The sequence below is a fragment of the Siphateles boraxobius genome, unplaced genomic scaffold (assembly GCF_051911475.1).
Source record: "Siphateles boraxobius isolate OS27281-9 unplaced genomic scaffold, OSU_SipBor_1 18, whole genome shotgun sequence".
NCBI classification, from domain to species: domain Eukaryota; kingdom Metazoa; phylum Chordata; class Actinopteri; order Cypriniformes; family Leuciscidae; genus Siphateles; species Siphateles boraxobius.
Window position 1 is genome coordinate 1641211 of NW_027508788.1, and position 72089 is coordinate 1713299.

Here is a 72089-nt window from a genome sequence, read left to right on the forward strand (position 1 = left end):
TAGACGAACTAACTAGCACTATGAGCTCCATTCTCTCTAGAACATTGGATATTGTTGCACCCATTAGATTAAAAAAGGTCAGAGAAAAAAGTATAGCACCATGGTACAATAATACTACGTATGTTTTAAAGAGAGAAACCCGTAATTTAGAGCGTAAATGGAAAAAAACTAATTTAGAGGTCTTTAGAATCGCGTGGAAATCCAGTATGTCACGTTATAAAAAGGCCCTTAAAACGGCCAGGGCGGAGCACCTCAGCAAATGAATAGAAAACAACCGAAATAATCCAAGGTTTTTATTTAATACCGTGGCTAGACTAACAAATAAACAGACGTCGTCTGAACAAAATACCTTGTTACAGTTTAGTAGTAATGATTTCATGAACTTCTTCACCGAGAAAATTGAAAGCATCAGAATCAAAATCGTAAACGTTCGATCTCTGCTCGCGCCTTATAATTCAGCCGCAATTATCACCCCGCAAGAACAATTACAATGCTTTACAACCATAGAACAAAAAGAGATAAATAAACCTATCACTTCATCTAAAACAACAACATGTTTATTAGATCCTATACCAACTGAACTACTGAAAGAAGTGTTACCTATAGTGGAAGAGCCTCTTCTCAATATTATTAACTCATCTTTATCTTTAGGTCATGTTCCAAGAACGTTCAAGCTGGCAGTTATAAAACCTCTTATTAAGAAACCACAATTAGATCCAAATAACCTAGCAAATTACAGACCCATTTCGAATCTTCCATTTATGTCAAAAATATTAGAAAAAGTTGTGTCTGCTCAACTCGGCTCTTTCTTGCAAGAAAACGACATCTATGAAAAGTTTCAGTCTGGATTCAGGCCACATCATAGCACTGAAACTGCGCTTGTTAGAATCACAAATGATTTACTTTTAGCTTCGGACCAAGGCTGTATCTCAGTACTAGTTTTACTTGATCTTAGTGCTGCGTTCGATACTATAGATCACACAATACTCTTAGATCGACTACAAAATTACACTGGTGTTCAAGGACAAGCATTAAGCTGGTTCAGGTCATACTTATCTGACCGCTACCATTTCGTCTACTTAAATGGACAAAAATCGATTATAACTTCGGCAAACTATGGAGTGCCGCAGGGATCTGTGTTAGGCCCTTTATTATTCTCAATATATATGCTGCCACTTGGTAATATTCTAAGGAAACATGGAATTAGTTTCCATTGTTATGCTGATGACACTCAAATATATATTTCATCACGGCCAGATGAATACGCTAAATTATCCAAATTGACAGATTGTGTTAATGATATAAAAGATTGGATGACGCGTAATTTTCTTTTATTAAATCCAGACAAGACAGAGGTAATACTTATCGGTTCTAAAAACCGTCCACAAAACCCTTCACAGCACGACTTTAACATAGTAGGATGCCCTGTTTCTTTATCCGCTACAGTAAAAGACCTGGGTGTTATACTAGACCGCAACCTGTCTTTTGAAAAGCATATTTCATATGTTACAAAAACAGCCTTTTTCCACCTTAAAAACATTGCTAAGCTACGTAATATGCTATCAGTCTCTGATGCAGAAAAGTTAGTTCATGCATTCATGACCTCGAGACTAGATTACTGTAATGCTTTATTAGCTGGTTGTCCTGCATCTTCAATAAACAAGCTACAGTTAGTCCAAAATGCAGCCGCTAGAGTTCTTACTAGATCAAGAAAATATGATCATATAACACCGATTTTATCATCACTTCATTGGTTACCTATAAAGTTCCGTATTAAATACAAGATATTGCTTTTGACTTATAAAGCTCTAAATGGTTTAGCTCCAGTCTATTTAACGGATCTTCTATCGCCTTACAATCCATCGCGCTCTTTAAGATCACTAGATTCGAGGCTTCTGGTCATTCCTAGGATATCCAGATCCACCAAAGGAGGCAGAGCATTTTCACATTTAGCTCCGAAGCTCTGGAATAGCCTTCCTGATATTGTTCGTAGCTCAGACTCTCTCTCCCAGTTTAAAACTAGACTGAAGACGCATCTATTTAGCCAGGCATTCATATAAATTTTTATCTTACAGTTACTGTAAATTCGGCCTCTAGTTCATAAATGCCAGAGGAGAACTGGCCCCCGACTGAGCCTGGGTTCTCCCAAGGTTTTTTTTTCTCCATTGGGTCATTTGATGGGGTGTTAGGACACCATTATGTCACTGGATGGAGTTTTTCGGTTCCTTGCCACTGTTGCCTTTGGCTTGCTCAGTTGGGGATATTCAAATTAATTAACCAATCATACCATTGATTAGCTCTACCAAACTTGGATGTCTTTTTTTTTTTTTCCTTCAGTAATAAACAAACATTGTTAAGTTGTTTTGATTGATACTGTGAAGCAGCTTTGATACAATCTGTATTGTGAAAAGCGCTATATCAATATATTTGACTTGACTTGACTTGACAAACACTGGGTCTCAGCTGCCCCAGGGGCCCGCAGAAATGCGTTTAACCCCAGTGAGCCTTCTAAAAGTGACTGCGACTCATGGTCGCCTTGCGCCTGCTCAAGTCAGTGAAATCATCACTCTTCATGTTGAGCAGAATTGCTCCTGAAACTCAGTGAAGTTCATCGCACTCAGGTGTTGAGCAGCAATGCTCCTGTAGCTCAGTGAGTTCGTCACACTCAGGTGTTGAGCAGAAATGCTCCTGTAGCTCAGTGAATTCGTCACACGCAGTGCTGAGCAGAAATGCTCCTGGTGCTCAGTGAAGTTCTTCGCACTCAAGTGTTGAGCAGAAATGCTCCTGAAGCTCAGTGAGTTTATCACACTCAGGTGTTGAGCAGGAATGCTCCTGAAGCTCAGTGAACTTGTCACACTCAAGTGCTGAGCAGAAGATGCTCCTGAAGCCCAGTGATCTTCACATGTTGTGTTGAGCAATGCTCCTGTCTTTTTGCGCCCGTCGCTTGCACCTACATGCCAAGTCAGGAGAGGAACAGGTCTTCATAGTTGCCCCTTATTGGCCCAACTAGACCTGGTTCCCATCGACAGCCTTCCTGACTTCCCCTGAAAACTCTTTCAGGGACGGGGCACGATGGCACCCGCGTTCTTCCCCCGGAGATTCCGGGCGGTCTTACATCTGAACGCGGAGGTTCAGGTGGCTATCACAGGGACATGTGATAGTTACCATCACTTCTGCGAGCACCCCCTAGAAATGGGTAGCGTGCTTACGCCTTTAGAAGTGGAACCTAGTCGTTGAGTGCGTCTTCTCTCCAGAGTAGATCCTGAAAGCTTTCGATCACTTTAGTGCTCTCTTTCCTGCAAAAGGGGTTTGAGTAGGCTGTTTTCCTTCACCCTCAAAATGATGTTGCCTCGGTGTTTAAACGACGCTCATCGTGTTGCAGAAGTGTGCAGAAGCACGTTCTGATCGTCAGGTTCCTGAGGAGCAAGGTCTTGTAAATCCTTGCGTCCCTCTTTATCCTCTTGGGCCTTGTCCCTGGTGCGACTGCACTGCAGAGACCGCCCCTGAGCCACTGCAGGCAGTGAGTTAAAAATTCTGTTATATCAATTCTCCTGCTCGCGTGGTCTCTACTAGAGGGTAGGGACTTGCGCGCTTTCGGTCAACGTATTGTGCCTGGAGTCTGGGCCGGCTAACTCTCACAAGCTGAGACCCCGGCTCGGATTGTGCCCAAGGTTCCTACCTCTCCCGTAATAGGAGAAGGTGGTGAGCCTGCAAGCGCTGCCCTGGAGGAGGCAGATCCAGCCCTGGCTTCTCTGTCCGTTCGCTTGGACGTGTACAGAATGCAAGCCATAGACCTCAGACCAGCTCTACAAATATCTGTTGGAACTCAGCAGAGAGGGAAGGCTGTTTCCATGCAAAGTTGCACTTAGTGCTTGCCTTCATTTCGGTAAAAATCCGAGATGCAACATGTCCACTTAGGTGTTGAGCTCCTCTATGATGAGTGTAAAGTGCTCCGCCTGGGCGTTGACAATATGCTTTGCTAAACAGATTCTAGAGTTGGGGGCTGGACGACACCTAGTTGAACCGCTGCTTCCCGTGGGCTCCCTTCTCATGAAGCCAGTTTCACCGTGAGCCCGGTTCAAGTGTCGGCTTGCTGCGCCATTCCCCTCCTATGGACTGGATACGTGCGCCTTTCTACTCCAGTTGAGTTCCCTTAAAATTGAACCCTGTTGAGTTCCTCCACACCCCTCCGACGTCGGACGTGCGGAACGTCTGGTGTTAGGCCTACCACTCGTAAGCAGTGTGGAACCTGTGTTAGGCTGGGTCCATATGTTGCGGTCCCTACGGCGACCCCATATGTGTATTCTTCCACGATACGGCTCCCTGCGGCGAGCCCGTGTCTTCCCTCGGCAGAGTCTCTCTGCCGTCACTGTCCGGTGTGTCTCCCCCCGTCTTAGGCTAGAGCCACCCCAGTGACATTCCATATGCTTGACTGCCCGGTTTCCGCCCAGTTCATATGTGTATTCTCCACGTTACCTCCCTCTGGGTTGGATGTGGCTTCCGCAGCGTCCCTTCCTTCCAATGTACGGGGAACGCTTTCCCAGTGGTCCTGTAGGAACAGCAGTGACTTCCCTGGCCTAAGCCCTGTCCTTCCCCGCCTTAAATTTGCGGGGGCATCAGGAGGCTTTGGTTTAGGCACTGGAAGGTGGCAGCGTTAGTGGCGTGTTCAAAGGGTGATCCCAATTCAGTCGACCGTCGACTACGTCTGACGTTATCGACTGAAAGGGAACGTCCTGGTTGACAAACAGTGTGTGATGCGAATCACGCACGCCAATTACATTGGCTCGTTCAATAGTACTCGAAGAAGACAGGCTCTCTAGCGAGATCCCAATTCAGTCGACCGTCGACTACGTCCTCCGTTCCCTCCTTCAGGGAACGGTGGGTTGCATATGCAACCAGGACGATTCCTATGCTGATCATTAAACACCCCCTATTAGTGTAGCTGTACACACCTGTGTACATGTATATGAAAACAGTTTGTATAGAGTTGTGCTAAGATATATCACGTTGCAAACAACGCACACACATACACACGTAGGCTGACACACAGGGGGACATGTGCAGATGGCACGCAGGGTGTATTGAGAGGTTACAGAAGGTGCAAACATATGGTGTGTGACATAGAGCAAAGTCACCAAAACCTCCAGCTTCAAAAGAGGTTTGATACCCGGCACTCCACTTTGATGCCAGCCAGGTGAAGCTGCTCTTTTGTATTGGACCAAGTTCAGTCTGGCTGATTTGCGGGTAATGTGTGTGTGTGTGTGTGCGCAGTTTGGCTTGTCTTGGGATCAGAGTGAATCAAAGTTCTAGCAGCATACACTCAGAAATCAACCAGAGCAACTTACTAATTCTAGGCTAAAAATACAATTTCTTATAACTCAGTCATGGCATTATGTGGTCAATTATTTTGGGGGTTATGTACAGTACATTTAGCCAGTCATTACCGCAAAATAAACCATGAACTAGGGCGAAGGCATCTTCTAATGAAGGGAGTTAATTTTGTGATTCTGACTGACTGGTTCTACATCAGAGGTTCTTTTTGACTCCAAGGCCCCAACATTTACAGGCTCAATACTTTTATTTTCTTTAAATTAAATTTCAGGATTTTTAGAATTTTAAACAGCTAAATGTTTTTTTCTAGCACTTTTTTATTACCCATGGATTTAACCTGCTTTTCCAGTCGTTGTGTTTTACTGGCTAAGGATTAAGCATTTTAAAAAATATTTTTACTCATAATTTCTACTCGCTAAAATATTTTAGTGCTGGGCATCATCATATATAGGTTTCCCAAGACAGTGGGGACAGGGGGGACTCTTGAAGAAATGGTCAAGGTGAAAAAAGGTGAAGAAATATTTGAATACAATTTTTGTCTTATTTCAAATCATTATATCATAGTTAAACAAATCATAGTTATACTGAGGCCATTTAGTGAGCCCCGGCCCCCTGTTTGAGAACTGCTGCTCTACATGACCCTGCCTACACTGTAAAAAAATAAAATATTAATTTAAACAAAAAAGTTGCTGCCTTAAATTTTTAAGTACAATCAACTTCGATGTTTAATAAATGTCAACTTAAATTACATTAAACTAGTCAAAAAAATCAATCTTGTATAAATTATAAAAACAGTTAAAAATTGTTTAAAAATTGTAAAACTTATTTTGATGAATTAAAGCAATGTAAAAACACATGATGGCATAACTTCTTAATCTTTAAATCTTCGACTAAGAAAACAACAACATGCATGCAGCAACAAAATTACATTAAGTCAATTTCACTATATTTGATAGCTAATTAAGTTCATAGAGTCCAGTCCACAGACTGATGAAAGAGATACAAAAAGGCACCCGTTTCAATTACCCAGACGAACTTTACGAAATACAGTGTTGCCATGGCTGACAAGATTATTACAGTTAGAAATATCTGACTCCTAAATTGTTTGACCGATGAAGTATTTCACAGAACCACATAAACAATTTGTATAATCATTGTTAAAATTGAGTGTTTTCCCAGGCAACTGAATTCCTACTACTATACTTCAAATATACAGTATGACATAATCCAATTCAATATTAATATTAAAAGACACAAATTCACAAACTAATTTACACAATATTTACTCAAAATTCACACAAAAATGTCTAAATGTGCATTTTCTATTGACCAGTGTTATTTTAGAATAATTGATATACCATAATATAGTTTTTGTGAATATTTTCAATTATATTTTATTTTTTATTTCCTGTTTTAATTTAAATTTTAGTAAAGGTTTTAGTAATTGTGTTGTTTTTTATGTAGTTATACTAATTAGTTTGTTATTTTAGTACTTCAGCTAAAAGTAAACCGAAATTAAGTTTTTTTCTTTTATTTCAGTTAAATTTTCTTTTATTTTTAGCATTTGTTAACCTTACTAAGACTGTCTGTCTTATTTATTTAATATTTTTAAACAAAGATGGGCAAACATAATTGGCCAATGTCAATAATTTTGGTTTCCTTTTCTACTCTGTTGGGTTTCTTTCAAAATATATATTAGAAATATTACAAACACCTAATGAGAATTCAAATAAAACATACACAAATACAAACTGAAGCATAACCGAGTCAAAATGTCCCCAGACAGCCATCTCAGCACCCAGTTACACATTAGTCTATAACAGAGCTGACAAAACATCCACATCTATTGTGAATAGGCAGTTAAAGGACCCCTCTTCAACCCCCCCTTTCACTTGTAAGGACCTGTCCCAGCCCAAAAGGTTAATATTTGAAGGTGGATGGCCATAAATATGGAGAGAAGGACTTTTAATTAAATAAGCACTTCTTAAATGCTCTCTGGGGCAGCATTGCTTTTGTTTAAAGATGATTGATTGACTGCTATCTCTCCAGGCTAAGTCATTTGTTTCCCCTCTCATTCCCTCCTCCCTCCTTTCCTTTTCTCTCTCTATCACTCCATGTCCAATACCTCTCCATCCTACTTTCTCACTCTCATTCAGTCATTTACGAGGCCAATATTTCTCCTCACCCGTGACACAGTAATGAGCTCGCTCTGCGCCTGGCGGCCACGCCCCATCCCTTTTCCCAGGGGGCCATGGGGCAGGGTGCCCCGTTAAACATGAACTCAATCTAACACCCCTGGCAGTGCAAGTTATTTATTTTTAGGGAGGCCATAGAGCGGTCAAACGAAGCATTATGATGTTATTGCCCACCACAGACCTGATAAACAGGGTAAACAGACTTCAAGCCACTGTCACATTCTCTCTCCTATCTCTCAAACACACATTGAACATTATGTAGGAAGTGCTTTATATATAACAATTAAATCAGAAATGTTGGCCATAACAGGTCACCCAGACCAACTGCAATTCTTTATCCTTATCTTTAGTCTATTTGTTTGTTTATTCCTCTTCTCTTTGCTTTTTCATAAGGAGATCTTTCTATAGACAATTAATATTCTTACTGCTCAAATGTATGGTTAGATTTTATTTCAATCATATTTAAGAGCGAGAATATCATAAGCCACCTTTACACAGCAGCACAATACGATTGTCAGTTCTGTTAAATACGGTTGCGTTCACAAACAGTTTTGGTTATGACAACCTCGAGAGTGACAACCTAATTTTAAAGCTGAAAACCTGTGTTTTGTGAACAGAACTAGACAGGTTGTGTAGTGGAAGATGTCGGTCGCGTGTCTCCTGTGTCTCCTTGCGTGCTTTCATATGTTTTTCAAACTCACAGAAACGCAAATATGAGCTGTCATTCGAAGGTTTTAGATCCAGTCGCTGTTTTTCCTAGAGTCATTCCTATTATATGGTGGTCCAAATGCTGCACATCAAATTCCATAAATAGGAATGCAAATGCGTTGTTTGTTATGCTATTAAAGATTTGACGGGTGTTATGGACGCTGCCACTACAGGTCGCGGCTATCGCGGAGAACAGATTATTTTGATTAGACACATTTCTTTCGGATATATTTTTTTGTTTCCCTGTTTTTCCCCTGTTTTTTTCATATTTGGCAAGTTTGTGTGCTGTTGCATGTCCATGTGTGTGTAAGAGTGTACACGCGTTGTGGACCTGCTTATAGGCGCATATTACTAAGGCGCTCTTTAAATAACAAAAACAATAGCCTACTGCACCATTGACTTTAGACCAGGTTTCAGTTGGTCAATGGCGCAGTCTATTTCAGTTGCCTCAAAATAACAACGCGTCAAGAATGCGACTGAACACACCTCGTTTTCAGACCAGCACACCAATGGGCGCAAATGCAGTTGCTATTTAAACAATATGGTGCAGGACGTGAAAATGATAACTGCGTCGGGCTAAAACTAGCCAAAAACACTTGCGTCACGTCTGGAGCTGCATTTGCCGGGTGTATGATAGGGCCCATAAACTGTCTTTAACAGATTCAGTGCCACACATTACAATAGCAAACATTTGGTGTACACCATCTTGCTGACATCACTGTCACACTCCTTGTGTCCGAATATGCCTACTTACTAGCTAGTGGGCGAAAAACAGTAGGCTAACAGTGCATCTGATGGACACTCCTATCTCAAGAAGCCACAGGAGAGGAATTGTGAGCGAAGAAACTGACTCTGTCACATGACATTGACAATATGTAGTAGGGCGTTCAGATTCCATTCATACTACACACATTCATACATTAACATTAATCATATAGAACATTAACAGTTGTGTCGTCCGTTCAAAACCTACTCAGACAGTGTGTGATTTTCAGCTTGTTTCCAAGCTGAATTATTGTTTCCAATTTTGAAAATTTCCTCAATGCATTTGTATGTATATTCTGTTGTGTTTAAGCGGACAGTGTATCTCTGATGTTCACCTCACTTGTGCCATGGGACTATGAATATGCATCACAATTTTGTTTCCTGCCTCCCCCCCCCCCCCTTCCCTTTTGCTAACCCTTCCCCTTTTACTCCCTTCCAAGCTCCACACATTAATCTTTCTTTCTGTACGGTCTCTCGATCACTTTTCATCTCCCTTCCCTCCTGTTCTTTCTCCCTAAACCCCCACCCCGTCTCTTTCTCTCTCTTGCGCTCTCTCTAGTATCAAGCCGAAAAGGTCTGATGATTTCTAGCTACTCTAGTGCCAGCGACAGGGGACTTCCTCCCGGCTACAGCCCAGGCGCCCAGTGACACACTGCTAGGGATTGTGGGAGCTTTGATGTTTCCTTGATTTTTTTCGCCTTCCTGCTAGCTTCTGCTGTATGCTGAGTGTGGGTGTCTCTAGGTTGAAAAAAAGGGATCTCGGGAAGTCCTGGGCCGAATCAGAGCACCATGCTTCATCTTCTTGATCTCACATCTCTGCCACAGAGCTACAGCCACTCTGGGGCTGTAGATCACAAAGAGCTTTCTGCTGCTCCAGTAAGATACAGCATACTGTTGCAGATTGTGTTTATTAGGCCTGTCTGATACTGTAGCCTGTCTGATGTGATGCAACAGTATGCTTTTTGTGAGAGGACAAACTGTGGGATGGATGGATGGATGGATGGATGGTTAGAGTCCGATTTGGATGGATGGATGAATGGATAGATGGACGGATAGATGGATAGATGGATAGATAGATATAAAGAAATAGTTAGATGGTTAGAGTCCAATTTGGATGTATGGATAGATAGATAGATAGATAGATAGATAGATAGATAGATAGATAGATAGATAGATAGATAGATAGATAGATAGATAGATAGATAGATAGATAGATAGATATAAAGAAATAGTTAGATGGTTAGAGTCCAATTTGGATGGGTGGGTACATGGATGGATAGATGGATTAGATAGATTGATCGATAGATTGTGAAACGGAAATAGTTGGATGGATGGATGGATAGATAGTTCAATGGAAATAGTTAGATGGTTAGAGTCAAATTTGGATGGATGATAGATGGATGAAACAAGTCAGCACAGCTGAAAAGAAAGAGAGAAAACATGAAGTTGGCAGATTTGTCAAGTGGAGGCTCAGTCAGCGCTGAGAGGCTGACCAGGGCTGAGAGGACACACCTTGATAACATGGAGAAAGACTGATAGAGGAGACTGAATGAGGACACACACAAGTTAAGAGACAGAGAGAGAGGAGCACCAGGCTGTCAGGTGAGGAGAGAGAAGGATGAAGGGGGAGAAGAGGAGGGGGGCTAGGGGTGTTTGAGTTTGGGGAGTGGACAACCCGGCTGGCAGGCAGGCAGGCCCATTAAAAATTCAGCAGCAGGGAACAGGCCGGGGATTCACAGTAATTAGATGACAAAACGGTAGGCTCACTGGAGATGAGAGAGAGAAGGGTCACACACAATGCCTCCACCGCAGGGTAATTTGTAAGTGTCAATCACTACCAAGCCATGAAACAAGAGAAAAAGAGGGAGGGAGGGAGGGAGGGAAGACAAGGGAGGGAAAAAGATGCAGCGAACGGAAAAGGGTGAGAGGAGAGTGCAGGAGAAAAACAGGAAGCGGAAGAGAAAAAGGGAAATGGATACAGACAGAACAGGAAGTTCACTCAAAAATTAAAATTCTGAAAATGAAAATGGAGGAATTTTGAATTAATATTCTGGTTGCGCTTTCTATTGCAATTAAAATTAATGGTGACTATAGCTTTCAAGCTCAAACTGAATGCAAAGGCACCATAAAGTAGTGTTGGGGATTGGGAAAAGTTACTTTTAAAAGTCATGCATTACAATATTGTGTTACTCCCTAAAAAATGAACAACTTGCGTCAGTTGCTTTTTATGTAAAGAAACGCGTTACATTACTTTTGATGTATTATTTTCTCATCTAGGCTGGGCTTTTTTGTTTGTAAAATCAGGAAATGCTAATTTACATCTGTACAGTAGCTCAAACAAAGCTTTCAGCTGTGCTGCCATTCTGGATTGAAGAAGTATAGGATGCAAGAGAAGAAAGTGATGTTTAATACAATCAACCCAAATGTGATGTTTATCTAAAGTCATTTTTTGCTTAGTATGATTGAATTGGATCATCGAAGGTCAACAGCAATAGCCTGACAAGCCAGACCCACATCAAGATGTTAGGTCTGGGAACACACCATTAGCAGGGCTCAATCCGAGGGGCGGAGTAAACAGTTGTCTTTCAAATTCCCTCTGCACGCAATGGGATAGCGCTACAACCAACCAGAGCAATGAAGAAGGTGACGTAGTCAGAGCGACGGACTTCAGTGCCGTTCTTTGTTCTTTTCTCAAAGAAAAGCTTAACTCCCAAGTCTTCCAGAGTCACGGCCAAAGCCGATTTTAAAGACGCTGTTCGCCGGCAGCAGCATTAGCCATCTTCTTTGTTTTCAAGTAGAAGGGAATTCATGCGGAACAGTCACAACTCTGCAGTCATTATGTTAAGCCCGCCCACCGAGTCTATACGCGATGTGATTGGCCTGACAAGATTTCGGTTTTTCCAGCTCGCAAGCCAAAATAAAATTTGCTGCCGCTAGGGTGCGTCTAGATTTCTAGGTTACAGCAGCAAGACATTGGTTAATAAAGTGAGATTAAATGCATTAAGTACGGTATATTTGTGTAATTTAACATATTCAATTATTGCAGGTTTATGTAATATTCAAATGATTTGACAGGTCATTGTTTTTATTTATTTTGAGGAATACTGAATTAGTTTTTGTGCAAGTGATATGAGTAAATACATGCTCGCATTTAGTCGGGAACTACAATACCCATCATGTTCACACAACGCACTCAATGCCTGTGCTATCGGCTGTAGCGTATGGACAATGTCGGGATGGCTCACTCATTCCAACATGCCAAAAACCTTTTAACCCTTTGAGTTTTGCCTATAACTCAACTAATGAGCGCCAAATGTCTCCACCTAATGGGTCCAAATTGTCCATTGACACTTTTGTGGCATGCACGAAGGAAAGCAAACACCCATAAAACCAGCGATGAGCAAGCTTCAAATAGATGTTTATCAACTGAACCCCCACTCCTTTCCGGCAAGAAAGGACTCCAAATGAAAACGCACACACATACAGACATTCCTCACGTTTAAATCCAGAAATGGGTAATTCTGAAAAGAGTTACCTATATACCTACATGATTTTCTGTGCAAGGCTTTCTTACATTTTCTTACAAGGTCATAAACTACGTAAATGAGCCGTTTTGACAAGACAAAGAGACGGGTTCGGGCTCAAAAATCTCTAAGGTGATTCCGGTAGAAGTCCGGTCCTACAAAGGGAACGAACTCTTCCGTATAGCTTTCAAGAAAACTGACTTTCAAGTAGTTTTGAATTTCCCGCGAGCACACCGTGCCACAGAACGTGCTCAAGGACTCAACGAGGACCAAAACGCGCGCCCAAGCAGCCTTATTCAGTGACACAGAGATCCATGCAAGTATTGTTCCATCGTAATTCAAATGTATTGAGTGCTTGCCCTGTTTTAAGGCGTTGTGATTCTTTGCTGGCTCTCCAGGGTTAACTGTTTGTGAAGTTTGCTATTTCTGTGATCTGCTTTCTCTCTCTTCCTTTCCTTACTTCCGTTATTCATTATTCTGTATATATTCGTTGTTAAATGTAATTTGTGCTATAGCTTCATTCATTAAACCCTCATTATACTCTTTATTGTCTCTGACTGTTGCTCATCAAACAAAGCCTCTTAAATGTGTGATCTTAAGCTACAAGCTTGATATTGATAAATACTTTAATTAGTAATATTATCAGAAAGTTATTCTTCATAAACAGAAGGATAGCTTTTCCTGATAGTGATCAGAATAATCCTTTTCGCGAAATTGATCAGAGAATCGTCAGTAGGTTCGGTGGAGGAACAGACCAGGCGAAATGCAGTTAGTTCTGTTTAAAGGACATTCTAAAAATTGGCATAGCCTATCTGTAAATTGTATATATTCATAATTGATTATAATTCGTTGTGGTCAATTTTCTATATATATAGATAAATATGTATCAATAAATGGGAAAACAAAGTTACTTGAGTTACTTATTTGAAAAAGTAAGATATTTTGTTGTAAATTCAAAAGTAATACGTTGCTTGAAAAAAGTAATCTGATTACGTAATTACTTTACTTGTAATGCGTTACTCCCAGCACTGCAAATGAGTATGATAAAAGTAGTCCATTCAATTTGTGGTCAAATCATTCAGATCAGTTTATTATTTACAACTGAATTATCTGATTCATTGAAAAGATGAAGACGAATAAATGATGACAGAATATTGTTTAATTGTAAACTATTCGTTTAAAATAAATAAATAAGAGTTATAAACTACTTCATTTATATATGAATATATAAATAAATATAAAATTGTTGCATTGCAAAGAAAAAACAGAAGCAAGAGCAGGGTAAATATAAAGAGTAAGAGGGAAACTTTGATGCACAGAGCAGAGCCTTCTGTAAACTATAAGCAAATTAGAAAACATGTCCTCTACGGTCTATGAAAAGAAGTGGCCAGTCTCACTGATACAATAAACTTGGGGTGACTGTAATGAGGGCACCTTTAGAAATGCATTCACAAACCGCCAAGAGGAGGCCACTGCCCTGTGATCTACAGGAGTCTCAAGGCCACCACAAGTGCACGCTGTGATTCAGGAGTGGCCTTCAAAATTGAGTTTATGTGTTGATCTCAGGTCAGTACAGGGTCACGGATGGAGGCACCTCAAGCAAAACATTGCATGGTAAACCAACACTTTTATCTCCGGTAGAAACCTATGCTTTGCTGAGATGGTTAATATCGGACTGGAACATAGTCTGACTCCATTGCATATCCAGTTCGGAAGAAAGATTTGAGGAAAATGTGGTGACTGTTTAGAAGGAGAGGTCACAGGATCAGTGCTTCCTTATTATTTGCTGGTTTTGTGTGCGAGAATGCAGAGAAGTGCGAGTCTGCGAGAGGTTTAGTGAGTGATGGTGTAGGTCAGGGAGACAGGGCTGAGTGACATGTTTCTCGCTGCAAAGACACGAGCTCTATTCATTCAGGCTCAAAGAACAGCATCACCAGCACAATGAAGCAGGCATGTTAGCATATCTCTACCAACACAGTGCCTCACACCATCACACTTACACACACATTCTCAAACGTACACTGACTGTAAGGTTCTCTATTTCTGATTACACAAACATACATGTAGAACACACAAAAACAAGGAGTACAATATGATGTGATATGGGTTATTCTATGACATTTTTTGTTCCCACAACTAAAATTGATTGAATACTAATTTCTATACTAATTTTAAAAATAAACCATCATTTTATTTATTTTAATGTTTGTTCTTTCATCAGAATATCAGCTAATTTGCATGTACCAATTCATCATCGAGGTATTTTAATGGGTTATAGCCTATAGAATATATATCAAATCTAATTATTTTGATTTAGAACAATTTCTCTAAGTGACATAATAATCAAAACATGGTTCAAGTGCTTATTTCAATATGTTTACATTTAACAGCCTCATTGAGCTCTACATTCCATATCTGTTATGAGGAAAAATACCATCTTGACACAAAGAACAAAAATATTATAGAAATGACATCTACATCTATTTTTTTTTGCATTGACCTTCAACCTCCATTAATACCCCTAAAAAGCATCTAAACATCTTTTTTTGTTTGTTTGTTTTTTAATAAAGCCATGGGTCAACCAATGACATGTCTTTTTTCCATTTTAATATGTAATTTAATAAGGAACGTCAGAACTGGAACAGACCAAATTTACTCAATTTGTTTTAAATTATATATGAGTGTGAACAAGTACATGTGTTCCAAATCGGATAGGTTGAAATGTAGCACTTTCGGTTTAGTAGCAATGAACTATTGGTTCTTAAATCTGAAACCACATATTTGGGATTGTGGCTAATTTAAGGATCGCATATGTGTTGACCACTAATCTGAATCTGAAACTGAATTGGAATTGAGGTGCAAACGTATTACTTTCAAATAAAATGTAGAAACAAAATTCTGAATTCTTCAGGCACAAATGGCACAACAGATACTGTATAATATCTCAAAAGATATTTTTTCAAATATCTCTATTTCCCTCTAAATTTATCACACGCAATGTTTTAGATTTACACCTCAGTTTGTGTAGACCACACTACATGCATCATCACTGTTCAATAAGCTCAGAGGTAATGAGTACACATTGGATAAATTAAAGTGCATACAGATTTAAAATCAGAAACAAACATAATTAGACAAATATAGACTTACACTCTCTCCTGGTTAATGAATTAAAGTCTATTAATGCAGGGTCTCCAAACACCTTTTAATTTTTTTTATTTTAATTACAGAGTGAAGTTCCTACTTTTCCACCTTGCTTATAAGCTCCTTATAATTAGCAGCTCGTGAACCCTCACATTGTTCTATTAATTTTAGTTTGTTATGTTCTTTTAATTGTATATTGAATAAGGAGTTACAGAATGAGTTCATTTAAAAGATAAAACAGACAGACAGACACATAGACAGGTCTAGAAATGCCAAGGTCACAGGTTTGAATCCAAGGAAATCCTCATACACATTTTATAAAATATAAGAAATGTGAGCATAGATTGTGTGAAATGAATAAAGACAATGAAATCTCTGCTACCTCAAACAAATTCATGCATTTTTTTGAAAGGAAAATCTTTTCAATAAGGATAATCGCTGAGAATCATAAAACAAAGTTGCTTAGTCTTTTATGTCCTTGACGTATGGTATTTGAAAGAATTTGAATGCAACAAACTGGACTTGAATACAGACTGTCAGTTCTCTTTGTTCTGATTTATCTGAGAAACACAGGTCAAACCAAACCACCGCTTTCACAGGAGAAGCACTGATCAACATTAAGGGCTGCAGAGAGCAAAATAGAATGTCAGAATAGTTGGTTTCATTGTAGTTCATCTATGTAAGAGCCTTGGCAGGGTTATCAGGACCTCAGCACAAAATAAAGGGGTCTTTTATTACCCTGAAGGGTTTATTTGCAATAATGTCCAGCTGAATAATCATTATCCCACTTATTGAACTGCTATTTGCCAAACAAAGAAAGAAATGGACATGAATGGACATAATATTTCGTCATAAAGAGAATAAAAAGTGACCTGCAACTAGCACAAAAATCAGTTACCTGGGCCGAGTTGCAATGACAGTTACTGCTATTGACTTTGAATCCTGTATTCCAGACAGCTGCATAGTAAAAATTCAATTTTAAATTTTAAAATGATACTCTGAAAGCAGATGCAACAAGTGAGCAAACATAAGCACATTTTGACTGTTAGCATTATATTAGACAATTGTCAATTAAGAAGTCTTTAAGAACTGACGGTGTTTGAGTATGAAGAAATTAAATCTTTAAATCACTGTTTATTTTAAACAGTGTAAATGCATTTTACTTAATCACAGCTTTGTGAAACTGCTGTTTGAAGACAAACTTGTCTAAAGGATGTTTCTCAAAAGTACCAAGATCTCCCTTTAATTCTATATGTTGATTGTCATTCTGGCATTGTATATTGTCGGTAGTTTGCATGAAATACTTGAATACAAAACTATTTTAAACAACAGTTCTTTTACAACTATTATGCATGCATGTTATGAACGTCTAAGAGAGACTATTGAAAGACTACATATTCAAAAAAATCCATTTGTCACTCAGACTTCACGACAAACTTTTAAAGATGATTAAAAAGGACGAAAACCCCAAAAATGGCATGACGGGCACAGGTTTCTGTCCTTTGTTAACAAATCAGAATACAATCAGAGTTATATTAATAAATGTCCTGGCTCTTCCAAGCTTGATAATGGCAGTGGATTGCAACCAACAGACTGAAGCTCAAAAAAGTGCATCCATCCATCATAAACTAACTCCAAATGGCTCCGGTGAGTTAATAAAGACCTTCTGGAGCAAAACGACGAGTTTGTGTAAGAAAAATGTTCATATTTAACACGTTACAAAGTAAAATTCTAGATTCCGGCCAAACACAATCTACTTAATGTGGAACTTAAGACGTCGGAAGTAGTGTAGTGCGTCATGGCGTCACGTAAATATCAGCAGTACATCACATTACTTGCATAAGTTGAGCGTTACACTTTAGTCAGATCAAGCTAGTTATTTTACTTTATAAAGTTTTAAATATGAATATGTTTCTTACACAAGCTCATTGTTTTGCTTCAGAAGGCCTTTATTAACCCCTCGGAGCTGTTTGGAGTTCGTTCATGATGGATGGATGCACTTTTTTGAGCTTCAATCTGTTGGTTGCAATCCACTGCCATTATAAAGCTTGGAAGAGGCAGGACAATTACTAATTAAACTCTGATAGTATTCGTCTGAAAGAAGAAAGTCATATACACCAAGGAGGCTTGAGTAAATCATGGGCTCATTTTTATTTTAAAGTGAACTACTCCTTTAATAATAATATTATAGTGTTTAAAGTGGACATTTGTTAATAATCAGAAATGTTACTTTATGACCAAATCATCAGCATATTAGAATGATTTCTGGAGGATCATGTGACACTGAAGACTGGAGTAATGATGCTCAAAATTAGAATAAATAAGCTAAAAAAGGAATAATATGTCATTTTAAATAGAAAAAAGCTATTTTAAATGGCAATATTATACAATATTGCTTTTTCTACTGTCGTTTTGAGAAAAGTTACCAGTTACAGAGCCTAAGATATACATTTTCTCTTATATAAATTTTTACCTAAAATCCTGAAAATATAAACACATCAACTGGTGAAAAGTGATTTCACCAAGTACATGTGTCTGGATCAACATCTTTGTTGATCCTGGAACAACATTCCAATCAACCAATCAGATTTGAGAGACAAGTTTACTGTTTATAGTTTAGGCTTACAACAAGGGTTAGGTGCATGCTTCTACATCAGTGTTATTCATCTATCATTTCTTTAGGGTTACATTAAGGGTAGGGGTAGGTTTAGGAATGTTGTTGTCTTGGCAAAATCACGGTGACCAGCATGAACTACTCACATACATATGCGAGTGTGTAAAAGAGAGAAAGAGAGTGTTAATTGGATTTAATTGTGTAATCTCCATGACTATAAGATTGTGTCTGTCCACTCATTGACTCTGACATGCACTAACACTAGAATTGGAAGAATATTGGATTTCACTAAGTGTGAAGTGATCTTCTAACCTCTGGATCAACTTTACAAGAAGACAATGGAAATGCTTCTCCTTTACCCACTTCTCACCTGCTCTGAGACGTGATTCAGCCATCATCACGTCTTAAAAATTAGACTGGATAAAAACAGGACCATGATATCCATGAAATTAAACATAAGAGACTGGAGTCTTTTAAATAAAAAAAACTGCTGACACAGTGTCAAGCTACGAAAAAAAGGAAGAAGGGAGGACGTTGATGGAGAAAGGAGGAAAAGGGAGGACCAAATAAGAAGAGGGAAAGCTAGATGGAGGGAGACCGGCTACACTAACTGTCGAGGCAGTTAATATAAGGTTTTGGAGATAAGGCCTCGCAGACAAACATTGACAAAATCAGGCGTTTCGCTGCAAAGCCGGAGCTGTCAGTCAAACTGAGAGACAGGCCAACAATCAGCACTCGCATTCCGATAAGCACTGCAGAGAGCGTGTGCAGAAACTGCATCTACAGGCGCACAGTAATGGAGAGGGGGAGTGGAAGGAGAGGAGAAACAGGAGGAGAGAAAGGGCTACTATGCTCAGGGTAGTACAACAAAAAGAAAACGGGGAGAAAACCATGATTCAATTAAAGGAAATCGTGTGTCATACTAAAAAAAGTGAACAGTTTATGAAAGATGTTTCTCGCAGTAGCTCTGAGACACCTGAATACCTTTATAAGTTTGAATCAAAAGCTGACGGAAGGTTGAAAGCATGCGTATGTGTGTGTGTATATGTGTGTATTAAATTCAGGCCTCTCTTCAGACCCATCCGCGCCTCCTCACACCAGGGGGGAGGGTGAAGGAGGGGAGCGAGAGAAAGGTGTGAGATCAGACTAGTAAAAATAGCACTTCCTCTCTCGGCCTCAACACCTGGGGAAACGCCAGAAGGTGGATGAGGGTGAGACGGACGGAGCGGGAAAACACATTGAGAGACAAAACAGAGCAGCATTAAGATTTCAAGAGGCTGGTTTTCAAAAAACTATAGATCTGTGCATGGGGATTTTTCAGTGCAGGACTTTTTCTGCAGGTTACATATATAGGTGGTAAGTCATTTGAATCATTCACTGAAACGATTTGTTCAAAAACACTGATTAGAGTTATGAGTATGACTAGAATCTAAACTGAATCATTCACTCAATCGAATCGAATGGTTAAAAAACATGAACTAAAAAACATGATTCATTCAAGAACTAAACAATTGACTTGCAGAATAACAAAATAGAATACTAGCATAAACATACTATTACTATTTCTGCCATGTGTTTACATGGTGGAAATAGTAATTGTTAAATTCTAGTATGCTATTCAGAAACAAAATTACTCTTTCCAAAATCACATAGCCTACTCTCTGATTATGTACTTCGGAATAATTAATTTGCGACCAAAAAATATGTTGAATAATGTGTAATATGAACGTAAATCGAACATACTATTTGTCATGTGACCTGCCAGCATCAGTTGTGTTGCTTCACTGCCATTTACAAATCCTCTCCAGTGGCCTCATGGGATAGTAAAGTGTCCACTGGATATGCACTTCAGAATCCCGCTGGAAGTAGTATGACATCCAGGTAGGCTTTACTTTTTGCCTACTGTTTTATAAATAGCCTTCTGTAAATTTTGACATACTACTCTTTTCACATACTGTTATTCTTCTATATAATAGTGAAGTAGGCATATTTGTGTGCAGCCACACTACCATTGAATCATTCACTTGACCGAATTGATTTGCTACAAAGGAAAAACTACTTAAAACAGTCAACGAAACTAGTAATATTGTTTTTAAAATAAAAAAGTTAGTTTATTAACTTCTTGTTTATTAAACTGTTGTAAAAAAAAAAAAAAAAACCTCTTGCACACAATCTGCTGTTGGCAGGAATGTTAAATATAAATTATTATATGCAATGTTGAATGAACCACATAATAAAGTGATTTCGTCAATGAATGCATTAATGGGTTCAAGTCTATCATTTTTGTACAGTTCTGATTTGTTAAAATGTCAAATCATTATCCAACACAACCATGATCTGTTGCAAATAGAGCTGGGAAGAGCATGTTAGGGTACTGTGTAAATAACATACTGTGTTAGATGAGCAGACCTATTCACCAGAGTCATTTCTGGAGAACACATGGAGTATTTTTGATTAGTTTGTGTGCTCTGAGATACAGCGAGCACAATATTGTTTTGTAGTATTCCGACTGTGGCAATGGAGTCTTGTACAGTAAATATGTTTGTTCGATGAGGATGTCAGCTGGATATTGAAATGGACGGCTAGTTTCATTTTCCTCATCCTGCGTGTGGCTACAGATATACGTTTCATTGTTGCTGGATATTGTCAAGTGTCATGTGATTATTTTACTCTCTAACTAATTTTAAGAGGTTGAAGAAAGCACTATTGTTTTTCCAGACATAATATTTTATGTGTACAGCTATGTGACAGAAAACTAATGAATACATTCAAAGAATATTTTGTTTTATAATTAGCTGCACTGTTTGACATTGGAGTTTAAGTATTATCAATGTTGAGTTTTAAAGACGTATAAGCACTGATGTTATTTGATATGATACTTGATGTCGGCTCTCAGAATATAAAGTGTCTCTGAATAAATTATCACCATCGCCACTATGGAAGAATACAGTGCCATGAATAAACATGCAAATAAATGAATGAAAATTATCATAAATCTGCCCTGCTAATGACTAAGGTTAAGTCATATTCTCAGAAATAGAAACAAACAGTCACGCAAACAAATATGTTCTCAGCAGTGGGAGCGTGCTGGGCTTACAAGCCCTTCCCGCTCCACGCTGCCAAAGATGTTCGCACATAGAAGCATGATGCCACAGGCAGGGCATATGTGGAGGGGGAAATGAGGTACCAACAATCTCAGCATCTGAAGCACTTAAGTGGCAGTAGAGACACACTGCCCCCTATTGGCGATTTGGAAATGCAGGTAACCATCCAAACAAGATACAGTTTGAGTTGACCTCCTTTAGGCAGTTTTCTTTTGGGAAACTTTATTTGTCGTGCAGTTTGATCTTTGCAGACCTTTTACATTCACAATAAGCTATATTACACACGGCGTGAAAGGTAATATCAGAAAAAGCATAATAGCGCCTTTTAATATGTTTTGTTTTTCTCTTCAAGAAAATTTTCCTTGTGTGTGCAAGCATATTTGGCAATAAATCTCATTCTGGGTTAAATATGGTATACATTTATTTACCCCATAGACGTCCACTGTCACAAACTGAGGTAAATTATTTTCTACTTTATTTTCTTTTATGATTTTAGCAGATGTAGAGATCACAGCTCATGTTTAGATGAACACAGAATATGTCTTTACAGGTGCACTCAGTCATTCTTTCCGCTCTGAAAAAAGTTTTACCCCTTAAAAACTATATGCTCAAAATGAACAATTCTGTCATATCAGTAGCCTAATAAAAGTTGGTTGCCTCTTCATGCTGCCATGTTACGATCACATGGCCAACTGTTTCCAGCTGCTTGACCAAGTTAGGTTTGATTTAAATAGTGTTCCAGTACTAAGAGCACTTACAAAGTACATCTTGACAAAGCAGACAAGCAAAATAAACAATATAACAACTAACACATTCTTGTCGTCTGCATTTTGTTTTCAGGAATGGAAGCGGAACTCTACGGAAGGGAAGAACTGCACTCTTCAAAATAAAGGTTCATTTTAGCATCTAAGGTTCCATGAAGAATCCATCAATGGACACTTTCCATAACACAAAATGTTCTTTATAGTGGAAAAAAGGTTTTCTTTACACCACACTCTACAAAAAATAAAGGTCCCAAACAGGGGTTTTCTCAGCAATGCCATAGAAGAACATTTTTTGATTTGCCAAAGAACATTTCAGTGAAACAGTTCTTGAAAGAACCATTTTTATTCTTTACATTTATCTGAAGAACCTTTTTCCACTATAAAGAACCGTTTGTGGAATGGAAAGGTTGGATGTTAAAGGTTCTTAATTGACCATAGATGCCAATAAAGAACTTTTATTTTTTATAGTGTATATTAAATATTATTTTAAGAAATGCTTACTGAAAGGTTCTTTGGGGAAGCAAAAAATAGTGGTTTTACGGCACCACTGCAAAAACTCACTTTTAGAACCTTTATTTTTCATATGTGCATCTTTTGTGTACAACTTGAAAACTTGCACAATTCAAGGAGCACAATGTGGGGTTACAAAATAAGAAGATAAGTTAATCTACCTGTAGTAGAAATGTGGCACACGTCTCCTTCCATACAGAGACACAAACACACATATATGGGGAGTGTGAGTGTGTGTGAGCACGTAAAGGGTTAAAGAGGGTTCCTGCTGTGCTCTCTGCTTCTGTGTCTCGGCCCATTACACTTGCCGGAGTACAGCAATATGCCGCCATCAATTACAGCCTGGCTGCACTGCCATCAATACAGAGAGCAGGAGAGCAGCGGCACAGCCACATAAACACGACAAACGGCCACATTAAAACCTCTAGCTCACCTCTTTCATTCTCTCTCTCTCTTCCTTCCCAGCTCACACACACACACACCTATTTTCTTTAGCTCAGCCCCTCAAGCGATTTTCTTTTTTTTTGTTTTCTCCACAAGTGTATGTCTTTGTCCTCATTCCTCTCAGTCTGGCAAACAAAAGCTTTTCTTTTCTATTCCCCTCGTGTGCAGTGTTCTGTTTTTTTACTTATGGCCCATACCCTTCAAAAGTCCAGCGATACCATCATTGGATTGGCGTACCATAAAACCCCCTTGTCTGGCTATAACATCCGCTCCAACCAACCCGTCACGGTCTGCTCACTGCATACACATACACATAGAGATCAATACATACTCAGATCAATACACAACAACATTTGACCGACCAGTGGAAGACTGGTGTTTAAGAAGACAGTTTGGGGGAAAAAAATATTACTAGTTTCTGTGTAATAGCACAAAAATTATAGTCAATGAACCCAACTTTCTTCCATTAAAATTTTTATTTGTTTGTCTCAGTCTGCAGTTTGTCTCTCCAATGGAAACATCAGGGAAAGGTTTGTTACTTTGAACTGTTAAATTGCTTTGCGTTGAAGTCGGTTCAAAGTAAACTGGTTTGAAAATATTTTAATTTACTTTTATTTAAAATCCTTAAACAGTGCTATTGTAATTATATCATAACTAGACAAGAATTGCACTGGATTAACTGAAATAAATAGATAAAATGATGAAAAATACATAAAAATCCTAGTAATATTCTGAAATTAAAACTGAATTTTCAGCATTATTAGCCTACTCCAGTCTTCAGTGTCACAAGATACAGAAATCATTCTAATATGCTTATTTGTTACTCAAGAAACATTTCATATTATTATCAATGTTGATAACATGTGCTGCTTAATCTTTTTGTGGAAACAAGAATTATCCGTATTATTTGATGAATAAAAAGTTCAAAAGAACAGCATTTATTTGAAATAGATTTGTTTTTGTAACAAGTGCTTGCTGATTTCTTTTTCTTTCTTTCTTAAATCCAAAAACTTTTTAATGATAGTTGTATGTAGCCTAACGTGGTTTTGCCAGTTAAAAAGTATGTAGGATTGATTTCAAATTACTGCAGATGTACTAGAGAGAGCGAGAGAGAGAGAGAGAGATTAAGTGTGAGTGAATTACCTGAGTCTCTGCATATCTCAAAAGTGTTAATTCATTAGCAGCGTTTCTGCTAAAAGTGGAACTACGTTTATCTGCTTCATTGACAGCGCCCCTTGTTACCTCGCTAGTGAGAAATGTCTTTTCTAGCTTTTAGGCAGCAAAATTATTTTACCGATTAAATCGTCAGAGCAGCGCTGACAACAGTGTGTTTCCTATATGGTAGGCCTAACGTTTTGTGCGCGCGCGTTTGGGTAGGAAAGAGAGCGGGAGAAAGAGTGTTCTTTCCCGCACATAATAAAATGTAATTTTGTGGCAAAACACATGTATTTTTTGTTTTATCGTCTTTTTTTAACTGTATTTATTTGCTTGATCAGTGTCGTTGTGTTGTGTGTTTTTTTTTTGTTTTTTTTGCTGTTGTAGGGCGCACGGACCTTTGAAGTTGGAAATGACTGAAATCAATCATTTGGCGAAGTGATATGGACATGCAATGCGGTCAAGACCTGCCTGGAACTACTTGTTCAATTAGAAACTAAACATTTTCGTATGCCAGCAGCTCATTACTGAAGAGACGTTCTTTAACCATTGTCCACGTTTCAAAGGTGAAGGTCTTTCCTTGGCTTACACAAGTTCAATGTACAAACACACAAGTGCTTGCATTTATCTGGCCCTTTCCAGCTTTTATAGAGAAAGGCAGTGCATCAAATAAACTCATTCAACATGAAATTCAGGTCAGAAAGAATTATGACAGCAGTCACAGTTCCTCCAGTCAAAGTAAGTGCTTATGTGTCATTTATCAACAAGAAATTAAACTAAGCAAGTCTTTCTCAAAATTGATCAGACTCTTATTTTGCTTTATAATAAATTGATGCATATAGTACTACTGTATAGTACACTCAAAAAAATGATTCAAGCCCTTCTTAGAGGTGACACATTTAAATCTAATTTGCTTTATTTAAATAAATCTATTTAAGATCATATGTGTAAATATATTTAATTGGTTTAACTAAAAAATTATTAATAGCTCCACTCAAAAAAAATATTCATTGGATGAACTCAATTAAGTTGTGGGCAGGATTTCCATCCAATAAATATATGTAGCCCCAACTCAATCTGAGTACATCCATTCAACAGAATGTAAATCAGTTAGCCTAACTCATTTGTAATAAATAGATGCAAAAGAATATAAACGAGAGAGGCTAGCTTATTTTTAACAAATACTTATCACTAACCAGAATGACTTTATTTCTGTCAGGCGTCTACAAATGTTTTATTGAGAATTAACAGGGGTTTAACTCTATGTTTTCCATTTGAAGTCACCATAACAGTGATCAATGATTCAATTAGTTGGGCTCTTAACTCTTATTATATCTATTGTCTTTTTTTGCTGCTGTGACAGTGTGTTTGTTAAACACATTTGGAGCAGCAAAGAAAGCTAAAGTGAAATGAGATCAGCTGATGATGGTTAATGGTTGATGGTTTTATAATCATCATGAACCAGACTGATTCACTGAGGTATTTTAATCTAACAATTATGTTTTTTTCACAACAAACCTTGATACTGCAGCATGAGATCAAGCATTATTATAACAATAAGTTCGAAAACTTTAACGAACATGAGCACAAAAAATCAGTTTCTGATGACACACACAGACATCAACAATCAGCGTATGAATCTCAACAATGGTGACAATCACAAATATTTAGATAAACAGATTAATTCAGAACATCACTGAAAAGCTACTAATTCACAACAAACACAACAGCAAAAAATAAAAGCAAATATTTAGAATCAAACAAAATTATAGGACAGTTCAGCTGCATAATTCATTCATGTTGCAATGCATGCTGGGAGTTTTGTACTATGGTGGTACCCAGCATGCATTGCAGCAAAGTACTTTTGATTGTCACCATTGTTGAGATTCATACGCTGATTGTTGATGTCTGTGTGTGTCATCAGAAACAGACTTTTTGTGCTCATGTTGGTTAAAGTCTTCAAACTTAGTGTTATAATATTCCTAATGGTTAGATTATAAAAACCTCAGTAAATCATTCTGTTTCATAATGATTATAAAACCATCAACAGGTAACCATCATCAGCTGATCTCACTTTAGCTTACTTTGCTGCTCCAAATGTGTTTAACAAACACACTGTCACAGCAGCCTAAAAAGACAATAGATATAATAAGAGTTAAGAGCCCAACTAATGGAAACACTAATCACTGTTATGGTAACTTTAAATGGAAAACATAGTTATAAACCCCTGTTAATTTTCAATAAAACTTTTGTAGACATCTGACAGAAATAAAGTCAGTCTGGTTAGTAATAAGTATTTGATAGAAATAAGTTAATCAAGTCACTCATTTATATTCTTTTGCATCTATTTGATACAAATGAGTTAGGTTAACTAATTTACATTCTGTTGAATGGATGTACTCAGTTTGAGTTGGGGCTACATATATTTATTGGATGGAAATCCTGCCCACAACTTAATTGAGTTCATCCAATGAATTTTTTTTTGAGTGTAGGCCTATACTAACAGTACTAGCCTACATCACGTAAAGAATTAACGTGTAAAATACAATCATTGTTTTATATTTTTACTCAAAAATGCAGAGATGTACTTGGAAAATATTGGCTAAAAGAAAAATAATGTAAAAATCAGCACTTTTCACAAATGAAAATAATGACTAACTTCCATCTCATCACAGTCTATCAAGACATTTAAAGTGTCTTACACAAGAACAACTTAAAACAGATCTGGTTCACAGCAGCCTCAAAGCTACTGAATTTCAGAAGAGGAAGGTTTAAAGATGGAAAAAGATTTTCTTTGTTTTCTTCAAATTGTCTTGGTGTGAAAGTGTAAACTAAACTGGCATACAAAATTCCATACAAGTGCTTCAGCTACAGTCTCCATGGGCGAGATGCAAATTTGATGCAAAGCAAGTGTTTTTCAGACAACACAAAAGACATCCCCAAGGAGATGCCTAAAATGACAACTTTTTGTTTACAGTGAAAAAGTTTCTGCCAATCGTACAGGAACCTTCTTCAACAGAACATAGTAATGGAATTCAAGCGAGTTTAGTATGTGTCGTTTAATTGGTGAAGAACTTCAGTTGGAGGTGAGCTGAGAAGACGAGCTGCTGCTGCCAGAGCTCTTGGCGCTCTTCTGCCCCCTGGTGGCACTGACCTGCCGTGGCACTCGCTGGCTAGAACCGTCTCTCGCTGATTTCTCCCCTTGCCCTGAACTTGTTTTACTGCGCACTGCACAAATACACACAGAAGAAACGCATGTTAATATAATTAAAACATATTCATGTGACAGGCTCTATCATTTTGAGTCAGAAATCGCAACAAAACCTTTGTGGAGGAACACCATCATAAATCATGAATTTTGACTTTTGTTACTTTGAAAGACTTCTTTGGTAACAAAGAATGATAGAGTAGAGTTAGGGACATTATAGGACATTATAATGATAATTAGACGACACCTATCCAAGATGGTTTACAGTTGTAATGAGGGTAGACATTAGTGATGAAGTGGAAAAAACGTGCAAACACCACCCGTTTATGAAGTTGACAGTCACATGCATGCTTTTCAAAGTTGGTGGCAGACAATTTTGCAGGATGCTGGTTTACTAGTGCATTACAGTGTCACATTCGACACACGCCATTAACAGACATTCATTTACCATGAGAACCAGAGGACTTTATAGCCGGATGAGAGTCAGAGAGTCCAATTGACACATGAAGGAAGCCGATCTGGGGCATTTCACCCCCATATTCGGAGCATCGAGCCCACAAATCACAGGCACAATCGGCGAGGCATGAGAATGAGAACATATATACGGCACTATGAAGCTGAGGCAGGAATTAGTTATGTCAGCATGAGAAATGCGCTGCAATAGTTCATGGAAGTCAAGAGAAGACCTTGAACTTGCAAACACCGGAATAAAAAAAAGGATGAAGGTTCCAAGCTAAAAGACAGAGAGAAGAAAAACCTTGAGAGATAGGAGCGCTTGTGTCACCCGTGCCGTAGACCACTATCTTAGCCCCTCCCCTAGGTGGGCGGGACACCGGTGCAGAGGGAGGGGCTGCAGTTTTAGAGCTTTTTCCTGAGACCACACATTCTTCTTCTAAAGGAAGTCACACAGATTCAATTAAACAATGCTAGCACAAAACACAGAGAAAGTGATCAGAGTCGGAGTTTAAAACTACAACCAGAACAGCAGAGATGTTGTTTTGTGTTGGACATCACCTATTTTCCAGCTCATGTAATACTGTGGCACATTATGCTTTGGTCTGTTTACATGTGTACCACTCACCTCTAGAGTCTGAAGGTGCTGCGGTGGTGTGGGACGCTGTGGACGTGTCACCGGTGGACGCTTCAGAGACCTTCTGCCCCGCACACATGGTCTTTAGGGTCTGAAAGACTGCCAGAGGAGCAACGTTCATCTTCAACAGGTCCACTATGATCCTGTAGTAGAGCGAGAAGAGTTCGTTTAGAATCTCGAGAGACACATTAACAGACAAAAAGTGCAAACTCATTAAAAGAGGTTATGTGTCTCAGAGATTTTATTACAGATGCAAAGGCTCGGTTTCATAGACAGGACTTCGATTAGGCCTTAGTTTAATTAGGGCATTTAAGTAGCATTTATAAATGTGCCTTAGAAAAAAACATTACCAGTATGCATCTTGAGACAAATCAATGGCACTGAGATATTTTAAGATATGTCAGTGCAAGTTGCTTTCAGTTAAAACAGCTCGAACATGTATTTAAGCCTTGTCTGTGAAACCGGGGGATAATGTTCATATTGTTTTTATGGAGTGGCATCAGCAATGGAATTAAAGATGACAGTGTTCAATAAGGTAATATTTCTATTAACTAACAATTCTACGTTGTCTTAAAGTTCATTAGCTTAAATATAGGTAGTTCATAATTGCTAATTACATCGTTAACAACAGTATTGTCATTTTTATTAATATCTTGAATTTGTTATTTTTATAGTTTTCATTTTAGTTCAAGTTTTAATTATTTTGTTGTGCGTTTCTGCTTGAGGGTGAGTAAACGATTACAGAATTTTCATTTTTGGGTGAACTTTCCCTTAAAAGAACCATATTGGCACTATCCGTTTGATCTTGTGACTCACTTAAACACCTCTTGATCAATGACAATCCCAGCAGCCTGAGTGAGCTCGAACAGCTCAGTCTCCTCCGCATTTAAGACCTTTTTCTTCTTGATGCTGTATTTCTGCACGTTCCCGCTGACAGAGACGCTCAGAGAGGGGGAATCCGGGGCTGTGGGCATCGTCCCGGGCTGTGCTGACTGTGACATATGCACCACCTAACGTTAAACGCTATAAAACACATGAAACCACACTTACAGCAATGAAAAAAACAAGCGCACATTCCTGTCACATCTTACAGATTCTGTAAGTTCCGCTGAAAACACTTATCTCCTCTCGTGAAATGTATTTGTGATGCGTGGGGTGCCTTGCCTTGGTAAATGATCTTTGAATAATAATACATTATTATAAATGTTGCACAAAAACAACAAGCTTTATACAAAGATATTGTGCACGTATAACAGCCTAGTAGTTGCAACATTAGTTACATACTGATTTCGATAAGTACATATTCCAGTTCCCTTCCTGTTTATATTATACACCGAAATGTTGTTTGGGTATTAAATCAGACGTTAAAGTATAATATAATACTCACAGCGTACTAATGAAATGCCCGAGTCCTTCCCCCGGTATTTTTCTTTTTCTTGTTTGATAACGCCAACCAGCATGTACTGCCACCGTCAGGTCTGGAGAAGGCGTTGGCGGTTGTCTTCCTCCAGGGGGCGCTTGGTGGGTCAGAAAACTAATTTCCCCCATTGAGCATTCATTCGAAATTTTAACCTGTGCAGTAGGACGAATAATTGTTTAAATAATTTAATTTTAAACCATAAAATTAAAGATAATTAAAGAAAACCATAACATAAAAGATAGGATTAAAAAAAGTACAAAATTAAGAGGTAATATAGGACTGTGATAGGTCAACAGCACGGAGGTGGCATTTGGTGATAATTTACGACACTGAGAATATTTCAAAGCCACTGAATTGAAAATAAACCGTAAAAAGAGTGGGAGAGAGAAAAAATTAATTATTTTGACATGTATAAATGCATCTGCTGCCCATTTGTTACCCAGTGTCATACTGATAATGGTCATTCGCTGAATGCAAAAAAGTAAAAGTTCAGAAAATCCCTGAATCCTCCACGAGCCGCATTCAAATCCCAGAACTATGGTTATCTCAGTAGATACATTCATATACTAAACATTATAACATAATGAAACCTGACATATACAACATCAATCTACGTACAAATTATAAAATGCGTTTTACGTTTAAACACAATCTGTTCCATCTTGATCAGCGCTACGAAAAGTAACAGTTGCCAACGCATAGTAAATAATGCACCGGTTGAACAATTTAACAGTTTAACTCGATAAAAGAAGCAAGTATTGGATTGAAAGTGAATATGAAAAGCCAGAGTAGGATAACAATGTACTGTCATGCCGACAAGACCATCAAGATTTATCAACCTAACAACATAAAACATTTTTCCACAGTTCATCACAAAATGTTTATGAATTCAAGATCAGTAACATGCTTCTATTTATGCTCAAAGAACAACAGAAATAAACTGAAATTCAATGCGGAAATTTTTTGAGTGACAAGAGCATATGAGTCCATCAAAAAGCCTTGCCAATGCCAAAGCAGCATTTAGTATAAGCATGGAAAGGAGATTTAAGGTCAAAATATTGCATCATGGGAATGTATATGTATATTATGTCAATTTACAGAATACAGACATCATTTTTGAGCTGGAAATGTGAGGCTAAGGTAACAGCAAATTTTAAAAGCATTGAGAAAAAGGAATGGAGACGAGTGTTTCTAATGTCAAGTCATTCTCAGCTGACTCTTTGTACTTTGCTTTCAACTGTGTCTGAGTCATCCGCTGCGCTGCGCTTCTTAGACGACACAAGGGACAATGACACTTCCTGTTTATCCTCTAAAACCTTAGATGTAGTCAAGCCAGCGTTCGGCAAATCTAAGGTAAAGCCGGGGCTCTCCAAACAGGGCATTGTATGGGTTGGCACTAGTTCGAGCTCTGTGGGTCTTAGTGCCTCATGCTGCTCAGTTTGTAATTGTACATCCATATCCTCCAGTCCTGTTAAAGTGCCACTGATAGCTTCAGTTTGTGGCTCTTCTAGAACCACATTGAGCTGCAGTGCACCCTTGTGGCCATTGATTGGCATGTTATCTGCTCCTGACAGGATCTCTCTCCTGAGCGAGGCCAACTGGGCCTGCAGGAGCTCCTTGTGCTGCGCTTCAAGGTTTTCCATCTAACAATAGAAAAGTAAGACAGTTTTCCCCAGGAGAAATATCAATTTGAATTAGCCCAAGCCAATACATTCTGAACACTTACAAGCTTGGCCACCTTCTGCTGGCTGTGATCTGGACATTGATATGCTTGCAGTTCCTCAAACATCCTAACATTAGATTGAACCAGACTTGCAACCTAAAAGTAAAATAGAAGAAATGCAAAAGAAGACTATATAGAGAAAAAAAATAAACATAGAATATAACTTTAATGAAAGTGAAAAATGACATTTTACAAAAAAAGGCTAAATATAAACTTTAAACTTTTTGCAGGTATACCTGTTCTTTGAGCCGTTTAATCTCAGCTTGTAGTGTCTTCTCCATATTCTCTTTCTCCTGACGGAGTGTGTCAATCTGCTGGTGGAGCTCCAGGAGTCGTTTCTGTAGCAGGGTCTGTTCCAAACCTTCTGCGTCCTGAAATTACAGTAACAAAGCTTTTAGATCACTTCTACTTAAAAAAAACCATACTAACCCCCCCCCCCCCCCCCCCCCCCCTTGAAAAACATCTAGCTGCCTCAATAATGATAGATAAATGGACAAATCGAATTACCATTTTCTATTAGAAGTTTTTTTTTTCACGGAGCATTCATCATTAAATACCATAAAACAATGACCTGTTCAGTAATGATACCAGTAGCCATGTCATAGATCACACTGTTTCCCTGTCCATCAGGGTCCATAAGAACAAGAGTCTGTGTCCCATCAGATGAATTCTGGGAAGACCCCACCTCCTCCTCAGCACCCAGTGGGATCCCATTTCTATCACCGTCTTCCTTCAAACACAAAGGAAAGGTCAACAACAATATTTCAAATCAAACACTAAGAGGTTCACACTTGTTAAAAGGGTCCTACTATGCCTTTAAACTTCATTTTAAGCTTTTTGAGCTTGAAAAAGGTCTGCAAAGTAAAAAAAAAAAAAAAAAAAAAGCACAAACGCACTCCAATTGGAGTTTTTCCCTGTATCAATAATCAAATGTATTTGAATAATTCCCGGCCCGCCCAAGGCAATCACAAAAAAGGGACCCCAAAACCAAAATGAAGACTTTGAAAAAGAGCATAATAGGTTCCCTTTAATGAAATGCCCAAAATAAAACTTGGATAGTCTACCTTTGGCTCCACAGTCAATAGGGTTTCAGTGCCACTGGTCAGGATGGGCTGAGTTAATATGGATCCAATGCTTGTGCCATCTCCACCTGGTCCAAGACTCACTGCCAGCCCTTCATATGCTTTACCATGAGCCTCTGAGCTCTCCCCATAATACTGTCGGCAGTTCACATTCTGGGAGATGAATCGTGCAGACATTTTTGGGTTAAAAAAAAAAACGATCCAATGCGAAAAAAAAGGCTGTTCACTCAAAGGACGATAACTATAACCTTAAAAAAAATATTAGAATTTGATGAAAAAATAGGCAAGTCAACACCACAACTATTACGTTAATGACGGAGAGGAATGATATCATTGGAATCACTAAGAACTTTCTTTTTTTCAGCAGATGAATGATAAAAGCATCAGCCAATCAGAATCCACGGGAATTTAAAGAGCTTGAGCATTCAAAGTTGCAGACAATATAACTATACAGGTCCTTCTCAAAAAAATTGCATATTGTGATAAAGTTCATTATTTTCCATAATGTAATGATAAAAATTAAACTTTCATATATTTTAGATTCATTGCACACCAACTGAAATATTTCAGGTCTTTTATTGTTTTAATGCTGATGATTTTGGCATACAGCTCATGAAAACCCAAAATTCCTATCTCAAAAAATTAGCATATCATGAAAAGGTTCTCTAAACGAGCAATTAACCTAATCATCTGAATCAACTAATTAACTCTAAACACCTGCAAAAGATTCCTGAGGCTTTTAAAAACTCCCAGCCTGTTTCATTACTCAAAACCGCAATCATGGGTAAGACTGCCGACCTGACTGCTGTCCAGAAGGCCATTATTGACACCCTCAAGCAAGAGGGTAAGACACAGAAAGAAATTGCGGCGTGGCATGGACGCAATCAGCCTGTGGCACTGCTGAGGTGTTATGGAGGCCCAGGATGCTTCGATAGCGGCCTTAAGCTCATCCAGAGTGTTGGGTCTTGCGTCTCTCAACTTTCTCTTCACAATATCCCACAGATTCTCTATGGGGTTCAGGTCAGGAGAGTTGGCAGGCCAATTGAGCACAGTAATACCATGGTCAGTAAACCATTTACCAGTGGTTTTGGCACTGTGAGCAGGTGCCAGGTCGTGCTGAAAAATGAAATCTTCATCTCCATAAAGCTTTTCAGCAGATGGAAGCATGAAGTGCTCCAAAATCTCCTGATAGTTAGCTGCATTGACCCTGCCCTTGATAAAACACAGTGGACCAATACCAGCAGCTAACATGGCACCCCAGACCATCACTTACTGTGGGTACTCCAGTGCTGCTTATCTGTAGCCCAGGTCAGGCACTTCTGCCGCTGTTTCTGGTTCAAAAGTGGCTTGACCTGGGGAATGCGGCACCTGTAGCCCATTTCCTGCACACGCCTGTGCACGGGGGCTCTGGATGTTTCTACTCCAGACTCAGTCCACTGCTTCCGCAGGTCCCCTAAGGTCTGGAATCGGTCCTTCTCCACAATCTTCCTCAGGGTCCGGTCACCTCTTCTCGTTGTGCAGCGTTTTTTGCCACACTTTTTCCTTCCCACAGACTTCCTGCTGAGGTGCCTTGATACAGCACTCTGGGAACAGCCTATTTGTTCAGAAATGTCTTTCTGTGTCTTACCCTCTTGCTTGAGGGTGTCAATGATGGCCTTCTGGACAGCAGTCAGGTCGGCAGTCTTACCCATGATTGCGGTTTTGAGTAATGAAACAGGCTGGGAGTTTTTAAAAGCCTCAGGAATCTTTTGCAGGTGTTTAGAGTTAATTAGTTGATTCAGATGATTAGGTTAATAGCTCGTTTAGAGAACCTTTACATGATATGCTAATTTTTTGAGATAGGAATTTTGGGTTTTCATGAGCTGTATGCCAAAATCATCAGCATTAAAACAATAAAAGACCTGAAATATTTCAGTTGGTGTGCAATGAATCTAAAATATATGAAAGTTTAATTTTTATCATTACATTATGGAAAATAATGAACTTTATCACAATATGCTAATTTTTTGAGAAGGACCTGTAGTGTGCACTTATTAAAAACAGAACATAACCATGCATTGGTGTGGTCGCCAATACGCTGATTTCATGCAGCCACCATTTTGAAATCGAAAGTGAGGCTCCGGTGGGAAGAACCCCCGGAAGTAAAGATAAACAAAAATGCCTTGGACTACCAACCTGAAGCTGCTGCCGTGATTTACACTATTGGATGTTAATATCCAACATAGGATGTGCATATAGTTCGTTTCTGCTTCTTTTTTTACTTTCTGAATTATATATAAAAAAATATTTTTTTTTATAAATTAATTCACTGTACTGTATATAGTCTAAAGTATGAAAGACATGTATGTACAGTTTTAGAATAACTCATTTCTACATTAAACACAACAATACACCATCGCATTCACGATCTCCTGTGATTAAAGGCGACACTTCCGGTTTTCTTCCCACCAGAGCCTCGCTTTTGATTTCAAAATAACGGCTGCGTGAAATAAGCGTATACAGTTATCTTTATAGTTATCGTTATTGGTGTGAATGTACCTTTAGCCCGATGTTATCCACCTTTACCTGAGTGACTTGGATCTGGAATGTGGTGTGGGGATTTCGGAAGTGTGTTTTGTAGTGTTTGATGGCCTCGTCCCGCCTGTTGAAACCATTTCTACAGCGGTAACAGTGCCAATGAGCACCTTTAAACCTCTTTTCTCCTTTAATAGTTCCCACAATCTCACAATGGATACAGCAGCGCAGCACCTTCAAGCCTGTCCATAAAAAATAAGTGTAAGAGAGAGACTGATTTCAAAGAGCATCAGTCATAAAAGCTAAATTTTGAGTCTATTCCATGTTCCTCACCTGCAAAATCAATGCCTTTGTCCACGTGTTTGATGCGGAAGTGAGCTCGCAGGATGATGGGATCTTGGTAAGCCTCGGCCACAGAACAGAGGGGGCAGTGCATGTGCACTCCTTTCTCCTGCCCTAAACACTTCTCATCCTGACACAGCACAGGTGTGTATGCGTGTTCTGTTCCTCTGACACGAACCGAGGGATGGGCCTAGAAAAACAATTGCAGATTCAGCCTTGTGAATGCAACTCTAAAAGAGACATTGTATATATTGAATAAGTACACCTATTACTGTGCTGACAGCGGTTTAGGGCTGGCATACTTAAAAAAAAATACATAAAGAAGTAATTTTTATTTTGTTCTAACTGGCAGAAATCTGTATATGGAGGTCGCTGTACAATAAAGGGTTATTTCACCCAAAAATGTAATTCTGTCATAATTTACTCATCCTCATGTCGATCCAAACCCATAAGACTTTAGTTCATCTTCACAACACAAATTAGGATATTTTAAATGAAATCTGAAAGATTTCTGTCCCTCTATTGACAGTCCACGCAACTACCATTTTGACACTTCAAAAGTTTAGAAAGACACGGTCGATTTATACGCTGAACAGATTTAATTTAGGCTTTTATTCACATATAAACATTGATCAGCAAACATTAACAGAAGGTCAACCGAACCTGCTTGACGCACAAGAACAAACCTCATTGGTTCTCGCATGTCTAGCGAACATGCTTGAGCTTCCGTTTATGATAACATGAGTTGATGAATGTTTATATGCGAATAAAAGCCTGATTGCTATTTATGGATCAAATTTTAATTAATTAAATTAAAATGAGGCATCAGATTAATAAAATGACATGCATAAAATGATCCCGTCCATCCAGGCGCTACAGAGTTTAAATGTTTACTTTACATTATAGTATTATCATCAATACTATTATTATCATATAGCCTGTATGTAATGCTTCTCAAGTTCATTTTGGCGATGTCTAAACTTCTGTATTGTATATCCTAGAAGGCATTTTGCTCTGATGTGAACATCTGCAGATTTACAGCAGGGGCACCAAATCTGACAACACATCATTAGAGCTTACTGAAATCTGTTACCTCCTGTACTGCACACATAAAAACTTCCACAAACTGATTATTTCGTTTAAACTGAATCAACATAAAAAATGTATCTACTGGTTATTTAAGTGAATTGCAAATATGTCACATATTGTTTTAATATGAATTTCTGTAAGAGCCCCTTGTGGCAATCTTAAGCATTGCCGCCGAAAATCAATGAAACTTGGCCCGGCGGCAAGTTTATCAACAATAAGAGAAATTATTACAACCACGATCTAAGGTACTCCAAAAAACTCGTGTTTGCAAAATGCTATTATTCATGTACATGTTGTAGATGTAATACATATGATTAAATTGGCCTAATACATCACTAACCGTATTATATATTTTTCATAAGGCCTGCAACTACTTAAATAAAATAATGGGTAGTTATAAAACGATAAAGTTACCAGGTTGATAATCCAAATCTTCGGACTACTGTACTGAATCACAATTGTCCAGAAAGTTAAAAGCTGCACGCAGATTTTGCACACTCAAGTTAATCAAGCTAACAACTTTAGCAAGCTAATACACAAACCACGGCATTTTACGTTTAAACATTCACTCACCACAAAAGTGGACATTCCTTTAATGTAGAAAAAAATCCGCTTCAAATTCAGCTGTCCGCCCGGCGTTTGTCGTAGTCTTTAGCCTATGAAACATCCCATTTCAGATCGCTTGTGTGTTGTTCGTCATCTGCGTGTACACACATTCACCTGCGAGTTTCTAGGCACATAGCACCGATCAACAAAATGACGATATGTCATTATTAGAACTCAACGTAAATTATTTTCATTGGCCACTATCAGCTTAGGTGGAATTTTAAACCAATCAGCGCCGTAAACGACGAGTAAGGGATGTCAGTGCCACCACAATGAAGGCTATACGTACACTCGTATAAGATGAAAAATCCATCATATTAACTATCTACAAATATGGAATGCAACCTGACGCGTTAATTATCTTATCTAAATTATTGCATTCCTGTAACTTTACTTATTATAAAATTCACAATTCATTCATATTATTTTAACGAATTAGTAGAATATAGTTATGAAGGTTTTTTAAAATTTAGCTAGACAAAATGTTTTCCTAAAGTAGCAATATCACATTTTTTGTATGTGTTAAAAACAATATCTAATTTCATAGATGGTCTTCTACAAAGCTATTATAACAGCTTACACCTAAATGTCTCACAAGGGGATGTAGCTCAGTGGTAGAGCGCATGCTTTGCATGTATGAGGCCCCGGGTTCAATCCCCGGCATCTCCACTTTTCCTCAGGACTACAGTACAGTACCATACAGTTCAACAACTTTACAATAAAAAATCCTTAACATGAAAAATGTAACATAAAACACGTATATAGTAAGCTAGTTAATTTATTGATTTTTTACTTGCAATTTCTTTGCTAACCACAAGAGGTCGGCCTCTAACATTGATAAGGTTACATGTCAATCGATTGGCATTCAGATGTTTTGGATGAGTAGATGAACAGGACATAAAACCAATCAGCTGCCACTGAGTAATCAAAACGTGATTTGTATAATTGTGACCCAAAGTTTGTTTCTTCTTTTATCTTGTTTACTCCAATCGTCATCTGGCATCTGTCAGCAAAGGCTACAAATGAAATTAAAAAGAAAAAAAATCAGCCATAACCTCTCTGTTCAGCACTTAAGGTTTTAATGTAACAAATGTAAATTTTTACAAAAGAAATAAAATTTATTAAATGCAGAAAACTAATATACACTACCGGGCAAATGTTTTCATCTGTAAGATAATGCTGATAATGTTTTCTATTTTAATATATTTTAAAACATGATCTGCTGTGATGGCAAAGCTGTATTTTTAGCATCATTACTCAAGTCTTCAGTGTCACAGGATCCTTTAGAAATCATTCTAATATGTTGATTTGGTGATGAAATGCTGAAAGCAGTTGTGTTGATTAATATTTTGTGGAAACCATGATACCTTTTTCATGATTCTTTAATAAAAGAAATCATTTATTCATCAAAAAGAAAGCATTTATTTGAAATATAAATCTTTTGTAACACCATAAATGTCTTTGCCCCCACTTGTGATCAATCCAATGCATTCTTGCTGAATAAAGTAAAAATTTCCTTCAAATGAAAAAAAAACACACACAAAAAAAAAACACTTAGTGTGTCTATTCTTATAATTAAATTTTGTATCATACTCACCCTGTCAGTTTCATTCTCAAACTCTGGATTCTTCCATTTCGGATTGGACAGTATTTTCAGCACTACCAATCCAAAGATAACAACTAAAACACCTAATGAGTTTGCAAACAGAGCTTCAGCAGGCAGTGCCGTATATGGTTCTGTATTGCTCCCATTTCTCCCGTTTCTGCAGAGACATAATTTGTTGGGAAAATTGAAACAGATACAAACAACTCAGCCGTCAGCAAAACACACAATTAATGAAATGAAAATCATTAGATGGGTGGTTTTACCATAATAAGCTACTTACAGTTCAAAGGGAAAAGTTATTATTTATCTGAATAAGATAAATTGCAGCCATTTCTTGTAGCTACATGGGTGTGATTGTAGGATTGTCACTCACAGTGTCAGTAGTAGTTTCTCATTGATCCCAGACAGGCTGCTGATGAGACTCAGGATGAAGATGGCCATGCCCATCCAGATGTGGAGAGGTTTCAGGTGGGCTTTAATAGCCAAAGGGGTCCAGGGCAACAAGAAAGCGCAAAAACCCACAAACCACTATTCAATCAGAGGAGAAAGGCAGAGGAGACGATGTCAAGCATCATTCCATTGAAATTTGATGGAGCAGAACATACTTATGGAGCTTTACCAAGCATGAAGCAGTGAAAATACTGTGACAAGTCAGTCATAAGGCTATGTGGTATACCTGCAAAGTGAATAGAGCCACTGTGGAGATCCCAGTCCAGCTGTGTAATGAATACAGATGAGGGATGTTGTTGGCACTGTGAAAATCAAAGGCAGCACACAAGCCTAGCACAGCCAACACCAATGCCATGAACAACAGCCCTGCATGGGCCAGCTTACACCACCACCTGCTCCAGGTGAGAGGAACACGGTACAGGACAATGGCTAACAGAGAGACAGACAGACACACACAAAACATTTTTTTTGTTTGGAGGATCATTTGACACTAAAGACTGGAGTAATGATGCTCTAAGTTCAGCTTTGCCATCACAGGAATTATTTACATTTAAAATATATTAAAATAGGAAACAGTTATTTCAAACTGTAAGAATACTTCACAATATTAGGGTACAATGGGCTAAAGGCGCACCGGGGTAAAAGACGTCTTTGATTTTTTTGGCACAAAACTTTCCAGGACATTCACTTTTCAAGATGCATGTGGAAATTTGGCTGATCCTTGACGTGATCACAGCAAAGTTGATTCTGTGCTAAATTGATCTAATATTTGATGTTTTTTAAAATGTTGTAGATTTAAGTAGAAAATAATTATTATAGAAAAATTATTGAATATATTTTGAAAAAAAGGTCTTCTTAATGATTTTCAGCGTTGTCCAAGCTAATTAAAGCAACAGTTTTTCAATAACGGAAGAATAGGTAAAAGTATGGCATTTGTGCCTTTTGCCCCCTGCTGTTGGGGCGAAAGGTACAAATGCCATACTTTTACATTTTCTTATAATTAACATGATAATAAACAGCCAGCTGACTTCATGACATGGTTAGATTCAGATGGTAAATATCATATATTAAGTTGGGTGTCCACCTCAGAGACAATCAATCACCATATTTATAATGAAACCATCATATTCAAAAAATATGATATTAATATCATATCATATAATTTATTGTTCCTATTGTTACTACTACTGCTTTCAGAATATTTACTTTTTAAAATAAGTTTGTTTCTGTATTTTTAAAATATATTTTATATTAACATTTTAATGACAGTAGGCTATATTTATTGAACAAAATGTAATTCTTTTATTTATCAAAATAATCAGAAAATAGTACAAACTTTGCTAAAGTCACTGTTTTGAACAAGTATTAAAAACATATTACTTCAGATAAAGTACAGTGTTTAGCATAAGTGAACACACCCATGCTAAAGTTGACTAAAAAGAGGAATAAAACATCTTCATTTGGAAATTGATCTTAATGCCTTAATTAAAAAAATGAGGAAAAATCCAACCAATTTTCTTTGTGAATGGTGGTGCGAGTGTTAATGAGCGACACCTGTGAGGCACACCGGTCTCGTATCTCTCACGGAGGAGCGGAAGCTTAAAGGAGGAGCGACGACGTTGATGATCGAGAGAGGAACAGGCTGTGTTTTAGATGTGTTTGGTTTTTATTTTGTGTAGCCAGCAGTCGTCCGCGAGGGGCTGCTGGCGGTTCCTTTTGTTTTTGTATTTGTTTTATTTGATTATTAAAATTATTTGAATGTCTGCCGGTTCCCACCTCCTTCTTCCCTGAACAATACCTCGTTACCGTGTCGTAAATAAATAAATGTTCTTCCTTAAAATACAGGGTGCATAAGTCAGGACACCCCTATGTTAAATTCCCATAGAGCAGGTAGATTTTATTTTTAAAGGCCAGTTATATTATGGATCTCTCCCTCTCCCTCCCCCGGAGGAGGACCGGCTGGAGAATCCTATGTTTCATTTTGTTTCTGTTCTGCCACATTTTAAATATAAGAGAAATTTCTTCCATCTCTGGGTCACAAGAGTGCAGTGAGCAATGCTCCCATGCCTTGCCACTCCTTTCCCCCTCTTCCATCACCAGTGGGCAGCAGTGTGTGGCTCTGGGACGCCACCAAGCGTTTCCACGAACTCTCTGCCCCACCCTGGAACCAGGTAAGTGTGCCACAACACACTCAGACTCCACTCCGGGCCGCCTCAGTGCCTCCCGAGCCGAGTCCCTGTGTTCCACCCCGTGTACGTCTGTGGTCCCGTTGGTCCCGCTTGCACGGTGTCTGGGAGCCTGGCTAGCGCTTCCTTGCCCGTCTCGCTGGCTCATCCATACCATCAGACTCGGCTATGCGATTCAGTTCACCAGGCACCCTCCCAAGGTCAGGGTTAGGGTTAGGTTGTCTTGCGGGCAGAGATCGATGTCCTACTTGTGAAGGACGCGATCGAGCCAGTTCCTCCAAGCGATAACCTCCAACCTCCAAGCGTTCCTCCTGGGAAGAGGATCTCCTTTCTCGGTATGGAGTTGGACTAGGTCAACCAGACAGCATGTCTCACAGAGCGCGTCCGGTCAGTGTTGAACTGCTTGAGTACAATCAAGAGCGGGGCAGCGTATGCATATGGCATATGGCATCCGCAGCCGCAGTAACACTGCTCGCATTGCTTCATATGAGTCTTGAAGCATCTGAGGTCACTTCGTGCCATTCACATCCCTGGCGTGCTCAATCGTGCAGCTGACGAGCACTCATGACAGCCTATGCTTCCGGGAGAGTGGGGTCTCCATCCCCAGGTGGTCTAGCTGATATGGGAGTTCTTCGGAGCCGTTCAGATAGATCTGTTTGCCTCTCCGGACTCGACCCATTGCCAGTTGTTTTATTCCCTGACCGAGGGGACCCTCGGCATGGATGCACTGGCGCACAGCTGCCCCTGGGGCCTACGCAAGTATGCATTTCCCCCAGTGAGCCTTCTCGCACAGACACTGTGCAAAGTCTGGGAGGACGACAAGCAGGTCTTGTTAGTTGTGCCATATTGGCCCAACCGGACCTGGTTCCCAGAACTCATGCTCCTCGCAAAAGTACCTCCTTGGTCCATTCCTCTGAGGAAGGATCTGCTTTCTCAGAGACGAGGCACTCTATGGCATCCACGTACAGACCTCTAGAAACTCCATGTCTGGTCCCTGGATGGGACGCAGTGGTTCTAGGTGACCTACCCCAGGCGGTTGTAGACACCATCACTTCTGCTAGAGCCCCCTCAACGAGGCGGCTCTATGCTCTGAAGTGAAACCTGTTCATTGAATGGTGTTCTTCCCACTGGGAAGACCCCCGAAGATGTCTGATCAGAGTCATGCTTTCTTTCCTGCAAGATGGGTTGGAGCGAAGGCTGTCTCCCTCCACCCTCAAAGTGTATGTTGCCGCTATTGCCGCACATCACGATGCAGTTGAAGGTAAGTCATTGGGAAAGCATGACCTGATCGTCAGGTTTCTGAGGGGAGCGAGGAGACTCAATCTTCCTCGCCCCCCCTCTACACCATCTTGGGACCTGTCTCGTGTGCTCAGCGCACTGCAGAGACCTCACTTTTAACCACTGCAGTCAGCTGAGTTAAAGATCCTGTCACTAAAGACAGTGCTCCTGACTGCTCTGGCTTCCATTAAGAGGGTAGGGGACCTGCAAGCATTTTCGGTCGACGAATTGTGCCTAGAATTTTGGCCGGCCTCGTTACCCTGAGACCCCGGCTTTGATGCGTGCCCAAGGTTCCTACCACTCCTTTCAGGGACCAGGTAATGAACCTGCAAGCACTGACTTCAGAGGAGGCAGACCCAGCCCTGGCTTTTCTCTGTCCCGTCCGCTCCTTGCGGTTATACATAGACAGAACGCAAAGCTTTAGGACCTCAGATCAGCTCTTCGTCTGTTATGGAGGCCAGCAGAAGGCAAAGGCTGTCTCCAAGCAGAGGATGGCCAACTCGATAGTGGATGCCATCGCCTTGGCTTACGAAGCTCAAGGCGTGCCTTGCCTGTTCGAGGTTGCAAGCACACTCAACTAGAAGTGTTGCTTCCTCCTGGGCGCTGGCTCAAGGAGCCTCGCTGACAAATATATGTAGAGCTGCGGGCTGGGCGACACCTAACACGTTCGCTAGATTCTATAGTCTCCGTGTAGAGTCGGTATCTTCCCGTATACTCGAGGGACCCATTCTTAAAATCGGCTTGCTACGCCACTACCTCCCCCATGGGCGGGATATGTGCGGATATTTGCTCTAGTAGTGTTCCCCAGAAATGGCTAACCCTGTGAGTTCCTCCGTCACCCCTGCGGCAGTCAGACGTTGCGGAGCGTCTGACGCCAGGCCTACACTCATATGCATTGTGGAACCTGTGTTAGGCTGGGTGTCCATATGTAGCAGTCCCTGCGGTGACCCCATATGTGTTTTCCTCCACGATCAGCTCCTCTATGGACGAGCCTGTGTCTTTCCTCGGGCTCTGTCGTCACTGCTGGTGTTCTTTCCCCCCATAACTAGGCTGGAATCACCCCAGAGACTGCCATATGTTGTACTACCCTGCTTGGCTAGTACATATGTGTATCCGTCACAGTGCCTCCCTCCGGGGTAAGATGTGGCTTCTGCAGTGTTCCCTTCCCCAAGGGTACACTTTCCCAGCATTATCCAATAAGTCACACTGAGTGGGTCTTGCGGAACAGCAGTAACTGACCTTCTCTGCTTCTAACCAACACTACGGTCAGGCCAGAGGCTCAAGCGGAGAACTGGAATGGCCAGCAGCCGTAGGGTTTTGGTAGACATCCCCATTCGTCAGTCTAGACCAGTGGTTCTCAAACATGTCCTGGAGGACCACCAACACTGCCCGTTTTCTTTGTCTCCCTAATCAAACACACCTGATTCAACTCATCAGCTCATTATCACATGGTTTAAGGACAGGTTTGAGAACCACTGGTCTAGACTTACTCTTAGTGACTGAAGAAGGAGAATGTCTCGGTTACGTATGGTAACCGTCGTTCCCTGAGAACAGAGATGTAAGATCCCTCGCCACAGTTGCTGAGCTTCCGCTATACGGCCGAGTCACAGGTCCGGCTCCTTAGCGGAAAAACAAGGATGTGAGGCACCTTCTGCTCATTATATGCTTGCGCGGCGATGCACTGCAGCTGGTTTAATTATCGCATGCCATTGGTCAGGGTAGATGGTTCTACACTTCAATTTCAAACAAAATTAAAACATTTGGGGTGATATTTGATACTAATTTAACATTTGTTCCTCATGTTCAGAGCACTGTCAAGACATCATTTTTTAATCTAAAAAATATAGCCAGATTGTCACTCCCAGTGGCTGAAAAGTTGATTAACATCTTTGTATTTTCTCGCATTGATTACTGCAATGCTTTGCTGGGCGGGGTTTCAAAAGCTACCCGTAACAAACTAGATATATTGTCTGTATAATTGTATGTTTTATCATGTTTCTATTCTTGTGAAGAGCTTTGAGATGCTACTTTTAAAGGCACTATAGAAAATAAAGCTTATTATTATTATTATTATTATTATTATCCTCCCTCATCTCCACATCTATGCTTCACAAACAAACAGCTTTGCTCACTCACTATTCATATAGCAAATTAACAATGACATATGCAGCTTAAAAGACTGTCTGTTAGAGACGAGCACAGCTGTTTGTGTTTTTTTTTATTAAATCCTTGTTATATCATTACACATTTACCTAACATTTTGTCATTAAATGTGGTGGAAAGTATTACTCACACTTAGGGCACTTCTTCAGCACTGATTTTGTCAGACGTGTGTGACAGATCACAATTCGTTTTCCACAACAAAGAATGTCATACAGGTTGGAATGACATGTAGTTTAAGTTGTAAATTAAATTACGAAAGAATTATCCTTTTTCTGTGAACTATCTCTTTAAGCCAAATCTCAAGTTGCTCTCCATTTAATCTCACTGCCATCTTGGAGAAACAATTGCGTTATTAAACAGAAATCATTAGTGATTTTTTCTTATGGGACTGTCTGTGGAGCAAGACCATTAACCAGAAAAGGAAAGAGAAGATGTCTGCAATTAAAACAAGAGAGCAATAGAAAAAGTGTTTACATGTGAGACAGAAAGAGAGCGGTTTCTTCTCACCATTTCCATATAACACCACAAGACTCGTCACCATGAGGACCGGGTGCCAGTTAAACTGCAGAAATGAACCATCCCAAGCAAACCCTCCTCTCCAGGTCCCACTCCACACAAACACGGTTATCACACACAAAAACCCGAGCAGCACGCTCAGCAGATAGAAAGACACAGGCAAACGCATCTGGGTGTAAAGCAGAAAGAAACATTGGACTGATTGGATAAAACAATGACTTCAAAGCAAAACATATACATTTAATTCTTTATTTAAGGTTATCATCTTCAATAAAGACATCTTTAATATCATCTTTATTATTCCTCAACAGAAATGTCGGTAACACTATTTTACAGTGTTTTTGTTACGTTACATGTATAGAAATTACTATAAATTGTGCTTAAGTATACAGAACTAACCTTAAATCTAACCCTAAACCTAATCATAACCATATAGTAAGTACATGTAGTTAATTATTGTTACTCAGTACTTAAATATATAAATAATTACACTGTAACACAGACATACATATGTAAGTGAATGTCTGATAAAGCTGTTAAGTGACAAAAAAATGTATAAGCTTATACTTTAATTCTGTAACTACAAAAGATCCAGCATAGAATCTCTTGAAATGTTAAGTTATAGTCACATAAATTAAATTTCCTATAGTCTTACCGTGTTTTTATGTTCCAGATATTCAATGGACATAATTATTTTCTCCTCTGTTTATCTCTGCGACTTTCTTTTATGTGTCCAACCCCAGAATTTTGAGAGATGTTTTGCAAGTCATGGTCGTGCTATTAACTCATTCTCCTTGAAGTTTGAACATTTCTGCTTGTGTCATGTCTACATAACTATAATGGAGCCTCAAAGGGTGCCAAACCTTATAAATATATAAATATATAAATGTGTGTGTGTGTGTGTATATATATAAATGTGTGTGTATATATAAATATAAATATAAATATAATGGAGCATCAATGGGTGCCAATCATTTGTGATATATTATTTGACGGAATTTATATATATATAAATATTTATATAAATGTTTAGAACTTCAGTGGTAGTGGTATTTGCCATTTGCTTTGATAGTTGTGGGTATTTGGTGACGGGTGCTTGTATGGTTTAGTACCTGAGGCAATGGCCTAAAGAACAGCAGGATGATTTGTTCAGTTCTCAAGCCACAGAGATTAATTTGTAAAAGAACAGTTTAAGTTTTTGGACAAAAGATATTTCACCTTTGTTATTTATTTTGGGTGCAAGAAAGCCTGGGTTAGGTCTGAGCTAGAGAAATCAGATAAGCCTGTATAAAAGAGTTTAGGAGCCATTGCCGGTACTAAACAAGCACCCGTCACCAAATACCCACAACAAAATGGCAAATACCACTACCACTGAAGTTCTAGACACAGAGCACATTGCAAATTTCCTTTTTTGCTGTGTCATTTAGACGTGAAAGCACCACAAAGGCGTTAGTGTCACTCTGTGATGAAGCGTGTCTTCAGAATTTTTCGTCACACTAGATGTTCTTTCACACAAGCTATCGTGAGAGCTGATAGAATGCAAATATGATTTGATATGTCTTTTATGAGTTGATAATCTCACTCAACCTTTATCTAAATGGCACGCATTCTCTACGCTGGACAAGGGACATGAACTAAATGACTGCCATTGTCCAGGAAGGAGATGAATGCATTATAATAAAAGTACAATTTCTTAGGTGGCCTTCATCAGCCAGTCATTATCAGGAAATCAACCCATGTAAGGGAATGACAGTGTGCTTGCTTCATTCAAAAACCACTGGCCGTTTACTCACTTATCAAATTTAAAAAATTGCCATCTTCTCAGACCAAAAAACTGAGTCTGCCAAAAGTCACATGGTGTGCTTTCATGGTAATGAAATATGCTTTCAAAACACAAGATGTACAAACAATTCAACAAAGGAGGATTTAATTGTCATATGGAGGCATTGATTAACAGACATAGTATGTCAAACTGGTCATAAATCATATATTAAAATAGATGTTCCGGAAGGTAAAGGCAGACAGAGACAGACATGCTTAATACAGACTTCCTTATTGTCCTCATCTTCAATAAACAGTGAAATATACTGGTTCTCTTCCCAAGGAAGCTCACCGTTTTCAGAAACTAGGATACGGTAGTTTGGGATGTCGGGCCGAAAGCAGAACTTCTTCATTGGAGTATGCGGCAGCACAGTTTCCATCAAAACTTGGCCGGTGTATTTTGTAATGAAGGCTTCAACATCCAGCTTCTCTTTGCTTATAAAGGCTCGCACATTCCTGCTGCTTCTGTTTAACACGTTTGTTTTAGTGATTTCGTTGCCCATCGTCTTCAGTGGCAATGTCTTCAATGTCTTCAATTATGCCTTATGATAGTAGAATACAAATGTAGTGCAAACATAAAATATAACAGCATCAGCAGTACAGTGTTAGTAAGTACAGTCAACCAGGGTTTCAAAACTGAACTGATAATGCCTTTTAATTCCAATTCAATTCCTGAATATGAGTTGGCAAATAGTATGCAGGATTTTGATTCAAATTTGAATGGAAGGAATTAGAACAAACTGAAATTCAAAGAAATGCATATAACTGATCACATTTTTAACTACAAAAGCAAAGTTTGTCAAGACAACTTTGAATGTCAATTTTAGCGAAGTCTTTTTTGATTTTTTTTAAGGTTTAGGTCAGAGGGTCTAACAGTCAGAAAGATAAATAGACAGGATGGATGGAACTTATTAAAATTCCAACTCATTCTTAAATTAACAATTTTGCACAAATAGCATCACAGAATTTGCTGTAAACATTTGAATTTTTGAGTTATTAAAAACTTTTTAATTTTAGTTTTTGTGACCCCTCATTAGTGAAATAATGTATTCATAATCATGAAAAAAAGAATGAAAGAATAAGTGTTTTAGATGATCATTTAGAAGTTGAGCTTTAAAAACATGATATAATAGCAATTATATAAGACCTAAAAGTCCCTGCTGACTTAGCTGTGGCTTTGGACTTTACGTTACACAACCATCACGGTAAGGATCAAAAACAAGTATGTCATAAGGACCCCATATGACCACTGCTGATGGTCTGACCTCCATCTGTGAGATGGATTGGCCACTATTCTTTGAAATCTTCCTGGCTATATCTGAAGTTTATGCTTTGATTATTTCCAACTGTTTCTCTTTGTTATTTGTCCTCACACCTCCACCTTTCCTCTCTGTTGTAAGTGATATTTGACTTTGATCGCAAAGGAAAGGGTACCTTTCAAATGAAAGTGTGTTCTTTCTTTTGTGCTGTCGTCACAAACCGAAAGACCACAATATCCCTCTGATCGAATACGGTGTTCATAGGGTCATTATAAAAAGCTGTGGTCCTGAATCAAATTTTTATCAAACATAATTTTTGTTTTGTTTAGGGTCACTAACATTTCAAATGTTTATATTTTTAAATTAGCACAAGTGTGAAGAAAAAAAAAAAAAAAAAATTGGTCTATAAATTAATCATTCCTACCTCCGCGGGTGCAAAGTTTCAGGTGCGCTTTCTTTTCTCGGTTCAGGTTAGATATCAAGTGTGTCAGAGCCCTGGGAAACTTTAAACACAGATCATCTGCACACTTTCATAATGACATGCAAATGTCAATGCACACTTCATTCTGTCACATGCTGTCACATTCTGATGACAATGCAGTGCTGAAGTGCCAACTAGCCTCTCCCTATGGAGGATCCCTATACCACTCTACCGATAAAGCGTTGTGAAATTTTTCGGTTCTCGTACCTACCCAAGTGATAAGATAAAATACAATTCTGCATCAAAATTTATAGACAAGACAAGTAGTTTGTTTAGGCATGGTTTGTAAGGAATTACAAACCTGCGCACATATATTCAAACGAACATAACTATCGAATCAATTCTTAATGTGCATGTGAACGCCATCAGCGTCTATCACAGGTTCACGTTTAAAGTCTGTTTAGAGAGAACGGTGTCGTCTTAGCGGCCCCTAATTTAATAACAAATGATCATTTAGACGGAAGTGAATCAATCAAAACTAACTTTAGCTGGAAAAAACATTTTTCAAGAACCACTATAAAACTAAACCAATCTCTGTTACCTTAAAGTATATGTTTATCTCTGTAAAGCTGCTTTGAAACAATCTACATTGTTAAAAGCGCTATATAAATGAGGATGACTTGACTTGACATGCTCAGAAAGACCTTTCATTTTGAAAGAAAAAAAAAAGACAACAGTCCCATTAGACTCCATTAGGCTTCCATTGAAAGTGTATTACAGCACATTTTAGATCTTTATCCTAAGTGACAAAGTTCATTAAAGATATACATTGTATAATTAAATAGAGTAAAGTTTAAAATTTGACATGCTGTCTGAGGGGAGGGCTCCGAGCTCGGAATTTGGCCCGAACCCAGAGTACTCCCCCCATCCCAGGTTGGGATAGGAATAGTTAGAAGTGAGGAGATGGGGTGGTGGAGGGATGCTGGAAAACTGTCATGGAACAGAGGTAAGTCTGCATACACCTCTTATCTCGTTAATTGAGTTGATTAACTGAATGTGCTTCTCCCATGTTAATTAGGTTAATTAACTAAACATGCTCCTCCCAGGAGCTCCTTGACGGGAGCAACTCACGGGCGGACGGGCCCCATTGGTTGATGAACGATGAGCAGTGCAATTTGGAATGCCTGATCGGGAGGGCTTATGCCGCGTTTTGACAGGAGCAGCTTGCGGCGTAGGATGGAAGTTCAATACTCACGGCATCGGACAGGTAAGCGTCGTCGGCAGTCGGACGGAGAAGGACATAGTTCCTTGACCGGGAGAGCTCTCACAGCATCCGACGGGAGTTCAATACTCATGGCACCGGATGGGCAGGTCTCGCCGGTTGTTGGCTGGGGACCGTTGCACATGGGCGAGCTCCTGCAAGAGAGGAGGAGATAGCACTGCTGTGGCAGCGAAAGTGAGGTTAAACGGAGAAATAGAGCTCCTGCGGGAGCGGAGTATTATTGCGGCAGTGAAAGCCAGCTGGATGGAGCTCCTGTGGGAGCGGAGGAGATGACACTGTTGCAGCAGTGGAAGCAAGTTGGATGGAGAAATGAAGCTCCTGCGGGATCATGAGATATAACACAGCTATAGCAGTGAAAGCAAGTTAGATGGAAAAACAGAGCTCCTGCTGGATAGGAGACAACCTAGCTCTATTCCTTGGGGGGAATTGCCTGAGACGCGAGCTTAGTGCTCGACAGACCGCAGATGCTTCGCCCGTGATGGCGAGGGTAGGCCTTGGTGTCTCGATGTGCAGGGACCCGTTTGTTTGGGCTGACGCCCACGAGATAATGCAGAGGAATCGCATCTTATGTGGCAAAGGTTCCTCAAGAACAAAATATTTTTCTTGTTAGGGCAGTACCAAATGCTGGAAAACTGTCATGGAACAGAGGTAAGTATATATAAATGTAACCCTTTTCTTAACCCTAGTGCCTCTCTGAGTCAGCGTTTTCCTCTTTATGCAGCGTTCACATGTTTTACAGTAGGCCTCTACATCACGCTTCATGCGTGGCCAGTAAAATCGGTCACAAACCAAACTGTAAGACTTATCAAAGCCTAAATGTCCTATCCCATCGTGCAAAGATTTCAACGCCATGCTGTGGTACTGCTTAGGAAGCACAAGCTGTCGCTTCACTCTTTGGTCACTCAGCCTAATGGCCCTGTACAACAAGCCATTATCTACTGACAACTTCTCCCATTCTCGTTTCATCAACTTCATCTCAGGGTGGTCGTGATGGAGACTATTTGCAGGTTTCTTATGACAGACAGCTTCCCACACCTCTCCCAGGCACACATCCTTTCGTTGAGCGGCTTGAAGCTCACTAGGACCAACCTCAGGTAAGTGGTCAGCAACTAATACAATAGCTTGACAATAAGCCTTAGGAACAGCAGACATATGGGCCCCTATCTGTTGTACAACACATGGATAAGAAACACAACCTGCCCTTTTCTCCAGACATTTCCTGACACAGAGATCGGACACCTGCCAATGGAATTTCCTGCCACTCATCATCGACACTTAGGTGAGTATGTGGACGTCTGGACAAGGCATCAGCGTCGACGTTCTTTCGGTCTGACCTGTATTTCAGACTTAAATTGTAGGTGGTGAGGGCTGACAACCAACGGTGACCAGTCGCATCAAGTTTCGCTGTCTTCAGTATATAGGTTAGAGGGTTGTTATCAGTTCTAACTTCAAACTGAACACCGTAAAGATAGTAATGCAGTCTATCCACAATTGCCCACTTCAGAGCTAAAAATTCCAGTTTGTGCGCAGGATAATTTCACTCTGAAGGGGAAAGGCTTCGACTGATGAAAGCAACCGGGCGGAGCCCTTTGTCATGCTCCTGATACAAAACCCCTCCAAGTCAATCGAGACTTGCGTCCACATTCAAGACGTAATGCTTTTGTACATGACCATTGTACATTGCCTGAGTCAGACAATTTTTGAGTGTTTGGAAGGCATCATCACACTGAGCAGTCCATCGGGAGCCAAAAGGTTCAGAGATTTTGTAGCATGGCTTAGCATTACAAACAAGTGAGCTGATAGGTTTCTTTTTAGAGGATGGGTACCCATGCAGCAGTTCATTAAGGGGCTGACATAACTTCGAGACATCCTTCACGAATCGACGGTAATATCCACAGAATCCCAAAAACCCTCAAAGCTCTGTCACTGTTTGTGGTTTGGGCCAGGATACAACAGCCTCAATCTTTGAAGAGTCAGTAGATATTCCATCCTGTGAAACGATATGCCCCACATAGTTCACAGATGTCCTGCCAAATTCTCAAATTCTCAAATTCATAAAAACCCAAAGGGCAGATGAATGCGGTCTTTTCCTTGTCGGTGTCACTCATTGGTATTTGATAATATCCACTCCTCAGATCTAAAACAGTAAACCATTTACTCCCAGAAAGGCTGTGCAGAGCATCTTCAATTCAGGGTACGGTATATTGATCTGGTATGGTCCGTTGGTTGAGCGTCCGATAGTCCACACACATTCTGACCTCTTCTGACTTTTTACGCACCACTACAATGGGTGAAGCGTGGGGCTTCGGGACTCTGAAATGATGCCAGTACTCTTAAGCTCTTGTAGATGCTGCATCACATCCTCCCAATCAGCTGGGGCGAGACGTCGAGATCTTTCTCTGAAAGGGCGCAAATCATTCAGTCTTATCTCATGCATGGTACTTTTTCACAGCCTGCGTCCCATTCATGAAGGGAAAACACTTCTTTTCTCTGCATCATCTGCTCACACAAACTCTGTTTTGCTTCTTCCGGCATAGGAGAATCTCCAAAATCAAAGCATGTAGGTGACAAGTTACTTTCAAAAAGTTGTGGAAAGTTGTGGCACCATGGTCACAGGAAATACATGAGCAAGAGGAGTTCCTCGCTTTATCCATACTTCTCTTGTAGACGTGTTCCTGACAGTCACCATGACCCGTCGGCTGGACACAATGGATGCAGAATGAACTTCAGGTCTCACTTGCAAATCAGCAGTGAAGGTATTATCAACTTCCGTTTTATCTACTAACAACAAAGATTCTGTCATCCGACTGGGCAATTTAGGTAGACCTGGGAGTTGTATAACCTGACCTGGCTTCAAGACAACAGGGGAATGCTTCATAAACCACACTGTTCCATGTTTGTTCGGATCACCATGACACACGTCTGTCTGCTGAATCGACTCAAATGCCTCTCGTATTACAGGATGCATAGTCAACACGTTCAAGAACTTCTCTCCAGCCTGTTCGCGACAAGACTCAAGCAGCTTACTCACTAAGCTAGTGTTGGTCCCGACAAAAATGGCTATCCCCTCTCTTTTCAAAGGGTCTGGACACACGATTGCGAGGGTGTTAACCACCTGATGCACCCCAGCCACATTTTCAGTAAATTCAAGTCTGAGGGGTAAGTATCCATCATACGGATATTTATGCGAGCTAAGACCCCAGATCTCAAGATTTTCCACAGGCTGAAGAGGCAAGTGCTTCAGATATGTATCATAGAAACTACGATATAATAGAGTGACCTGAGAGCCACTATCAAGAAGAGCTTTTGCGTAAATCCCTTCAATCTGAACAGGCACCTCAGAGACAGGCCCTACTAAACCTACAGGCAATTGTCGCTGGCCAACATCAAGCAGAAATGAAACCTGAGTAGAACGTAGGTTACCTGGAGCTCTGTGCCGTTCCATCACTGAGCTCCACTGAGGTTTCCCTGTAAGCGGTGCATTTTCATCAGTTTCTGTTTTACCTTCCTGAGATCCTCAGGTGCTTTGCATTCCCACTTCTTATGACCATCTTCACCACAGTTGTAGCAGAAGATACCGGGCAAAGTTAACTTGGAAGTTTTGGGCTTGTAGGCACCGTCTCGGTTCATAGCTTCCTTTGTCTGACTGTGCATTTTCTGTGGGGCACGGTCAGAGGCAGGGGTCACAGTGGCCACGCTCAACAGTTGACTCACCTGAGTAGACAATTCTTTAACCTCCTTCTGCAGGCTATGTAATTCAGGTGGCACAGGCATATGGGGAGAGGCAACATTGGCAACAGAAGCTTTAACATTCTCTCGTGCAGCTACCCAGTGTTCTTCCTCTCGAACTTCCTTCATCAACTGTGAGAAAGAAGGGGGATCTTGCAGAGTGTGAGTCATTCTGATTCACAAAGCAACCATATCATTGGTAAGAGCCCCCTTAATTAGCTGCTCCATTCTAGCTCTATTTATACCGGCTGCCTCAATCCCACCTTTCAACAAGGCTCTGTGGAGAAGTTTATCTAGGCGGTACAAGAAAGCTGAAAGTTTCTCTCCACTTTCCTGGTAGGTATGGCGAAATCTAGCCATAAGGTCAGGCCCACTCTCAGTAGTTCCATATACAGTCTCAAGGGCAGCTAAGTACTCATTTGCAGTCGCTGATGGGTTACTCACTTTAAGAAACCTGACAATATCAGCAGCGGGACCTCGCAAACTCTCAACGATGCATTGCTTCTTTGCAGATTTGGTTCATTGCCATTCACTTATCATTTGAGCAGCCTGCTCCATCCAGACTTCATACTCTTCCTCACCTGGAGGAACAGGTTTCAACCCTGAGAACAACCTCAGTTTTCTGTAACTAGGCCCATCATTAGACACCTGATTACACCGATCTACTAATTTGATCTACTAATGGAGATCTTGATACGTCCAGTGACTGCAGTGAATAGTGCTGCTGGCAACATGGGAAAGACCTTGTGACAGCCTGGAGAGACAGCTGACAGGAGGAAAGAGACCCCAATGGGGCTGGTAAGGGTTAGTTACCCTTGTCGGCAGTATCCAGCTCTTTGTTTACAGGATGCTGGAGACACCCGCCCAAGGCTTCTGAGAAATAAAAGAGAAAAATACCCCTAGAGTCTGCGAGAGCAGGGGCGGAAGATGACTCAATGTTGAGCAACATGGTTAATGACGTTGGAATGTAAACGGATATGAGTATGGAGAGTACTTTACAAAAGACTAGTTCAGGTTCTGCAGTTAGAAAAGTCATTGAACTCCAAGCTTGTGTCTGTGGCTGGAGCAAGGCGACAACTGTCAGGGGGTTGAAGAATCATCAAGGGAAAATGAAATGCTTGAGGGAGAAGGGACAAGGGCCTCGCATTGATCAGTACTTCTTACGAAGTCAGTCAAGTCAGTCGAATGAAATCCACCGACAGGAAGCAAACCACAGTTCGCAGCATATCAGTACCCCTGTCATAGAGGAGATGAGGGTTTGCACAGTTAGTGATGAACACATTGATACTTGTGAACCCGGTCAGACTAACCAGCATAAGAGAGAAAAGAACCTCAACGGGCATAGGCCTGGAGTTAGATGGCCAAGAGCTTGTGAGAAAACTGCATGGGACACGGTAAACACAGTGCTTTGCTTTGCATTGGAAAGATTAACTGGTACAGTTGAAAAGAAGCTGGATAAATTTGGGGACATCATTTACGCATATGGAAGTGAGAGGTTTGGTGTGGAAAAAAGGAATGAAAAAGTACAAACTACTCCTGCTGTATCTAGACGGCAGGAAAAAATTGAAGGGTTAGTTAGAGAAAGGAGAGAGCTGAGGAAGCAATGGCAAAAAGCAGAACAAAGTCAGAAGGAGGTACTCAATCTCTTACAAAGGGCCATAAAAGACAAGCTTGCAACATTACACAGAGCTGAGCGCCTATGGAAACGCTACAAAAAGAAGGAGCGTGCGAGGGATAATTTCTTTAAAAAGACCCATTCAAATTCGTAAAGAAGTTATTCACCAGTGAGAAGAATGGCATCTAGGGTTGAGCTAGAGAGATATTTGGAGGAAACGCATACAGATGCAATAAGGCATAAGCCTATATCAGCACCTATCAATCCACCAGAATACCAAATGGAGGTCTGTGCACCTAAGTGGAAAGAGATGGAGCAGGTTGTGAGAAAGGCAAGGGCTTCATCATCTCCAGGGCCTAATGGAGTTCCGTACAGAGTGTACAAGAGTGCTTCAGGAGTTCAACGAATTCTGTGGAAATTGATAAAAGTGGCATGGGAAAAGCAGGTTGTACCTAGAGCATGGCGCCGAGCAGGTAGAGTCTTTATACCTAAAGAAAAAGATGCTACAAGCATCAGTCAGTTTCGTCCTATTTCACAATTAAACGTCGAAGGTAAGATTTTCTTCAGCATTATTGCGCAGAGATTGTCAACCTACCTATTAAAGAATGGCTTCATTGACACTTCAGTTCAAAAAGCGGGCATTCCAGGGTTCGCAGGATGCTTAGAACACATCAATGTTATCTGGCAACGAATTCAATCAGCTAAAAAGGAGAGGAAGGAGGTCCATGTGAAATTCCTGGATTTGGCTAATGCATATGGTTCAGTGCCACATGAGCTTCTTTGGGCAGCATTTGAATTTTTTAGAGTACCAATGTCAATAACAAATTTAGTGAAAGCCTATTTTGAAGATTTGCAATTTAGTTTCTCAACTCCAAAATACAGCACCGCTTCGCAAGGCTTAGAGGTTGGAATAATGGCAGGATGCACCATTTCTCCACTGGCTTTTACCATGGCAATGGAAGTAATCATTAGGGCATCAAGATGGGTAGTAGCAGGAGAGCGCTTGGCTTCTGGGATGCGACTACCACCAATCAGAGCAAACATGGATGACATGACAACCATGACTACAAAAGTAGCCTGCACTAATCGGTTATTGGGGAAGTTAACAGATAATATCGAATGGGCACGAATGCAATTTAAGCCCTCTAAATAAAGGACATCTCGATAGTTAAAGGAAAGGTAGTTGATAAAGCATTCTTCATTAATGGGGAGGCAATACCAACAGTTTCTGAGAAGCCAGTGATGAGTCTTGGGAGATGGTACGATGGGGATCTAAAGTACACAGTTCGAGTGGGAGAAGTTAGACAAAAAGCAGTGGAAGGGTTGAAGAGCATAAACAGCTGTGCTCTACCAGGCAAACTAAAACTCTGGTGCTTTCAGTTTGGTCTACTGCCTAGGTTGCTGTGGCCACTGACTGTGTACAAGGTTTCTTTGACAACAGTGGATAAGCTGGAAGCATTAATAAGGTCATACATCAGGAAATGGTTGGGAGTTCCACGCTGCCTCAGCAGAGTGGGACTTTATAGTAAAGGAGTATTGCAGCTGCCAGTCTCTGCTTTAACCGAGGAGTTTAAGTGTGCCAAGGTCAGACTGGAAATGACTTTAGCAGAGTCAAGCGACAAATGTGTAAGGGAGGCAGCCCCTGTGGTAAAAACTGGTAGAAAGTGGTCAGCAAAGAAATCTGTAGTAGAGGCAAAGGCTGACCTTCAAATTGGGGATATCGTGGGACAGGTATAGCATGGAAGAGGGGGTTTTGGGCTCAGTTTAGCTCCTCCTAAATGGCACAAGGCAGGCCCAGCTCAAAGGAGGAAGCTGGTAGTCAACGAGGTGCGAAAGCAGGAGGAGAGGATGAGATGTATAAAGGCCATTTCCCAGACCAAGCAGGGAGAGTGGATGAGATGGGAGAGTGTGGAACAACGCAAAATGGGCTGGCAAGACCTTTGGTCAATGGAAGAGAGTAGGATCAGTTTCCTTATTAGTTCAACTTATGATGTTCTCCCATCACCGCAGAACCTAAACCTCTGGGTAGGAGAGGATCCCTCTTGTCCTTTGTATTCATCACCTACCACATTAAGGCACATTTTGACAGGATGTAAGGTGGCTCTTAGCCAAGGTCGGTTTACTTGGCGCCATGACCAAGTATTGCGATGTTTGGCTTTAGCATTGGAAGGCAAGCGTAGTATGACCAATAAGTTGCCGCCTGTTCTAGCAAAACATTACACGCAGAAGACAATATTCCTCCGCCCAGGCGAGCAACCACCAAGAAAAGGTGCTAACACCAATTCTCGCCAAGGACAACTGGAAGCTGCTAGGGACTGGAAGATGCTGGCTGATCTTGATCAACGGCTTATTTTTCCACCTGAAATTGCCACCACTAACCTACGACCAGATATTGTTTTGTGGTCTGGATCAGCACGCATTGTTCAACTGATAGAGTCAACAGTGCCATGGGAGGATGCGGTAGATGAGGCATATGAGAGAAAGAAACTGCGGTATGCTCATCTGGCCACTGAAGCAGAACAGCGAGGATGGAGAGTCCAGGTTTATCCAGTGGAAGTGGGTTGTCGAGGTTTTTTGGCACACTCTATAACCCCGGTTCCTCAGAGACGTCAGATTCAGTGGCCAAGAGTTGTGTCGCACAGTAAAGAACTTATCTGAAGCAGCAAAAAGGAGCAGCAACTGGCTGTGGTTGAGACGGAAAGATTCTTGCTGGCTGTGTACAGGCCGCCATGCTACGGTTTCGTAAAATTCTTGAAAACTTGAAGAGTCTGTTGGTTTATTTGTATATGTTGTATAGTATTTACAGTCATTACGTTCCTGTGTATATTCCGTGAATGACGGGAGGTTGGGCAGATATTGTGTTTTGCGGTAGGTGGTATGCCATACGGAACCGTTGCCACTGAAACTGCATATTAACGCACCAGTGGGGCTCGACAGCCTTAGTCAAACGGGTTGGCGCGTATGTGAGATTGTGGTTAGGTCTCAGCAGCAGGAGGGATGTAGAGGTCAGTAAGCTGGGCTGAGATGAGTGGGGGACGGAAGGGGGTGACTCTGGGACGCCAGAGTCACTGTCGAGCCCTCTTGAGATGTCGTGGGCTAGTCGACCAAACACTGAGGACGGAAGGTGCCCACTTGAAGACCCTAGAGATGTCCCCTACTCAGCTCAATCCAGACGGTTGTCATGGGGGGACCGCACTGTGGTTGCAGCCGTTGTGTGTGCTGACGCGTGTTAACACTAGACAGAAGGAGATTTACATCACCATATGGAAAGAAGCGTAAATGGATGGAGAAGCACGGAAGGTGCCCACTTGAAGACCCTAGAGATGTCCCCTACTCAGCTCAATCCAGACGGTTGTCATGGGGGGACCGCACTGTGGTTGCAGCCGTTGTGTGTGCTGACGCGTGTTAACACTAGACAGAAGGAGACTTATATCACCATATGGAAAGAAGCGTAAATCGATGGAGAAGCATAGGTTACTGTAAAGCTATGTCTTAGTTGGTGCTTATCTTGGTGAAAGCCGAGTACAAATCAGCATGAAGTTTTTAACATCTACTCTCGTGTAATGGAAATCATTTGCCTATGGCATCAACTAGGTCCACACTGATGTCAGATTTAGAAGGTTGATTTTCCAAAATCATGGCTTTCATTTCATCTATAGACTTGCCCTCCTGCTCCAACAAGGCTTGCAGCTTGAGCTGGAATGTATCACCATCGGAGGCGGGACCATGGGCTACTAGACTACCGACTAAGTTGACACTCCAAGGTCCAGCTACATTTTCTATACCTATCTCAGGAGGTATAACATCAGGATCTAGATCAGCACTGGTCTCAACTAAAATAAACAACCATCTGCCAGTTACATCACCACGGCGACCACGTATTCTAGAGCGACCAAAAACTTTTACTGTGTTTAACACCTTTCCAATAGTGTCGTTACTGGCGTCCAAAGGAACATTGCCCAAAACAATAGCATGTGAGACCTCAACACTCTCTTCTCTGCTCCACTCGACAGTCTGTGACAGATCCATAATTTTCAAGTAAATGCAAGTAGCTAGTATTATGGAAAAAATACAAACAAACTGTTTTCAGGTCAGCTACACTAAATTATAAAAGAAAAGATAAATAAAAACACGCTGATAAACAGGGAAAAAAAAGAAGAAAAATATATCCCAGCTGTGCCTCCAAAAATGTAACCCTTTTCTTAACCCTAGTGGTTAATTTAAATGTTATCCAAACAAGAAAACCTGGCTCCCCGGCAGTTGAATGGTGAATTGGCCGGTATTTTTTCACTTTAAATTAAATATTTAAGTAAATTATCTTTTTTTCCCTTATAGCCTAACAATTACACACTACATGTACTAAAATACTAAATTAAACAATTCTTATAGTTTCCCTGAAGTCAGTACCTCGTTGAATTAATTAATTTGCCAAACGCCAAAGAAACAACAGAATACAAATGTTGAGAATAAAAAAAATAAAATTATTTTACATTAATAACCCCCTTTTTAAAAAAGAAAAAAAAACAGGAAACCACTTATTCTCTTGTAAATAAAATGTCCAACTCAACTCTCCATTCTCAGAATTGTTTGTTTTCTCCCTTATGTTTTTCTCACTTGAATTTATACCTTTTTAACTTTTCTCCTGAAACATGTACAGCAATAAGGAAAGTAAAACAATATTCCCTTCAAAACAAATTGAACACACTTGAAGATTCACAACAAAGTTTTTCCCTTTCAGAATGCAAATCAGTTGCGAGTCAGTGACACAGTCAAGTATACGGTCGTTCGTTATCGTTGGGGCCCAGTTCGTTGGTGCACATTTACAGCTGATGAATTAGGCCTACATTCAACAGTCACGAAAATGAGTTCACTTACGTCCATCCGACGAAAGCAGCAATGGTGAAGTCACTTACAACACGACAAACATCATAATGATAATACAGAGGTGGCAAAACATTTTAATGATTATTTTTTTAATTCTGCGCGGGAACTGGCAGATATGTTTCCTAAATCAACTTGTGTATATAACTTTAATTGTGATGAGTCATTCTTTAAATTATCTCATGTAGATGAAGGGACAGTTTTGAAAATAATATCACACTTGCGTATCACTACCTATGCTACAGGTAGTGGCGCTGCTCGGCGGCTGACACGCACACGGGAGCTCTGACGGTTTGGTTAATGTTTGTTAGTACGTTGTTTATTTTGTTTTGTTTTGTCTGTTAAAATTGCGGAACTTCTATGTTAATTCGGGTTTTTTGATTTGATTGGATTGCTTCGAATATAAACGCCGGCAATTGGATGTAAACAATCGACAGCAGCATGGCTTACTTGGAACTCTTCCTGGTGATCACTCTACTCTCTCTACTCCTGGCAAACGCTGAGCCATTTAAGATAACTTATGGCAGACATCAGCTACTTCAGCTGGGCTTAGCAACGCAGCTGCAGTGGACACCTCCAACAGACTTTCCTTTGGAATGCCTATGTCCAACTGAACAGCAATTTGACAGGACAAAGAGAAAGCGTGGTTCGAGAGGAGGAATTAAACGCCGCGTTCGTGCAAGAGGATTTAAACCCCCACTTCCAACTATAGTCCTCTCTAATGTGAGATCGCTAAGGATCAAATTGGACGAACTCCATGCCTCTACGCAATACTGGTATGAATATAGAGATAGTTGTCTGTTATGTTTCAGTGAAACTTGGTTAAACAATACAGTGAATGATGACAGTCTTTCCCTACCAGGCTTTGGTACACCGTTGAGACTTGATAGAGAAAAACAAGCCACAGGGAAATCGATTGGTGGAGGACTATGTATGTATATCAACAACAAGTGGTGTAGACACCATATCATTAGACACACCATCTATTCCCCAAACTTAGAACTCTTATCGGTTTCTCTAAGACCTACTTATTTACCACGAGAGTTTGGGCAACTATTTGTATGTCTAGTGTATATTCCCCCTGACGCAAACTACAAAGAGGCTGCAGATGCGATATATCACCATATACAAGACCTAGAGACAGCGTCCCCAGATACTCCCAAAATTATTCTGGGTGATTTTAACGGCTGCTCCTTGTCATCTGTATTACCTCAATACCAGCAATATGTGAAGTGTGCCACGCGTGGATCAAAAACAATTGATCTATGCTATGGAAACATAAAAAATGCCTATAAAGCAGTTAACAAAGCAGCGATAGGCGGATCTGATCATAACATGGTTTTTCTGTTGCCCTCTTATCGACAAAAATTGAAAAGGGAAAAACGTCTCGGGTTACGTATGTAACCCTTGTTCCCTGAGAAAGGGAACGAGACACTGCGTCGGTGACGACACTAGGGGAACGCCCTTCAGCGTAGCATGTCTAAATTTATGAATGAAACCGAATCCAATCCTATTGGCGTTGCGTGATGACGTAGCGTGTGACGGCATAAGCGGATGTGTACAAAAGCACGCCGGCACACAGAAAATGTCAGCTTTTGCTATGAAGCAAGTGCTCCAAGCAGGGTGAGGTGTGGCGAACCGACGCAGTGTCTCGTTCCCTTTCTCAGGGAACAAGGGTTACATACGTAACCCGAGACGTTCCCTTTCGAGGGAACTCGAACTGCGTCGGTGACGACACTAGGGGAACGAGATACCCACTATGCCACAACGAACCCCGCTCATCCTAGTGTGAAGCTGTCTTCAGGCACAACTTAGGACAAAAGCACTCGTGCACCGGGTGTAGAGGGAAGGTCCAGACTGTAAAACCTCATGAATGTGTGCGGAGTGGCCCAGCCAGCCGCCTCACATATGTCATGTATGGAAACCCCTGAAAGGAGGGCTCTAGAGGACGCCATGCCTCTGGTGGAGTGAGCCCTCACGGCCATAGGTGAAGGCAAATTGCGCCCCTGATAGGCCAGGGAAATAGTCTGAACGATCCAGTTGCTGATGGTCTGCTTAGAGGCAGGAAGTCCCTTCTTGGGAGACCCAAAACACACCAGCAACTGGTCCGACTTCCGCCATGAGGAGGACTTCTGGATGTAATACTGAAGTGCTCTGACAGGGCAGAGCAGATGAAGTCTCTCCTCATCCGCCGTCCCATGAGGCGGAGGATGAAATGCCTGCAGAACCAAAGGCCGTGCCACATTAGATGGCACCTTGGGCAAATAGCCAGGCCTGGGGTGAAGGATGGCCTTAATGTTGCCGGGAGCAAACTCCAAGCACTCATTGGAAATAGAGAGCGCCTGGAGATCTCCTACCCTCCTCAGAGAAGTAATAGCCAACAAAAAGACCACCTTAAATGAAAGGTTCTTGGCCTCAGCCGACTCCAATGGTTCGAAAGGGGCCTCGGCCAGCCCTTCGAGCACCACTGCCAGGTCCCAAGAGGGAACCCTGGTGCGAGTCGCAGGTCACATCCTCCAGGCTCCACGGAGGAAACGTACGACCAGGTGATACCTCCCCAGAGGACCATCACTCAGAGGAGCGTGGAAAGCCGCAATGGCAGCCACATAAACCTTGAGTGTGGACGGGGTAAGCCCGGCAGAAAAGCGGTCTTGGAGAAACTCCAGTACAGAAGCCACTGGGCAGTTAACTGGGTCCAAATCACGCTCTCTGCACCAAATGGAAAATACATTCCACTTAAGGCCGTATAACTTCCTCGTGGAGGGAGCTCTGGAAGTGAGTATAGTTTCAACCACCTCTGCTGACAGGCCGGCTTCTAGGTACTGTGCCCCCTCAGGGGCCAGACCCACAGTTTCCACAGCTCGGGCCGAGGGTGGAGAACTGAGCCCCCCGCCTGAGACAACAGGTCCCTCCTCAGAGGGATCTGCCATGGCGGGCCTGCCAGAAGCAAGATGATGTCCGAGAACCATACTCGGGCCGGCCAAAACGGGGCTACTAATAGTAGGCTGACTCCGTCCTGACGGACCCTCTCCAGAACTGCTGGGAGCAGAGCGATTGGGGGAAAGGCGTACAGACGCAGCCTCGGCCACGTCTGCACAATGGCATCCAAACCCAGCGGGGCTGGATGTGTGAGGTAGAACCACAGTGGACAGTGTGTCGTCTCTCGAGACGCAAATAGGTCCACTTCCACTGGGCCAAATCTCTCGCATATTAACTCCACCACCTCGGGGTGGAGTCTCCAATCCCCGGGCCTCAGCCCCTGCCTCGACAGCATGTCTGCTCCCTGGTTCTGGTCCCCCGGGACATACATCGCCCTGAGAGACGACAGTCTCCGCTGGGACCACAGGAGGATCTGATGCGCCAGTCTGCACAGAGGGCGCGACCTCAGACCCCCCTGATGATTTAAGTAAGATACCACCGACATATTGTCGGATCTTACTAGGACATGGCGACCATGGAGGTCTGGCAGAAAGCTCCTCATTGCCCGGAACACCGCCAACATTTCTAGGCAATTTATGTGCCAAGAGGAATGTTGGTCCTGCCAGAGACCTCTCGTAAAACGGCCGTCCATGACCGCGCCCCAGCCCGTGAGGGAGGCGTCTGTCGAAATAGATGTCCGGTGACACAACGCTCCCAGCCTGGGACCCTGGGACAAGAACCAAGGCTTCTTCCAAATTGATAGGGAACGAAGGCATCTGCGCGTAACCCTTATCAAGCGGAATGGATTTCCCCTCGGGGAAAACCCCTTGGCTCTTAACCACCACTGCAGGGCTCTCATGTGCAGCAGGCCAGAAGGTATCACGCTGGACGCTGCTGCCATTAGACCCAACACTCTCTGAAAGTGTTTGACAGTGACGGCCTGGTCTAGCTTTATCCTGGACACTGAGGTCAGGATAGACTCGATCCGAGCAGGAGACAATTGTGCCTGCATCGTGACTGAGTCCCACACCACTCCCAGGAACGTGGTTCTCTGGGCTGGTGTCAACACGCTCTTCACCGTGTTGAGTCTCAACCACAGGCTCTGGATGTGGGCGAGGACGACATCTCGATGCCGAATCGCCAACTCTCTCGACTGTGCCAGTATTAACCAGTCGTCGATGTAATTGAGCACCCTGATGCCCTCGAGCCTCAGGGGTGCTAGAGCTGCATCCATACACTTGGTAAAGGTGCGAGGGGAGAGTGCTAGGCCGAACGGAAGAACCCGATATTGGTAAGCTTCGCCCCCGAAAGCAAACCTTAGGAACCTCCTGTGAGATGGAAGGATGGAGATGTGGAAGTAGGCGTCTTTTAGATCTATCGTGACAAACCAATCCTCAGATTGGATTTGACTCACGATAATGGGAATAGTGAGCATTTTGAACCTGAATCTCCTTAGAGACCGATTCAGATGCCTCAGATCTAAAATTGGACGCAACCCTCCATCCTTCTTTGGAACTATGAAGTACCGGCTGTAGAACCCGGACTCTCTGACTAGTGGGGGAACACGCTCTATGGCCCCTTTTTCTAGCAGCGAGTTGACTTCCTGTCCCAACACCAGACCCTGCTCTGGGCGCACTAACGTCCAGACCACCCCGTTGAATTTTGGTGGGCGGACCTGGAACTGTAGTCTGTACCCAATTTCCACAGTGCGCAGGACCCATGGAGAAATATTCGTGAGGTTTTGCCATGCCTCTGCGAAATTCACCAAGGGAACCAGCCCCTCGGCGGCACCCTGAAGCGGAAGACCGGCAGGGGAAAACCGACAACGACCCACAGTGTGCGAGCGCGAACGCTGTCTGACTGCAAGCCTTTGGGGCAGAGAAGACAGCGTGTGCTCGCTGGAAGCTGGCGCGTCCCGATGCGTCAGAGACGGCGGGATACTGACGCCAGCTTCCTGAGGGCCCGACGAGAGAGGGGACCTCGGTCGCTCTCTCTCGGGGGGGGCGGCCCTTAGAGGTCCCACAGGAGTTAGGACCTCTTTCCCTTCGCCTTCCTGGACTGGATGACGGTCCTCAGATCCGTCCTTCCAGAAGGCTGTGGGTGAGAGCGCTGCCTAGGGTCCCAAGCTGCTTGAGGGGGACCTCTAGAAGCGACACTCCCTCTTTGGCCTTGGCGATAGGAGCTGGATGACGGCTGTGGCTGTTTTGACCCTCTAGCAGCCGACTTCCTAGACCTCGACCGGCGAGGGAGATATTGCCTAAACGCTTCACTCTGCTTCTTAGTGTCCTGAAATCTGTCGACGACAGCATTAACCGCCTCACCGAACAGACCAGAGGTACAAATGGGTGCATCAAGAAGAAAAGCCCTGTCCTTCTCCTTGATGCCAGAGAGATTAAGCCACAGATGCCTCTCCGTGGTCACCAGAGCTGACATGGAGCGGCCGATGGCGCGGGCCGTCTCCTTGGTAACCCGGAGAGACAAGTCTGTGGCCTTACGAAGCTCGGCAATATCCTCCATAGTAGGACCCTCGCCCTGGTCCATGTCTTTTAAGAGGTCGGCCTGGTACGCCTGCAGAATGGCCATCGTGTGCAGGCTCGCACCAGCCCGACCTGCCGCCATATAGGCCCTGCCCACCAACGCAGATGTAGTGCGACATGGCTTGGAGGGCAGCGCCGGTGTCTTAAGGGACGATGCAAGATCGGGTGAAAGGTAACTGGCTAGAGCTTCCTCAACCCGAGGCATCGTCCCATAACCGTTCTCTCTAACCCCCATAATGTCACTATAGTTCAACATCGGGGGGTTAGACAGGCGCGCTGAAAAGGGCCTGTTCCAGGATTTACACAACTCGTTGTGTAAATCCGGGAAGAACGGTAGAGACCGGCGTGGAGGATGTGCGCGGTGCTGCAGGAAGCGCTCGTCGAGTTTACTTCTGACTCGCTCTTCCTGCCTCTCCTGTGGCCAACTAATATGCAGTTTAGTCACAGCCCGTGTCACCACCTCCAAAAGCTCATTATAACTGGGCGCAGTTTGTGTGTGTGTGTGTGCTTCATGCAGATCCCCCTCCACGACGCTGAGCACATCTAATTCCTCAGAATCAGACAGCTGCAGCACTGGGTCTGCATCCCGAACGGGAGAAGCCGCGGAGCGGGCTCCCGAACGGGGGATAGGGGAATCTGAGCTTTCAGATGAGGATTGGGAAAGTGCCTCGGCAGTCCCGATCCCCTCTGAAAGCTCCCTTTGCGAACCCCACGATCTAAGCCGCCGCATCGCCTCGGCAGATGCGGGACCTGAACCGCGGGGAGCGCGCATCTGGCCATGCTCAGAAAATAAAGCCAGACGGGAACGCAGCACTCTCATAGAAAGAGAATCACAGTGGCCACAAGCAGCCCCCTCGAGAGCTGCTTGGGCGTGCTGCATTCCTAAACAAGCCACACACATCTCGTGTGTGTCCCCAGCCGTGATAAAGCGAGGGCACGGGAACACACAATTTTTAAACTGCTCACTCATTCTCACAATAAATCAGAACTGAGACAAACAACACCAAATAGGACAAACTGATTTCACCACAACACAGAGCGCTTGCTGAATAGCAAAAAGCTGACATTTTCTGTGTGCCGGCGTGCTTTTGTACACATCCGCTTATGCCGTCACACGCTACGTCATCACGCAACGCCAATAGGATTGGATTCGGTTTCATTCATAAATTCAGACATGCTACGCTGAAGGGCGTTCCCCTAGTGTCGTCACCGACGCAGTTCGAGTTCCCTCGAAAGGGAACATGTTTACATAATGTATTGTAATTGATGCGTATGTGAGAGTCTATAATGTATTTTTAATATGTGTAGTTATTGACATTAGTCTGCCCAGGGACTACAGGTGGAAATTAGCACAAGTGCTACAACCTGGTAAAATGCATCTCTCCTCTCTAAGGTTAATGTATATTTTGCATTGTCCCTGTCCAAAATAAATAAATAAATAAATAAAAACACAGTTTCACACGAACAGTCCTGGACACGCGATGAATGATCCACGTCCCACGACGACGAACCAAACGATCTTTCCAGTCCCGGATAATTTCCGAAATCCACCACGAACACTTTGGGCCTTATATCACATAGAATATATTAAGTCTCCGAAATGACGCACTTCTAACTCAAGCAGTCAAATTTTCTATCGGCTTCTCATGCCATGTGCGATGCTCCTCCCCCTGCACGTAACTCACGTTATGACGCAAACTTATCATGCTCAACAGTCACTGGCGACCAATAGTACATTTAAATTCAACACTATTCTCATTGGATATGAAACAAAAACATGTAGTTGCATCACATTGAAATAAATAAAATGAAAAACACAAATTTCAATATTTTAAAAATACTTAAAATAAAAGGCATATTTATTTTAGGGGTCCCTACATACACCTCTTATCTTGTTAATTGAGTTGATTAACTGAGGCCCTGTCCACACGGACACGCGTTTAGCTGTATACGTACACATTTTTTATCGGATCGGTGTTTCGTCCAGACGGATCCGGCGTTTTGGGAGACTGAAAACGCTATTTTTTGAAACCGGGTCCCAGGGTGGATAAATCTGAAAACGACACCCTTGCGTCTTCGTGTGTACAGCCAATCCGTATATTTTGTGAAACGATGATGTCATCGCCCCACGTGTCGACTAGTCAGACGCGCTAAATCAGTAGCCATCAACAACAACTGCGACTACTTGCTTGAGTTCACGCTGCAGAAGCGACTGAGACTCTTATTTCTTTATTTATTATTTAGGCCTACTTTAATGTATTTTTTATTTCTTTATTTTACTTCTTTATTTATATATATTTCTTTCTTATGCTATGATGCTTGTGTAAGAGCCAATTAGCGCTCTTAGTATAAATAGGAATCAATCTTTGGTTCCTTAGAGGTTACCCGGAAGCACAGACAGTTTTTGAACACACATACATATGCACACGCCGATGCCAGTACAAAGTCAAATACATGTGCAATGAAGTCTGTCTGGATATGGCGATATGATGGAAATAAACCGAACCCATGGTTTTAACTGCAAATACGACTTGGACTTTCATTAATCTAACAAGGTAAAGGTGCGTCAATTACTCAACCCCGGGAAAGCATCTCAGGGGCTTAAAGTTTGGTCTTGGCCTCTACATCTAAAGTCAAAAACTTTTGCTTGGTGGAGTTTTGAAGACGTGTTTGGAGAATTGGAGGAAGCGCTTTTCCATATCGTTGGTGGTGGCGGCAACGAGGAAGGGGACGGAGAATGTGAAGAATGTTTCAGCGGCTGCGGCTCGTCTGGTAATCAGCTGATCAGGACGGCGGAGAGGGGACTGCTTGGCTACAATCACCGCTCATCGGCTGCATAGGGCGCCAGAGAGGATCGATACTTCTAGGGAAGTTGTGGAGCTGTATTCGACTGAAATAGGCCTACATCAGCTGTTCATCTGACGAGGTAAGGTAGCGCTACCACCGTGTTTAAATGGCCATCTAATAGATGTAGGGTATGGACCAATCAGACACATACTATTTATTCATTATATACAAAGGTTTATGAAACTCCTCACACAGCCCAAATGAACAAACACAAGTGAAAGAAACAGTGTCATGTTACAGGGCATGATAAGGAGATTTTACGACCTCCGAGGAATGTGGCCACATACTCACCTGTATAATGCCTCCTACCTAAATAATCCTCATTTAATGACTCACACTTTGATGTACATCACCTTCTTCTAGAATGCAGTGTGGATGTGTTATAGCTATTTTAGCATTAATGAAGGTATAATCATATTATGGGACAAAGATCCGTAAATCAAGAGCCACTTTCCCTCTCAGACATGTCCCCTTTCTGATTGGTCGAGTTCAACCCTTAGGGGAGGATCTTCTCCAGGCCTTATTAGAGACAGTCCACATGTGACCTCCCTCTCTTAGTTTTTTCATCCAGCCGCAACACTGTTCTGGTGAGACTGGGGAGCCCCCTCCCCCTCCACGGGGCCCCAGGGCCCAGCAGGCCTCGATTCCAACCAGATCCGGCCTCATGGAAAAGAGAGAAGACTCTCTCACAAAGAACCAAGGACAATCTCAGGAGTTTTGGAACAAAGACTCCAACCAACAACGACTCCAATCACCCATCCTTCCGACTTCCTCACTTCTCCTGGGTGCTCGGCGTGGCCTCAACAGAGTCCCAGGCCTTCACCAAACCAGTCATGCGTTCCTGGAGAAAGAGAACGCTCAACCAACTTCCACTTGACACTGCCGGAACCATCAACGACTCCAATTTTCAACAACTTCAAGAATTGTTCCCATTACAAATGCAAGTATTCAATTCAATGAAATGTGAAAATGAAATTCTGATGGTTCTTCTCATAGACCCTCTTCCGGTTTCCAATTTCATCCTATCACTAACCTATTTATGTATTCATGTGTGTATGTTGTTTAGTTTATTTATATTCATATAAATATCTATATTTAGTTAATAAAACTTGTACATAATATGTATTTGGTTCTGTTTTGTTTGCAATACAAGTCACTTTACGATCACGGTTTTTGCTACTGGCTCAAAGTACTGTACAGGCGAAGAAATAATTATTCTTCGGTGGCCATGGAAGATACCCTTTTCTTAGAATAAATTAATAATCAAAAGAGTTCGTTGGAAGAACTGATTAATTGATTGTAATATTAATTCAGCCACATCAAGTTAATCCAATTAACTGACCCAAATATTTATAATTAATAATAACAAGATATTATTGATTATTAATATTTCCAAAAAGCTGAGTTCCTTACATAGACTATTAGTTGTGTGCACACATGCGTAATCCCAATGCATTGGTCGCTGAAATGGACGAACAATAAGCTTTGTGTCGGTCGGTTTATTGTAATCTGCTAACTGTCAAATTATTAAATATGTCGGTTGTGGACACGGACAAAACGACAGTTGAGCGTGCGTCATCTGCTGGTCAAGCGGACAATATGGCCAGTAGTGAAACACAAGGCATCAAGCGTGTTGTCAAACTTTCTCTTAAAGCACTTGCTGATAAGTTGGATAAATTACAAGCTGGTAGAAAATCAAAGCTAAATAAGGCTTATGATTTAAGAAAAGTGCTGCAAGGTTTAATGGAAACTGGTAAACATTCAGATGTGCAAAATGCTTTTGAAGGTTACATTGCATTGTGTGATGAAATAAGATGCATGCATGGGTCTATACTGAGTTTGTTACCACAGGAGGAAAAAGAAAATCATGAAACATGGTTTAAAGCAAAAATGATGTTTAATGATGAGTTTATTGTCAATGTGCAAAGGTGGATTGGAAAACATGTTTCTGAAAATGATTGTAATGAAAACAAAGGGTTCTCTACGAGTGGTGTTTGATTGTGGAGCTACCTATAAGGGAACATCATTAAACAGCCAGTTATTGCAAGGACCAAACCTCACCAGCTCACTCTTAGGAGTTCTCACTCGATTCAGGCAGGAGACTGTAGCAGTAATGGGGGATATACAGGCTATGTTTCATCAAGTGAAGGTGGTAGAACAAGACAGAAATCTTCTTCGTTTCCTCTGGTGGCCAGAAGGGGACTTGAGCAAGGAGCTTCAGAACTATAGGATGACTGTACATTTGTTTGGAGCAGTTTCATCTCCTAGTTGTGCTAGTTATGCCCTAAGGAGAACTGCTACTGACAATCAATCTGACTTTTCTGCTGAATCTGTTCAAGCTGTTCACCAAAACTTCTATGTAGATGACTGTTTGATGAGCTTAAGCTCGGAAATGGAGGCCATCCAGATGGTTAAAGAGCTCAATGATCTTTGTGAAAGAGGTGGATTCATACTGGAGAAATGGATCAGCAATAGTCGGGCAGTTTTGCACACAATTGCAGAAGAACAGCGGGCTAAGGAGTTAAAGGAGTTGAACCTTGATAGGGATAATCTTCCAATGGAAAGAGCTCTAGGTCTACTTTGGTGTGTTGAGTCAGACTCCTTTAAGATCAAAATCGAAGTGAAAGAGCAACCGCTAACCAGACGTGGCATGTTATCCATCACAAGCTCCGTGTATGATCCTTTGGGTATTTTAGCACCAGTCACTTTGTCTGCAAAGATGATGCAACAGGAGCTCTGCAGGAGAAAGTGTGGATGGGACGATGTCATACCATCAGATATCTTGATTCAATGGAAGCGGTGGTTGGAAGATATTAAGTTGCTGATTTCATTCAGATTGGACAGGTGTGTAAAGCCGAAGGACTTTGGAGCACCCATACACAGGCAGTTACATCACTTTGCTGATGCCAGTAAGGATGGCTACGGAACTGTGTCCTACATCAGGCTGCAGAATTGCAGAAACGAAGTTCATGTAGCTTTCCTATTGGGTAAGGGCAGAGTCGTACCACTGAAGTCCATAACTATTCCACGATTGGAACTAACAGCGGCAGTTGTAGCTGCCAGAGTGGATGTGATGCTGAAGTCAGAGCTTCAGCTTGAGTTGGATGAATCTGTGTTTTGGACAGATAGTACTTCAGTACTTAAGTATATTAATAACGAAGACAAACGATTTCAAACCTTTGTGGCAAACAGGATTACTGCCATAAGAGATGTTTCTAACCCTTTCCAATGGAGGCACGTCAGTTCC

General features: G+C 41.3%; 3 protein-coding genes and 1 non-coding gene across 5 annotated transcripts; 1 reads left to right on the plus strand and 3 right to left on the minus strand.

Moving 5' to 3' along the window:
• Positions 1-26808: 26808 nt before the first annotated feature.
• mzt2b (mitotic spindle organizing protein 2B) lies at positions 26809-30036 on the minus strand. Of its 2 annotated transcripts, XM_077232796.1 has the most exons (5): positions 29944-29994; positions 29373-29579; positions 28548-28699; positions 28224-28358; positions 26809-27486 (listed from the first exon to the last, which is right to left on the minus strand). In XM_077232796.1, exons 2-5 carry the CDS (start codon positions 29555-29557, stop codon positions 27335-27337), a joined length of 624 nt encoding a protein of 207 aa, XP_077088911.1. In that variant the 5' UTR covers positions 29558-29579; positions 29944-29994; the 3' UTR covers positions 26809-27334. The 2 variants fall into 2 exon arrangements, with proteins under 2 accessions (XP_077088911.1, XP_077088912.1); XM_077232797.1 differs by lacking the exon at positions 28224-28358 and having other exon boundaries at positions 29944-30036.
• A 461-nt stretch (positions 30037-30497) lies between these two features.
• On the minus strand, positions 30498-37472 carry LOC143740772 (uncharacterized). Its single transcript, XM_077232795.1, has 8 exons — positions 37300-37472; positions 35629-35827; positions 35347-35537; positions 32764-32934; positions 32271-32429; positions 31936-32070; positions 31703-31795; positions 30498-31619 (listed from the first exon to the last, which is right to left on the minus strand). The coding sequence occupies exons 1-8, from the start codon at positions 37312-37314 to the stop codon at positions 31185-31187; spliced, it is 1398 nt and encodes a 465-aa protein (XP_077088910.1). The 5' UTR covers positions 37315-37472; the 3' UTR covers positions 30498-31184.
• A 457-nt stretch (positions 37473-37929) lies between these two features.
• Positions 37930-38001, plus strand: trnaa-ugc (transfer RNA alanine (anticodon UGC)). The gene has a single exon. It is a non-coding gene; the product is annotated as a tRNA-Ala (tRNA).
• A 93-nt stretch (positions 38002-38094) lies between these two features.
• Positions 38095-46316, minus strand: cyb561a3b (cytochrome b561 family, member A3b). Its single transcript, XM_077232799.1, has 6 exons — positions 46187-46316; positions 45523-45700; positions 39615-39817; positions 39312-39466; positions 38930-39095; positions 38095-38348 (listed from the first exon to the last, which is right to left on the minus strand). The coding sequence occupies exons 1-6, from the start codon at positions 46217-46219 to the stop codon at positions 38325-38327; spliced, it is 759 nt and encodes a 252-aa protein (XP_077088914.1). The 5' UTR covers positions 46220-46316; the 3' UTR covers positions 38095-38324.
• Positions 46317-72089: the final 25773 nt, after the last annotated feature.

Coding starts and splice junctions, on each gene's coding strand:
- mzt2b (XM_077232796.1), bottom strand. CDS start 29,557: ATGTCACAGTCAGCACAGCCCGGGACGATGCCCACAGCCCCGGATTCC. Junction 28,700..29,372: donor ATTGATCAAGAGGTGTTTAA/GTGAGTCACAAG, acceptor GCTCTACTACAG/GATCATAGTGGACCTGTTGA. Junction 28,359..28,547: donor AGCACCTTCAGACTCTAGAG/GTGAGTGGTACA, acceptor GACTTCCTTTAG/AAGAAGAATGTGTGGTCTCA.
- LOC143740772 (XM_077232795.1), bottom strand. Junction 32,935..35,346: donor TCCAGATCCAAGTCACTCAG/GTAAAGGTGGAT, acceptor TTCATCTCCCAG/AATGTGAACTGCCGACAGTA. Junction 31,620..31,702: donor AGCAGAAGGTGGCCAAGCTT/GTAAGTGTTCAG, acceptor TTCTATTGTTAG/ATGGAAAACCTTGAAGCGCA.
- cyb561a3b (XM_077232799.1), bottom strand. CDS start 46,219: ATGTCCATTGAATATCTGGAACATAAAAACACG. Junction 45,701..46,186: donor ATCTGGAACATAAAAACACG/GTAAGACTATAG, acceptor CTTTACACCCAG/ATGCGTTTGCCTGTGTCTTT. Junction 39,096..39,311: donor GAGAAACTACTACTGACACT/GTGAGTGACAAT, acceptor ATGTCTCTGCAG/AAACGGGAGAAATGGGAGCA.